This window comes from Camarhynchus parvulus, chromosome 13, assembly GCF_901933205.1.
Source record: "Camarhynchus parvulus chromosome 13, STF_HiC, whole genome shotgun sequence".
NCBI classification, from domain to species: domain Eukaryota; kingdom Metazoa; phylum Chordata; class Aves; order Passeriformes; family Thraupidae; genus Camarhynchus; species Camarhynchus parvulus.
Genome location: NC_044583.1, coordinates 9245660 through 9317748, shown reverse-complemented (window position 1 = coordinate 9317748; position 72089 = coordinate 9245660). Strand labels below are relative to the sequence as shown.

The 72089-nt window shown below is 40.7% G+C and overlaps 1 protein-coding gene across 6 annotated transcripts; it reads left to right on the top strand.

The window, feature by feature from the left end:
• The first annotated feature begins 26583 nt into the window (after nucleotides 1-26583).
• Nucleotides 26584-69521, top strand: LOC115908498 (core histone macro-H2A.1). Of its 6 annotated transcripts, none has more exons than XR_004061118.1 (10): nucleotides 26584-26812; nucleotides 34322-34522; nucleotides 47254-47360; nucleotides 48805-49002; nucleotides 50801-50911; nucleotides 57583-57669; nucleotides 60888-60989; nucleotides 61446-61535; nucleotides 64612-64786; nucleotides 68792-69521. XR_004061118.1 is itself a non-coding variant. In XM_030957123.1 (9 exons), exons 2-9 carry the CDS (start codon nucleotides 34351-34353, stop codon nucleotides 68955-68957), a joined length of 1107 nt encoding a protein of 368 aa, XP_030812983.1. In that variant the 5' UTR covers nucleotides 26610-26812; nucleotides 34322-34350; the 3' UTR covers nucleotides 68958-69521. The 6 variants fall into 6 exon arrangements, 4 of the variants coding, with proteins under 4 accessions (XP_030812983.1, XP_030812981.1, XP_030812980.1 ...); XR_004061119.1 differs by lacking the exon at nucleotides 60888-60989 and adding an exon at nucleotides 56021-56120 and having other exon boundaries at nucleotides 26615-26812; nucleotides 57583-57673; XM_030957123.1 differs by lacking the exon at nucleotides 60888-60989 and having other exon boundaries at nucleotides 26610-26812; nucleotides 50804-50911; nucleotides 57583-57673.
• Nucleotides 69522-72089: the final 2568 nt, after the last annotated feature.

Genomic DNA, 72089 nt, shown 5'->3' with positions numbered 1-72089 from the left:
AGATTGGACAGAAAACCAGAAAAAAAGGAAAAAAAAAAACCAAGTTCAATTCCCACAGTAAGTAGGAAACAGAGGAAGAAGACTAATAAACATTTATCATTTCTAAAAGCAGCATTTGCAGTGGTGACTGGCTTGGAGAAAGATCTCATCTGGGTCTGAGCTGACAACGTGCTGTGTTCCCATTGAGTCCCCCCAGTGCCTGAGGAACTACAGCTGCTTTTTTCTGGGGCAGGGAGGAAAAGGGGAAAGAAGTAAGGTTTTTTTGGGGGAGCCAGGGTGGTGTAGGCTTTTACAGGTCAGCAAAAAGAAATATTTCCCAAGTGTTGCAAGATTTTTCTGGATGTACTTGGTCCCTGTAAGTTTCCTGTAAGTGCTGCTGTCCTTGCTGCACCCTTTGAGCCACTTCCCATTTGGTTTTGCCCTCAGGAGCACCCTGGAATCGTCCACACATAAACAGAGCCAGGGCTTCTTCCAAAACGAGCTGTAGAATTTAATTAACTCTACTCCATGTTTGCAGTCCTGTGATTTCTCTTACCTTTAACATGAACTCACATATGGATTAAAGTGAAATAAACTCTACAATTTGAGTTCAATTCAAAGCTGATTGGAAACATGTATTACCTTTCCTTGACCCGGCAGTGGGAAGGGAAGTTATTACAGTTCTTTAGTGAGTTTGTAAACTCTTTACTGCTGTGGCAGTTTTAATCCTGCTGAGAGAAAATTTGATCTCTACCATAAATTGCTCCCATTTTATTCTAATACTTCACAATCACAGGTTTAGATAGCAAACAAGCATCAAGTTCTTTTGGAATCAACAAGTAAGAGTATTACCAGCATCCTCATGGCATTTTTAGGTTAAACAATAAACAGCTGTAATAATAAGAAATGAATGCTTCAGACATGCAGGGTCTAATATGCTGATGCAGAAGAATTTGGAAATTTTAATGGTTTTGTTACACCATGACTCAGAAAAAAGGTGCATGTCTGAAATAAAGTAAGTGATCCTGCACTCCCAGATAGAACAGCAGGTCTTCCCCATTCTTTGGAAGTTTGTAAACATTTCACAGATGATAGATTCAAAAATACTGGCAATTCTCTCATGAAAATGTGAGTCTAGTCCAGAGGAGGGCAGAGCAAACCCCCAGCAGCTCTAATGCTCTAACAAGCCCTAATGGCTGTTTGCATGTCAGCAAAAGGAACCAAACCCCACCCTTGGGCTGAGTGATGGGGCTGATTACACATTATAAAAGCAGAATTGGATTTTCTATCTCTTGAGGTCTTCAGATGAAGGCAGGATGTCTTCCTGGAAGACATGCTTTGGCACAACAGAAGTTATGAGGTTGCAAACAGAAATGAGCTGGGCAACATTTATTGGCCAGTGATAGATGAGTGGTACTTCATCTAATGTGCTTCCAGCTTCCAGTGCCATGAATCTCCCAAGAAAAATCCATGAAGGGTCTCACCCAGGAAGTCTAAATCAAATCTCTAAAGTCTTTGCTCAAATTAGGCAAATCAAATACTTTGTACAGGGCTGATGTCTCCTGTTTGCATTTGTGCATTTGCATGGTGATAAGGCACAAATCTCCCATGCAGTGAAAGGTTCCCGACCTTTCCTTTTCATTTACTGGGATGAGCTGGTTCTGTGTGTTCTGACACAGGACAGATCTCAGGCAGCTCAGCATGTCACTGTCCCCAGGAAAGGAGCTGACACCTTTGGTGTAGAAGAACTGGATATATTTTAGCAACAGACTGACATGCCACCTGTGAAGCATTTTTACATAATTCCTTAAAAATAATCTAACAAAGAAGGTTCAGGGAGGAAGAAAAAAGATATTTTTCCTCTACTCTTAGTTTGCTTGCCAAGCTGGATGCTGTGTAAGCCACCTGGGCACTCAGGCTCTAGGAGAGGCACAGTCCACCAGCAGGATTTTCTTTGCACCTGGGCACCAAATACCCACAGCTTCTAGATCCATTTGCCACACTATTAAAACTGAAATATTAAACACTCCAGGGTATTCAGCTGAAAAGCGGGTTTTATTATTCCAAATGAGCTTTAGACTTGCCAGGCAAAAACTCTCAATAATATTCTTTTTTAACTCAAATAAATTATTTGTTCTATACAGAAGAGTCAACATAATATTATTTACAGGAACATAATCATGCCATCCCTTTTGCTATCTGTTTTTTTGCATGGCACAAGGGTAAAAAAGGAAAAATATTGATGCTGAAATCGAATCAGACAGAAGATGATCCAGTGTAAATAGAGCATAAGGGAAGAACTTTTTGGATTTGTTTTCACTGCTGGCATCTGTTCCTTCTGACACATAAAATTAAAGAGAATGATAATCTATTTTCATAGGTGAACAAAGAGATAACTGCAAAATAGAAATGAAATCAAAACTATGAAAGAATGTCAGTAATGGGTCACACAAAGATGAACCAGCTGACAGTGGCTGCTGCTCAGGCTTCTGAAAAAGAAATGAGGAAGAGGATGAATGATGATTCATCACAGTGTGATGACTCTCCCTGTCCTTCCATGCTGGCATGTAAGGACTCCAAACCTCAGGTTCCGGGTTGGAGCAGCATGATTGCCGCCAGCCAGCCCAGCTAAGCTCCAGGACTGCTTCCAGGACCTTGTTACCCTTCTGTTTGTTCAGGAGTTGTTGCCCTGTCATTTCCCTGAGCACTCCCTCCTTTTTTTCTGAGGACAGAAAAGACAAATCACTCCTGACTCCATGGGCCCACATACAGTTTTACCAATCCCTGTGCTTCTGTTTAGCCTCTCTTTCTATGGCAGTGATTACATATTCCCTGTTCTCTGGGTCACTCCCAGACTATTCCCAGTCTGAAATGTCTCCTTTAAGAGGGGTTACCAGCCTCCACCCCTGATTACTGCTTAAGCAGGAGGGGTTCAGCAGCCCCTCCTCACCCTCTCCCCTCAGTTTCCCATGCAAGAGGTGATGTGTCTTTGTAAATCCATTTTTACAAACTTCAGAGGACTTTCAGACTGAAGGAGAAATCATTTTCCCTATCAATAGATGATGTGAGGCTGAAGAGGGTCCACATGCATATTCTCACAAGCATCCCTGATGCTCCCAGCACCCTGGGCCATGCCAGAGGCTCAGTCCTTGTCCCTTGGCTGTTGTCCTCTCTCCCCAATCCTACTGCAGCCCAGCTCCCCTCTGGCATTGCTGCTGCTGAGGCTGGCTCAGGAGAATAGGGTTTGCATGCACTTTCTCCAACTGTAACCAGCTGACTACCCTCCCCTCAGCCCCAATTTAATTTTATATCATTAAACAACAAGGTACAGTCCAGAATATCTAAAGCCTTTGAGTGGTCAATGTAACCTACAGCAGCCAAAAGCTCCTGATCCCCAGCCAAAGCAAACTCATTAGGTACCAGAGAAACAGCCGTGGCAACACTGTTTTTCTTTCAGTGCTGACTGCAGTGGGGATATTATATGAGGAATGTTCAAATGGAATATGATTTTTACTTGGCCAGTAATAATTCTGTGAGGTTTACAATCGCTGGGGTCTTGCAGGTCAGGAGTTATTAAATGAAGTTATGAATTTTGCATACCTACCAACATAGGAAATGGGCAGTGACCTCCTACACCACTGAGACACGCTCAGATCTGTGGGGCCTGATGGGATCCACACAAGGGTACTGAGACACTTCCCACCATTTCTCATCAGTGCTGGCTAACAGGGGAGCAAATGTGACACCCAGCCACAATGCCTGGCTCCAAGGGTGCTGGTCAGTGAGACAGCAGGGTGGGGTGAGGATGGGATGGGGGATGGGGATGGGAGCATATCCTTCCCTGCACTGCTCCCTCCCTGCTCCTGGCCTCCCCACTTATAACTAAACACTTCAGGCAGCCTTTCAGGGTTGCTTTTGTTCTCTTTCTGCCTCTACAAACCTTCCAGGGAAGGGCTGTGCTAACAGGCTGGCTGATGCTGTGCTCAGCACAGGGAGGGAGCAGGGGGGAACACACAGACACCGAACCCCAGAGGTCACCGCACCGATGGGAAGCACAGAACAGGCTTTGTGCAGATTTGCCCTGCCAGCTCCCTTCATTCTTGACTTGAAACACTTGCTGATAATCCACTCCTTGACCTCTCCTACACAGGATGCAGTGTCACTATATGGAAGCCATATGGAACAAAGGGATCGCTCTCAATACACGCTGAGCATAAAAAATAAAAGTTTACAATGGCACTGTCACCACAGCAGCTGGGTCGGCTGTTTGCCAGCGTGCCCTCATGTTGGCAGCTGGAAGCTCGTGTGCCTGGTATGACAAAGCACAGGCTATCAGGCTTCAGTGAGAGGAATTTCTGCCAGGGAATGTGTTTGTACCTCTAACCAAGCTAGCTCCTAAATTTATTGTCCAGATTTTTTTTCCCCCTTTGAGTAATCATTAAACCTGTGAAATGTTTTCTAGAACATGAGAAACAGATATGAGCCTTGATGGTCCTGTTCCTTTGAAGGAGGATACCTGGTTCCCATTAATAACCTCTGTATTATGGGATGGAGCTATGGACAATTTGCTTTCTAGTGATCACAGATTGGAGTACAAAGCTCAGGAATAATCAGAAAATGCAATGAGTTTCTGCTCCAAATGCATTAAATGTGCATACATATCTCATGTCTAAAATTTAGATTTGCCGAATTTAATAAACTTTAAACAACTACCACCAAGATAAATTACCTACTTTTGCTTTGAGAAGAAAAAAAAGAAAAAATCAACTAAAAAGTTGAATTACTTTGCAAAGAAACAGTAAGACTCTAACTTTGCCCCCTCAATACAGAAATAAGTACAAGGTTTCAAATAAAACTTAGAAGGATGGAGCTACGGTAAGGGTTTGACCTTCTTGTTCCATATTTCTTCCCTAATCTGTCTCTAATAGCAGAAAAGATGTTCTGGCAGATGCAAAAGCCACCTGATGACCAAATTTGAGCCAAAGTTTCCATATCACTTGTATCAGCAAGGTGCTCCTCATCCCCTGCCCTGCATTCCTGGTGCTTCAGGAGCAGATGGCTGGAGCCAGACTACAACCAGCATCTTGTCTCTACCTTCCTCTGCCTTTCAGGAAGGCTTTATTGGAAATCTCATCTGCTCCCATTGGTTTGGTCCTATGCAAGCTCTAAATGAGAAATGGCCCATTTCCCACTTCACTGGGAGTGCTTGGCAGTTTTCAAACCAAGCCCTGACCAAAAAGCCCAGCACAGGCTAAATCCACAACCCAAAGGAAGCCCTGTTACTGCAGCAGTGGCACCACTGTAGGGAAAGCAAGTTCTGCTTGTTTTCAACATCTCTTGCAGAAACCCTTCTGCCCTCACCAGAGAGGAACACACATAATGATCATCTGGATGCCTGATAATGAGAAATTTCTCATCATATGGCAGAGCACAAGCAGTGGTTTCTGCAGCATGACAAGCTAAACCCTTCTCCAGTTTTCAGCCAGGAAGGAGAGGGGTTAGTTTGGAATCAATTATTTAATTATTAGACTTGAGAGTTCAGTATCCCTTATGAAAATGATAGAGAAAAATGTGATGGGTTTTAAGATAAAGTGACCTTCCTTGCACACAGATCCCAGCTTGCTACTCCACACTTTTGGGTGGCAAAACAAGAGGGGTAAAATGTGTCTTTTCTTGTATGCTAGCAGCTGACCTCAGAGTAGCCTGAGGTCATTTTAAGCCTACCTCTGCCTTTATTATGTGTGTCATATGCCCCTATTCATGCTTTGTAGTTTAAAGCAAAAATGACCTTTTATAGCTATCTGAAGCGTAATTTTGCTTATGTTCTCCACTCTCACCATTTGTTTTGAGTTAAATATCAAACATATGTGCACCCATTTTTAACAAAAAAATGTTTAATATTAGAGAGCATGCCCTCATATAAGACTGGGAAAGCCTTTCGGGGAAATAAGCCTTTCAAATAAAAAGGCATATTAGTAAATTTTAAAGTGATTTTAACTGTATATTTTCAAGCATTAGAGGAAACAGATCCAGCAAGCCATAAAGTGACAAGTGGGAGGTGGGGAAAGATATACGGTACTAGTTTGAAAGAGAAATTAGACCTGGAGCAGGGTGGAAAAATCCACCTACCCTGGAGGTATTTGAACTCACAGGTTTGGAGGTAGAGAAGTTGGAGAGAAGGAGGGAGGGCTGAACACTGGACAGGGGCATCAGCTCCATGCCTCACCCCCTGGCAGGCACAGGTTGCTGACTGTCAGAATCACACCATGGAGAAGGTGGCAACATCCAGGCTCATTTTATATCTCATGACTAAGAGGCAAACAGCAAAGCTCAGGTTTTTCAAAGCCAGCTCCCAGCTGGAATATTGTGCAGTGGCTCCATGAAGGTATCAATCAGCTCAGTACAAGCTTTGCTCTTGTTCCCCTCCTAACTGCAGCACTGATGGTGCAGGGCTGCATTAAACATTCCACATCTCCTAATACTTCTTGGCACTGCACACATTCAAAATACAGAACTGAATTACCTGGCTCCCATGATCTGCAACAGCCATCTCCTCTGATGGTTAATGCTGAAATTAAAGTATTTCCATGTGGCCGCTTGAATTTCTTCTGCTGTAGGAAAGGACTTTCTCTGCTGAGACATGCCTGCAAATTACATTTCCATTTGGCACCAAAGATGGTTTGCACAGATTTACTCTATTCTGGGGCTATTCCATTTGCAGTTTGGAGGAGAACTGATACCTCTGGTGTTTTACAAACTTGGGTTGTGTCTGCTGGTGCAGTCCAGGAAGATGTAACTGGTTATCACTCCATTAGGCTGCTGCAGCAATACCTGAAACCCTGAATAATCTGAAGTCATTTTCCTTAATGACTACTGAAGGGAAATGGTCCTGCTTCCATCCACTTAGCTTTGACAAAGCAACCAAGCCCAGGGGTCTGCAGGAATTAGAGCTTTGGGGGCTTGGAGAAATAATTCTCTTGCTCCCTCACTCTGTTTCTTTTCCAAGGCTGGCTGCCAGCTTGCGCATCACAGCAGCTCCCAGAGCTGGCTGCTGGCTTCCCTGCAGTACATGAAATACAGGTTCCTCAGCTGTGGGCAAAGGAAAGAACATTTCTGTCTCTTTTAATACCTTTATTTCTCATGATCAGCTGAAATGGGAACCGAGCATTATTACATTTTGAGAAGTGTAACAAGGCAGTAGAAGATTTATTCCTGGATATTCCTCTCTTGCTGAGGGATCTCTTGACCAAGGTCTCATAGTTTGGGGGCTTCTGAGCCCAGGGCAGACAGAAAATTTTGTGTTTGGGGAGCAGTTGCAAACCCCTGGAATGGGCCACATTGAGCACAGGAGTCACAACTGCCCAGGACTGGCTAAAGGAACAGCTCCATCACATCCCCACAGCACTGGGCCAGGGCATTCCCAAAGCTGGGCAAGGAAGGGAAGTCACTGTGTTTTTCCGTGCCAATCAGCCTGGCCTGCCACTGCATGGTACATCTATTGCATCGTGAATTTTAAGGTCAGAAAGCACTACTTTCATCAAGGTGTATTTTTTTCTCTGTTCACTGACTTAGTTGAATTATGAAGCCTATCACCACCACCAGAGTTCAGCAAAGGGTCATCAGTTCCTCAATTAGGACTTGTTTTGATTGTGTTCACTCACAAAAGAGCAGCTCAGCCATTTGGAGACCTTCCAGCCTGACCCATCTCCCAGAAAGTCACTGGAACTGAGGTTGGGCCCTTTCTGCTTTCATCTGGAAGGAAAATAACACAAAGGCAGGCTGGAGAACAGGAGCAGTAGAGTAGGCCACTTCATTAATAAGGCAACTCAAATCATGATCCAAGAGAATTCAATAGTGATTTTTAAATTCAGTGCATTAAACCAGGACAACCTAATAAAACCAGTTTTCCACCCTAAGTATTGAAAAAGAACAATGGAATTATCACTGCTTGCTGGACCTGCTGCCCAGCTCAGTAGGATTTCCCATCCTTTGCTGAGAACAAATACAGAGCTGACAGAATGTCAATGCATGGTACTAGGCAATGAGAATCATTTAGATTCCAAACCATCCCATCCTAATCCTCTCCTCCCCACCAGCGGAGCTATTCATGGGATAACCAGAAACACCTGGGTACAAGGAATTTCCTGCTGCAATTCAGCCTTAATTTCCTCAGATAGTAAAAACCTAAGGCTCACAAAGGTGAAAGAAACCAGCAGTCAATCAAGTAAATCACCACCACCACCACTGCAGCAGTGATAGTACATTCTAAATTAAATTTTAATTCCCACCTGATGGTTCACCGGGAGTTACTCATATACAAACCATTCATCTGACCCACCTTTGTATTTCAGGCAATTTGTTGGGGTCCCATTAGTTATTAACACCCACCTAAGTTCCAGAACACCTTTTTTATATTTCTGTGATTGTGATCAGAATCAAAATCAGAAGCAAAGATAGCAATGTCTGCAGGAATTTGCTGGACAGATACATGAAGGTACACAGACAATCTTACTGTGGAACAACAAAGCTAAGAAAACTCCCAAGTTCAAGCCCAAGTATAAACAAGACACGTTTAGGATCTTTAATTTTTATTCATTTTGGGGTTAGAAAGAGCTTATGGTGCTTACTGGGTAAGTGACAAAGGTCACATCTCCCTGTGACCAACAGTCTTAGCAGCAAAGATTTCTGAGAGTTTGGCACAAACACACAGAGAAGCTGTGGCTGCCCCATCCCTGGAAATGTTCACGGCCAGGCTGGATGGGGCTTTGAGCAAACTGGCATAGTGGAAGGTGTCCCTGCCCATGGCAGAGGGGTTGAAAAGAGATGATCTTTAAGGTCGGATGACCCTTCAATCCAAACCACTCTGTGATTCTACAATTCCTCAAAGAATTAATTAGAAAAGGTGATCAGGGCTGAGGCATGTGGGCAGAGCTGAATAGAGAAAGGCAAGAGGGGGCATTTCAAACCAGCACTTAGTCTCTCATCACCTGGATTAATCCATAAAAAAAATAAAAGTAAACCAAGTCCTGAAAGCCAGATTTTTAAAAGCAATATTTGTGGAATTTCCATTTTTACAGACTCAGCACAGCATCAGCAGTCATTTCTGTTTGCAATTCTGCCAGATCTGTCAAAGTAATGCACACAATTAAAGTATGTTTTTGGCAAAATTTATTGCAAAAAAATAGCTTAAAAGGGAAAAAAAAGTGAATTCAGTATAAGAGTCATCCAAAATTGCTGACATTCTTTTTTCCTTCTCAGGGAATTTAAATATGAATAGTCACAAATGCCTGTGAAAACTGGATTCTGTATCCTAGGAAGATGCTTTGCAAGGCAGCTTCTGACACTCTCAAAGACTATTAAGACCAGGGAGCTTGCTGTGCTCACCAGGCAGGGGCTGCGTTAAGAGACAGCTGCCAAAACCAAAGGAGTGAGCCCTTCCCAGAGAAGGTGTTGTTAGTTTTTATTGATGGGACAGGAGTTTCAACAACATCTCCTGCTGCTCCAGCATCCCCAAGCACCAGGGAATGTCACACTGCACTTCTGTGGTAGGAAGGCCCTTTACCTTCTGGGGGAAGTGAGAAATAAGACCTTCTCCATCAGCTTTACAATTCTTTAGAGCTGAAAAATGCTGAGGTGATCCATGGGAATGCAGTAGCATCTTTAGGAAGGTATTTGCTCTGATATGTTGCAATGTGGGCTTTTAAAGGAAACACTGTTTAAATCAGTCCTGTCATTTGTGCCTGAAGAGCAACAGTGTGGCAGCTGGAATGGGCATTTTTAGGGGCTCAGTAAGAGACTTTACATACCAGCTGCCTCTCACATCAAGATCAGTGCAAGGCAACAGATCTTTCCAAACTCTCAGACAAAGCAGAGAAATAGGTATCAGCGATAGTCAGTGTCAAGCCAAAAAGAAAAAAAATCGAAAAAAAACAACCTGCAACAAAGCCATATGAAATTCTGTCATTGAAAACTAGGATACAGAATTGGATGTTACAGCAACAACCAAATTATGTTCTGCCAGTGTGAAATTCATGTGGAAAAACAGGAATCCTGCATTCACAAGGAGAAAACAAAGCAGACACTGTGTTCAGGTCTTTATCCTTTCTGGTTTCTGTCATGTTAAAAAGCTGACCACAGCCTGCAAAGGCTCCCAGAGTCCCTGTCACCATAACACCTCACAGAAACTGCTGGGATCTTCTCAAGGAGGAGGAAGATGAGCAGATATCTCTGTAGAGCCCAGCTCCTTATGGGCCAATGAACTCCTTGGGACCCTGTTGAAGTGAAACTAAAGGGAGACCTTCCAAGCTACCTGGGCAGCATTTCAAATCCACTTGGTCCATATTTCTCAATATGGTCAGATAAGCTCTGGAAGGGGAGAAATTCTGCAGTAAAGAACATTTCCCACAGACAAATTCCAGCCTCTGATGCACCAGTTTCCCAGCAGAGAGTGATTCCTTTCCACACACACATGGACAACCATGTCCAGCAAACAGTCTCTGAGAAGGGAAGGGTGATGGGTGGATTGAACAAGGGCTGCACCAGGAATAACAAACACACTCGTATGGAAACAATTAGAGCTGTTTCTCAAGGGAGATCTCTCTCTATTTCTTCAAGCTTGTCTTTATATTCCTCCCTTGCAGCTAGCCTGAGCAATTTTTTAATTCATCAACTATATTGTGTAGGTGGGATTCTCCAGCCTCTTGCCTGTTTATAGCAATCAGGATTGCCTCTGTCAGGATATTATGTCTATTTAAAAATGTTTATCACTCACTACTTCAACCAAATTTGAAAGCATATCTGTTGCCCAGCAACAGAAAAAGCTGCTCCTGTTTCCTGTACAGAAAATAAGAGTTTAATCACCTAATGTCATCCTGTTCACTGATAATTAGGCAAAATATGTTCAAGGAAATGCCTTATATTAAAGTTACAGGGATTAATTTTACTTCCACGTGTAGGATCAGATCGTGGCTTCTTCTCTGTGGTTTGTGGGGGAACTTTAAAACTTACTGTGTAATGAAGAGGTTTTCTCCTAAGTCCTATTCACTCAGGATGGTCTCAGAGCTTAATTCCAACCAGGTCATGAGAGAGAGGGAGGAACCACACTCAGATCTCTCGAAATTCATCTCAACACACTGACCACAATGTGAGCCCCTCAGAACTGTGTGCAGATATTTTCTCTGCTTCCCATGACCAGGAGATCTGCCTGACTCCACAGTCCAGCTCAATGGCACACCAGCAATGCTCCTTGAGGTCTGCCCTTCCACGTGGTCCTCTTGGCCTTAATTCAGGTGGACTGTCCCTGTATGTGACTGGGTGGGACAACTATTCACTGCCTTGGATGGCACTGATGATCCCAGTGAAGCCTAGTCCCATTGTGCAAAGGATGATCAGAACTGGCTCCTCCAGTGCTGTTCTCAGTGCCTGGGAGAGGAAGCCACAGGCATTCTGAACAGTTTAGAGTCTTCATAAAATGAGAGCAATTAATTTTAATCCCCACTAGATGGTGCAGGAAGTCAATAAATGTCAATCGTCCGCTAACACTGGACTTGTCTTTCAAGTGCTTCCATATTCTCCTGAAATACCTCATCAGATGGTTTCTTTCATGAAGCCCTAAGCAGGGTTTAGAACCAGAATCTGAGCAGCACCTGAACTCCCTGCTGTGCACCAGAAAGAGTTTTTAAACACCTTTTGGGCATAGCTCTGTGTTTGTACAGCACATTATTATTTTGAAAAATAATAAAAACAATATTATCATTACTAATAAGACCCATACAGGAGTTGCTTGTAAGACTTAACAGAAATCTATTTAAAATCTAATCTTCTGACATTTAAAAATTCTCTATGGGATTTCATAGGCAACAGCATCCTTATTCTATATTAAGGTGGTTTAATGTATCAAAGGACAAGATCTGTTCTCTTATAATTAGATTGTGAATGATTTCAAAATGCAGACTGTACAGCTTCTTGTACAAATGCTCTAATTCATGGTTAAAGAACTCCAGAATGCATAAGGATAATAAAATCCTGATGTATTTTATAATTATTTCTGTCTTTCAAGATTATAATAGCTTCCTACCTCCAGTTCAGTTTTTGGACTCTCGGGCCATAAACCAGAGGGGTCTTGCAGGATCAATATGCAAGTTATTTAGAGGACTGTTTGATGCACATATGATTTTGTGTAACACTGACACATGGCAGCACGTAGATCTAAACCCAACAACCAAACATGCACACATTGGGGTAAGGATGAAAGAGAGAATGAGCATGGCAGATGTTAGTTGGATCACATAATGCTTGGCTGGAAGGCACTCAGATACTCTCTGGTGATGAAGGTGGAATAACATCCTGTATAGATGAGAAAGCAATTTACCCAAGGAACTTGCAAGCAAGCAAATAAAAAAATACAGTACCATACTCGTGAAATGAGCCCTCTCTCTTCAGTCCTAAATTCTGCCACGAGGCAGTGCTCTGAAACATCTAAATCTATATGGATCAGATGAATTTCCAGCTCTGAACACAAATCAAATCCAAAGAGATAACGAGCCAAACAGAGACATTAATTATTTTTTATGCTGTCATTTATTTTGCAACATTTAATTAATGCCATAAAAATATATACTATACATTTTCAATAAAGAATTTAAAGTACCACAATCAAAGATCACATGACCCTAGTTTCATTATGAAAAGTACCTGGATTCAATAAAAGGAGGACATAGCTTTATCCAAGACATAAATTTGGTTCAGGCAGCAATATTGAGAAAGGTTAAATGGTAAAGAAAACTAATCTCTTAAAGCAATATGAATCATAGAAAAAGAGGTGGTGGTAAGGCGCTAATAAAAGTCAGAGCTGTAATTTTCTTCTCACAGGAGCAATGGCTGCTAGAGAATGTACAGCCCTGTGGGTGCCTTCCCAGCCCTGCAGGAACTGCAGGGCCAGCAGGGAGCAAACACACAGTGTTAGGAGCCACACCTGGGAAAGGATGATGGAGGAGAATTTGGAAACACAGACCGCTTAACAGGGCTGCTTTGCCACCTTCAAAGTGCCACTGGGGTTAAATACCATGGGCACATTCAGAACTATCATTTGTGTGGAGCAGTGCCAGTTTACCCCAAACAGACAACTCAGTGCCAAATATTTCCAATTAGTATAATTGCTTATTTATATTTTTGAAGCCAGTTTAATCAAAGGCAATTTAAAACTTCTTTACTCTTCACTGTACATTTTCTTTGCTGTCAGCCTGAAAATGCAACCCCACCAAAGTAAGTTGCTTTCCTTGCCATTTGTCCTAGATTTTTAGACTTTGATGAGTTCAGAACCTTGGGTCCAGCTGAGGAGATCCACCTCTCAGTCAGCGCATCTGGCCAGTCACGAAGATTTGTTACCATCCATTTAGACACATGCAGACCCTTCATGTTGTTCTGGTTTGCTTCTCACTTGCTTTGAGTTCAAGTTTTTAAATTGTCTTTTTGGAGGGACAAATTTGGTCTGACTTATTTTGGTTTACTTTAGTCTTCCTGAGCCCAAATTGGAAAAACACAATGATGTGGCAAGGCTGTCAAGCCACAGTGATTAAAAAGGCTGTGTCTTGAAACCATTGCTTCCTGAAAGGTGGAACTGCAATGTGGCTCCTCAGATTCACTCTCTAATTAGGAAAATGCAGTCTTGTTTCCCTCCTGCCATCAGAGGAACACTGATTCTGAAAGCCAGTGCTCATGAAAGTATAAGAAGACTTGGATTAATTCTGCTTCTTTAACAAACCAGTATGTCCCTGTATTTTCCTGACACCTACCTGAAAATCTTTGCTGCACATTCATTATCCTGCTACCACCTCCTGAAACCCTAACAAGTGTCTCTGGCACCAGATCTGTCTCCTATCCAAAACTCTCTGATGAAAACTTTAGATGCACAGGCTGGAATTGAGTTGGCTCATGAGGAAAGGCTGATACTTCCCAGAAAGAAAAATCCCAGCTCTGTTACTCACCAGCTGGATGTGGATAAAATTGGCTCATATTCCTAATAATTTCATATATGGGCATCAACCAAACCATGAAATGGATGAAACTTGAAACCTCCTGCAGTGAAGCCTCTCTGGATTGAAAAAGAGAAAGAGCTGAGTGGGTCTCAAGTATTTTAAGCTCTTGATCAAAACCAGGGAGCTCCTGGCATGCTGGGTGTGCATGGCACATGACCTTCTGTCGTGCCACTCTCCCTCTCATCCACCCTTAAACTTGCAGTAAAATACTGGATATATTCATAATTTCCCTAACCCTCTTACTATTTATTGCCAGACCCTGAGCAAACTGTTCCAGCATCCCTTCATTTCCATCTCCCTGGCAGCTCTGTAGCTACATTCAGGATTTATTTCTTGAAAGTACAGACTAAGTCCTAGACACAATCATACTACATCACTGCCCTGTGCAGAAGTTGTCTTCACATTCTGCTACATTCCCTGCAAGTTTCTCTATTATCTAAACACTGAATTTTTATTTAATTACATTAATTCTTCCTTTATAGCTGAAAGCTTCTCTGATAACCAAAATGGAGATATTTGGGTTGTACATTTAAATGTTTTAATATAGTTCCATGTCTCCTGTATGCCTTCTGGAGAAATAGATTTAGTGTCTAATAGTGTCTGGATAATGGAGTCCAGCAGCCAGGGAGAATGAGCTCCTTCAGCATGTTTTACACAATCCAGAGCACGGACAAATAGCATTATAAGGCAAAATAATAAATACCTCATGTGATACACTGCAAGTACTGCCTAAAGAGAGATACACATCTTTAGGATGCACATCTGACAGAGGCCTTTATTTGATAAAATCACCAAACTCTTTTCTGATGAACCCTCTTGCAGCCTCAAATCTGCTTATTCCAGCTGCAGTGTTCTATTCCTTTGCTTCCCATGCTATAATCCCCTCCTTGCAACAGTCAATAGCAATTCCTACACACTGCAAACTGACCATAACCTCCTCATTTTAATTCAGTAATTACCTCAGTCAGAGAGCAAAACCAGGGTGCCCTTTGCCTTCTCAAAAAACTGCTTTCACAGCCATGGAGCTGATTTAAAGAAAGGAGTGTACAAAGCAGAGCTGTGTGTGTTTCACAGCAGCCTACAGCACAGCCATCTGCAGGGGAGCTGCACTGGGGCATGGCACAGCCACAGGGACCACACCATTTGCAGCAGGAGGGAGACATTTCAGCCTGAGGAAAATGCCCTGAAAAAAGCAACAGACCTTGGTGATGAGCTACCATAGGTATCCTGAATGCCTAAAGCTACATGATACGAGAGCAGGAGCTCCTGCACAGAAACAATGGTCCTTTAACAAGAAATAGTGAGTTTCGTACAAACCAAAGCGATGATCTCCTATAATCCTCTTCCACAACCATTTCCCCACCTTAGATTCCTCCCTCCTTATTCCCTCTGACTGCTAGAAGTCAGCAAAGACCTGATAATAATAAACCCCCCACTGTCTGCTTTGTCTTCGGACTGAGGTGATGGCAAGGATCTCTGCAGAAAACAAAGCCTTGCTGCTGATGAAGTCATTTTAAAACCATCTGTCGTAATTTACTGACTAATGAAGTGAAGGCTTGCTCTCCCCAGCCTCACTGCAATTTGCCATTTTTTTGGCACATATATAAAAAAACACTTGCCTCCTCTAGCAGTCTCTGTGACAGTCTTGAGGTGACTGTCCAAATATTCCTCAACCCTGGCAAATGTAAAATCACCAAACTTTGTTTGACCCTCACTGAAAGTCATTACAATAGAGTTCGTTTTGCAATACTCTTAACAGCAATTTTTCTCCCAGAGGCTGTGTGTTGGCAGTAAAGGACAAGATCACACAGAATGCACAGCAAATCCAAGTAAAACTGGAGCTCATTGCAGAACTGATTGACTGAGGTTCAGATGCAACTCAAAAGGTGAAACTATGTGTTACCTCACCACCACCCCTTTTATCTTGTACAACAATTCACTGTCCTTGACTTTGAATCCTTCTTCTCTTTTTTTTTTTTTTTTTTTTTAATGCTTGTTCATTTCTTTTGATGTCTGAAATAAAAATCATTCTGCTGGAAATACTGCAGTTAATATGCGGGAATCCAAGCAGCATATTACTTGTGGAATCCCATCTGATTTCAGGTACATCCCACTGACCTCATACCCCATACACTGGCAGTTAGATTTTGTTTAGAAACTGAAGAAAGAAAAATAATACAGAATCATAGAATGGTTTAGGTTGGAAAAGACCACTATGATCATCAGGTCCAACAGAAATATGAGAAGAGTTTATTTAATTGAAAAAGAGATAGCCTCATCTTGCCAGAATTTTCCACTTCTAGTTCAGGGAGGTTTATAGCTTGCCAGTAGCTCAGTCTTCATCCTTTGCACATTTTTCTTCCCTTATGTCTGTAACTCCCTTCGATCCTGGCAGGTAAAATGATGTTGGGACTGTAAGCACCAAGGTACACAAGTATGCTGACATCAGGCATGAAACATTGTACCAGGAGGCTGAAAAGCCTGTTTATAGTGTATCATTTCAAGAGTGGAATGCCATATATTTTCTTTGCTTTTTTGTACCTTTCTTTAAAAAGTCTTCATGGAATGAGCTGCTGATTCAGCATTGCCTCCTGGTGAGCCATGAGAGGGTGATGATGTGAAACTGAAACCCGAGATCCAGAGCTGGAACAGATCCTTAGATCAGCAGAGTCAGCCTTCTGCTATGGCAGAAAGCACATCATCCAGGCCTTTGGATTGCTGAGGTTTTCTAAGGTGGCAAGCAGAACGCTGTTAATTTTTGCAGTTGGCGAGACAGCAGGAATAAGGCAGGGCAGGCTGTCTGAGCCCACCCAGGCAGGGCTGACCTGCCCCTGGAACACTTCCCGCCGTTATTTACGACAGCCCCCGTGGCCACAGCCGCCTCCTTCTCCAGCATCGGCTGCCAACTCTCCTTCTTTTGGCTCTTAGTAAGGAGAAAATTCTTTTTTTTGCCAGGTGAACTGTATTTACTGAACTCAGAGTATTTGGTAGTAAATTCTGGCTCTGGCTTTGTTTAATGCTACTTTGGTCTAGTGCAGTTTGTCCATCTGCTCCCTAGTGCTGCATCCGTTATGGGTGCTGAGATGCTCGTTTTACAGCTCCTGTTACTCCCTTCTCTCTCCTGAGGCGTTCTGCTGACTGATTTCAGAATACTAGCACGTTTTCAGATGCAAGGATCTGAAAATCATTTCAATGCTTCCAAACATTGTCTGGACATTTTCTAGAAGGTTTTTCCAGCCTGTGTCATCTGCTTTGAACATGGCTTTTGTGGTGCTTTGCACCTCTCCTTTGAATCCTTTGTCACAGGTTTAGTGTCACTAGTTCAGGACAGACCTGGTTTAGATGAAAGCAGTAGTATTTCTGTAGTCTCTACAACTGAAATTTCAGTCTGTATAATTTGCTTCAATGTTTTGCCTGTAATTCACATTGTCTCTGCAGCAATGGAGCTGTGTCATCATGTGCTTTCAATGGCTGCCAATTCCCTTTCTTCTCCTGCATAGCTCAGAGGAAGTCAAGGTAACCTGGCAGTCCCTGATCTGCCCATCTGGTTTGCTTTCCCTTTCCTCTTTGCGTGTTCCTGCCTGATTTGTGTCCAGTAGTACTCTAGATTTTATGGACTCCATTTAAATGAGGTTCTGCAAACCACTCCTGGCCAAAAGGATGCCACCTTTAAATCGCCACAGCACACTGTAACCATTTTTTTCCCTAAAAATTGTGACATAAGGTCTTCCCTGAATGCCAGGACCGCTCACAACTCTATTAACAAAAGCAAATGCCTGTATTGTTTTTCTTCACAGTGTTACATACCTCTTATACTCTTTCCTGGATAACAGCAAAAGCTGCCTCCAGAACAGAGTAGCTTATCATAGCAGCATTTACCAAGGAGTTCCTGTCTTTAACCTCAAACCAGAACTCACAGTGCAAGATAAAGTGATGCCAGACCACACAGTTCATCTCTAAGATTGAGGTATAAGCCTTGGAGCCTGGCTCCATTCCCAGGCAGATGCCAGCCATAGCCATATCCTGCTCAGAAGGGTTGGCCAGCTCCAGTCTGTCTTGCTTTGGCTGTTGTTCAGCATTAGGTTCATAATAAAGCTCAGTGACAGATGCAATAAACCTCACTCTCATCTACCTCCCATTGCTACCAGTGCAGTGTTATGATTTTTGTCAGATACTTCTTGACTCTTCCATCTCTTTCAGTGCTTAATGCAGCTTCTAGTGAAGCACTTCCATCAAATCCTACACTGAACTTATTCTAATCCTATTTTTTGCCATTAAGGCAAAAAATAAACAGTTTAAATTGGGAATTCAGTTCATCTGAGTGCTCCTTCTCCCCTCATGTCTGTTCACATATACATAAAAATGACAGATGATTTTTTTTATTTACACATAATGACAATTATTTAGCAGTCCTCCACATTACTCCAAATTTGAGGCAAGGAAATTAATTAACTTCCCATGCCACCTTTGCAGCAGCAATGTGGTCTACACTTAAACAGTCTGACAGGCGACAAAACATTCCTGACCCAACTCTCTTCCAAAAGTGTCCCTAAGAGGCATTTCCAGTAGCACAGTTTCAGATAAACCTTAATCAAAGTCTAAAACTGCTGTTTAAATGCAATTTAAACTCCACCTGCTGGCTGAGTTCCTTAATGGCATCGTGTCTGCCCATACAGATGGTAAAGGGGCTTAAGGATGCTCCCCTTCCAGTGCTAAGGGGCTTAACGAAGATTTATGATACATCCCATTAAGAAAAATACCAGGCAAGACTTTCTAAAGTGATTAATGATCTCTATAGCTCTGTTTAATAGAAACATGTCTAAAAGATCTGATTTGCAAAATCACTAATCACATTTGGCAAAACCAACCCTGAAATACTCTGAAACACAAATGGGTCTAAGGAGAAGCAACAAATGTCGTCTCAGTTAAAAAAACGGAATGTATTTCATGAAGAAGGCTTGAAATAGGGATTTGATGATCAGATGTTTTGTTTCCCATATCTAGTTTCCAAGACACATTTCAAGTAACTGCAGAACACTAACTGTACACACATACACACAGAGAATACAATGCACACAAGTGACAATGAGGGATTTGTGCAGAGAGTTCACTTTTAATTCCATTGGGACTCCTATATGCCTGTGTTTTTACAAAACCATACATTGAAAGAAAATTAGGATTTTGTTTTCATTTTTCTATTTCAGTACCTGAAAATCAACTTCAGTGGAAAAACAATCGTTGAGTAGTTCAAGAATATGAGGTGCATTCAGGAAAAATGTTGGACATTGGTAAATTTTTCCATGTGTGATAGGGGTAATTTAGCATAAAACTATGCATAAAGCTATGCATCTTCTATTTTCTTAAAGCTAGAAAAATGTTATGGTACTGATGAGACAGAAATCTCTGGGAATTCAGTGCATGGCATACAGGGAAATCAAAAATTAATTTAAGAGGCATATTTCCAAGCTATGACGGTTATTGATAATAATCAGTACAATCAGGAAGTCATCAAACACTGACTAGACTCTTTTCAAAACAGTGCATAAAAAGATATTCATTTTGTTTCATGTTCATATTTCATATTAATTTATTATCCAATAAACAGTTTATGTGACTGTATTTATATTGCATGAATTGTTTGGAATGTATTCACCACAGCTATCACCCAGAGAACATTTTACTTTCTGTAGCTCAATTTGTGGGGCAGGTCAACTGACACTTGAGACTAATTCTGCTTGCCTGGTTAATCCACAATCTTCAGAATGACCCTCTAAGCACTTCCAAACAAATACCCTGGCCCATTTCTCTCTGATATTCACCTCAGTGCTTTCCACAAGCCATTTTTTATGGATAAAAATGTCATCAGATGAATTAGCAAGAAGAAAGCAGACAAGAATAACATATCCTGACATGAATAGTAGGGCTTTATGTAAACACACATACATAACAAGAATATAGATGTTGCAGGCACTTGCTGATTCTTACTGTGCTTAGTGACAGAATCTGAACGTGACAGAAAGAAGGACCTGCTCAGTTGGTAATACCCTTTTAGCTTGATGCTGCTTACCTCTTCAAAAGCAGCATGGGAGGACAACCATAGTGTAAAGTCTGTTAGGGAAGAAAAAAAGAAAAGCAAAACCCAGCAATAATCATAGGGTTTCTCATTAACATGTGTACTCTTTAAAAGCTCAGGTTCTGAGTAGTTGTCAAGAAACCAAAACTTTAGTTAGAAATAATTAGTTATGGTTCATATCCTCAGCATCTACACCTCATCAGCCCACCCAGCCTGTCTGGAATTAGCAGGAGCAGCAGAGGTTGGCCAGACAGGTAAGGCCCTGCAGGAGATTTCAGCTGCCCAGAGCCTGGGGCTGCAGTACAGGTGATTCCCGTAGAGGGAGATGTTGCTTTGTTTCTTCCTCACTTCAAAGTTTTTCTGTCCACGTAATGGGAAAAACTCCATGTGCTCCAGTCACAGCACAGACACTTCCCAATATGTAGATTTTAAAGATGAGCAAAGCATTCACCAGAACTTGTCAGTTATGTCTATTACTGAATTAAATTTTTCCATTCTCCTGCCATGTGGCTTTTTTGAGCCAGCATTACTGAATTTACAATTCCTGACTGTTTTCTTAACCTGTCCAAAGGAGCCCATGAGGATGCTCATAGGGCTGGAGCATCTCTGCTACAGAGACAGGCTGAGGGAGCTGGGGGTGTTTAACCCGGAGAAGAGAAGGCTCCAGGGAGACCCATTGTGGACCCTCAGTATTTAAAGGGAGCTTATAAAAAATGGATCGAAACTTATTCCAAAGGCAGATGTCCTGTCCTTAGTGATAGGACAAGGGAGAATAATTTTAAACTAAAAGAGATTGGATGTTAGGAGGAAATTTTTCCCTGTTAGGGTGGTGAGGCCATGGCACAGGTTGTCCAGAGAAGCTGGGATTGCCCCATCCAAGGAAGTGTTCATTTGGGCTGGATGGGGATGGGATTTTGAGCAACCTGGTCCTAGCGGCAGGTGAGTTGGAACGAGATGAGCTTTCAGGTTCCTTCCAACCCAAACCATTCTGGGATTCTATGATTCCTAAAGAGGGATGGAGATGGAAACTGTTCTTACAAAGCAATGAAGCAGCTACTGCATTCCCAGCACTCTGGATCCTTCAGCAATAGCCAGGCTGACCACATCACTTGGCACTTTTGACATGAACATACTTCTGTGTCCATCACAAATAGCTGGCACCAACACTTCCTCATTCTGTACCTCCACACAGAGAACTTCAAAATAAACAGAAGGAATAATGGGCTACCTCTGATACAATGAATTTATGAAGCTCAGGTTAAACTGAGGACATCACCCACTGGTAACCTATGGTTTGCTATGACAGGCAATGATCTTTGCATCTGCAAGAGAAGTTTTGTTTAATTCAAGCTGTAGGGTTTGTCTGATGAGATGGATGTGAAAGCTCCTGATTTCATTGCTGCCTGATATTATGGTGGACTTAGTTCTCTTGCCTCCTTCATGAACCATATTCTATATAATGTCTGCTGTCCAGCACAGGAGCTTTTTTAATTAATATTCCTCAGAGAGGTGATCTGATTTTGCTTTTGCAGGCAGAGAAATGGGTCTGCTTTAAAAATAACCTCTTATATGAAATGATGCATCATAGCAATCCCATGCAGAACAGCAGCTAGGAAATTATTCCATAGCAACGGCCACATCTTAATAGAAGATCATCTCCTGGACATGTCCCTCTGCATTTCTGCAATTACCAACTATGTCTCCTACCATCTGCAATTACATAAAATCCCTCTGGCAAGTACAGCTATTGCTTACATGGAAAATTAATGTAGTGGAGCAATGGGACCTAATAACTAAATATAAGAAATGTGAGTTATTACTACATTACTATCTGCCAAGCTTTACACCAGCTACCAGGAACCATTGAGCTGATCATTATGTGAAGTAATTTTGAATTCTTTGACTTAATAATATAAATCATAGCTCTTGGATTTAATATTTTCTTTGCACAATAATGCAGAACTTTCCCCTGCCATTTGACATTAAAAATGCAGCAATGCAAGAGGCTGTTTTCAAAATCAGAAAGGAATTAATTGATCTGCTCAAAGGACAATGTGGGAGTCAGGTTATGTTGGCAGCAGCTGTGACCACAGGAGCAATGGACAAGTGTTCCTGTTCCCTGGGTACTCCAAAGTGCATCAGGCTTGTTTCAAAGCACACTTCTTCCATATTGCTCAGAAAGAGGCATTTAAGTTTCCTGATGCCCCTGTGTCATACTGCTGTTGGGCTATTGGTTTTATAAATCAAAAATCACTTGGATTCTATTTATAAGAAGCAGGTTTTGAGGTGTGTCATATTGCAGGTTAATATTAACCCTAATCTACAGATTAATAATGATTTTACAAACTTTGGCTTTTTCTTTTGTCCCAGCATTCATTAACTGTATGAATGACTTCCCAATCTGGGTTAAAAAGGTGCAGTTATCATAGTAGCTCTCATTTTCATCTTAAAAATGTAAGACATTTGCCTTCTTTTTTAAAAAATTGACATTTTATTTAAAGTATTTTGAAAGCAATTAAACATTTTCTGACAGTGGGTATAAACATTGATAAAAAATTTCCGTAACTGACACTTTTCTAGAAGAAAGCAATGACAAATGGCATACATGTTTGAAAATTTGCACAAATATCATCTTGGGGAAAACAGTAAGAGATCGCCTGCCTAAAAAGATTTGGAACAAAGTAAATTATTGGTACTAACTTATCTCTGTCTACCAGCCTAGGAAAGAAATCCTAGACATCCAATTTTTGTGCTCTGGAAGTATTAATCTCACCATAACATATCAGCACCAGTCAGCACTTCTGCTACAGAACAACATGCCTGGCAAATTAATAGAGTCACCTGTGCCTTGACAATGTCAAGGCAGGAGGAAATGTACCAAAGAGGGAGGATATCCCAATTGCCATGACTTGGATGTCAAAGCAAAGATTGACTGTTTGAAAATGGAATTAATCCTGTTCACCTGTGGCAGATAAAGAGAGGCTGAGTGTAAAACAGCAGCTCAGTTCAACAGTCAGCTCTCAGGTTTTGAACTGTGCTGAAACCAAACTGCAGTTCTCTGGTGGTCTAGATAGAGGTGATAAAAAGGGATCACTAAGACCAATGGCTCTGACCCTGAACCAAACAGGTATCAAACATACCATACTCCCAGCACCAGCTTGTGGGCAACCTTAGTTGCAGAACTTCCTGATCTTGATGGGCTAATTTTGAATAACAGGGAAGCTGAGTTTCCTCAGAGTGGCTGGAAAATAGAGGGAAGTAAAAGCAAAGGCCTGGCCCATACACATTCAAGTCCTGTGGTGTGTCACCCCTCGGGATGGTAACAACACCAGTGGATTACAGCAATCTGCTGGAAGGCCAGGGGCAGCCCTCTGGGAGTCACAGCTAACACTCCCCAGGGAGTAGGGGAGCTACTCTGGAAGTCACAGCTAATTCTCCACAGGCAGTAGGTCTGTGGGTCATATTAGGAGCATGAGCACTGAGTAGATTCAGTACAAAGTCACTGTGCCCCTCTGATGGCGAAGGCAAGAATGGCACTAGCATGATGCACAGTACAGGTATATTTATCTGTGTCACTGTAACCTGAAGTTAAGAAGCATGGATTAGTCACATGGTCTGCAAAGAGAGAGGAGGCTGAGCAGCTGAAGGAGGTTCAGATAACCCTTTCTGAGAAGCAGGTCATGTCTGAGTAATCTGTACTTTCTTTTCACCATGTGAAGGTCGAAGGAAAACAGCAGGGATCCACTGGTTAGGCACACAACATCCTGAAGGAATATTTCAGCAGCCTGCTGAAACCTAGGACATGCATTCTCACTAGCCAATAAACATACAACAACAAACAAATATCACTGTCACAAAGAGCTGACGCATTTAGAATTAGGATAGCTATCCCAAAGTGAAAATGCTTACCTAAATTTAAGAGGATTACCCCCAGCCACAGCCCTTCCCTTGCTTCTCTGCCCCCTCCCAGGTGATATTTCCTTCTCCATCACCTCTGCTGCATAAACAAGTTAAGTGTTTGTATTCTCAATCACTCAGAACTTTCTTCTGCAGAATTCCTTGAGGTTCTTAGAATTGATTATCAAATCAGAGTGTCAAAATAAAATAAGAGTAAATAAATGTAAGAATATGAACTGTTTATATTAGAAATAAAGGCAGTGGAACGCTGGAAAGGTATTTTTATCATTCTATAGATAAATAAATATATCATAACTGGCAAAGAGAACAAAATCTAAGCCAAGGTTTATTTTAGTGAGGTAGTTCATGTAGTATAGTTTCACAGGCTTTTGTAGAAACTTCTAGACAGTCATGATACATTGTGTGCTTTCAAAATGGGCACTCTTTGTAGATCCAGCAGATGTTCCATATTATAAATCTGTGTTTGGGTGGGAGGTGAGCCAGTCAAAGCTAACATTACACATTATCAACAGCAGTCTTCATGCTAGCATCCTATTCCACAGACAAAATGTTCAGGCCCTCTGCAAACTCAGGCAGCTCCCACTCCAGAAATTCTCACCAATTGAGAAGGCTTTGAAAGATAAAATTGAATGTTCTGAAGGCTTTCTTCAAAAGCAAAAAATCCATAGACTCCCTTTCAAACCAGACAAAATGAATGATAGTAGAAGAGCATAGAAAGCAACCTTTGGGTTGTAAGGGACCTTAAAGATCATCTAGTTACAATCCACAAGTCCCTACCCCTTGCAGCTTTCCATCAATCCCATTAGACAATGTTGTGTGTTCTTTAATTTTACACAGGCCTTTGCAGCTCATATCAACAGAGATATTTGGGGGAGGGTTGGTTTTGTGGTTTGGGTTTGTTTTTTGTTTTGTTGGATTTTTCTTTATTTAAATAAAGCTCGTGTGGGTGCCAGGAAAACAAAGTGTGAAGAGCCAAGCACTGGAGGACCAGTTCTGTTGGATGCTCTGCACAGCACAGGGAAAAGGTGACTGTGTGGGCAGCACTACTAGCAAGGAAAAAGAGAGCGGGGCAACACGGGGGAGGAAGAGGAGGAGGAGGAGGTGGGAAGGAGATGATGTGTGTGGATAGGAACACAGGGAAAGCAGAGTGTGTCCTCAGCTTCCTAAGAAGAGCCATAGCAGACAGCCTAGTAAGGACTGTATCCATATCCTTGGGTTAAGGGCAATCAGGGTACTCACCCAGCAGGGAGCCCTTGTTAGGCAAAACTGCCCCACTGCAGGACAGGCAGGGTACAATCAGCACTCAGGGAGTGCAGTCAGGACTAGGCTGCATTTGACCGTGTGGTGCACTGAGAAGTAATGAGAGATGGCTCAGGAGACACTGAGTTCAGCTGTGTTAAAAACCAGACCAGGCCTGGCCATTTAAATGGATGAAAGCACGGCAATTATAATTTTTTTGATTTTTTGAAAGGATTTTCTCAGACCAACAACACATTTTACATAGGCTGTTCCCACTCTCCTGTTTTTTCTTTTTCTTTTAATCCCCCTTCTTCCTTTCTGCTTTCTATTTTGTAAGACAAAGGACCTGTGATGATACGCTGATATTCAGCAAAATAAGGAGAGCTGGAGCTCAGAGTGGTTGATGAGAAGAGCAGCAGAGAAACTCCTTGTAATCTAGTAGTAATGGCATTGTACCACTAATCACCTTGTACAGCTCTACCCATGAAAGAACAGCCAGGCACACTGGGGAGGAGGCTATGGGCTGGCATTCTGCTTTGGGTACTGAAGAAATAGGATGCTCCATTCAAATGGCAGTGGCACAAGAGTCTGGGAGCATTAGCAAGCCAGGAATCTTCCAGGACATTGAAAACTCCAGCTGCTTCTAGTCCCACCATTGTAAACACAGAGGCAGTCTGTTGCGACTTGTCTGTCCTGCAGCCAAGATCCGCTGTGGTACTCCTCTTGTCCACTGGCAGCCGGCGGGCGAGGCAACTGGGGGAGGCAGGAGGGGAGAGGTGGAAAAGGGAATGAACCCTCGGTCTGGCACAGGGCATGGGGGCAAGGGGCAGCGGCAACCCAGCACTACCAATCCGGCAAGGTGAGCTCAAGGACATCCGTGTGGCCCATGCACAAACGCCTCCAAAGGCTCCATATGGGGCCTTGCTAAAATGGCACTGAGCCATTTTTGTATAGCACGAGGAAGAAGGTGCGTGCCCCTCACGGAACAATCCAGCTGCTCATTCTCTTCCCTCCATAAACTTCATTCTTCCGAGAACACAGCGCGAACCCCTCGTTCTGACCTCCCCGTCCTGAAAATTTGGGAGCGAACACGTTTGAACACAATGGCTGGGCAGGCAGCAGCTGCGGAGGCCGCGGTGCCAAAGCCCAGCCCCACGCAGGGACCGGGCTTTACAACAGCCGGGCCGGGCCAGCTGCGCCTGGGGCCCGTGCGGCCGGGACGAGAGCCAGGAGAGCCGCGGCAACCTCCGGGATCGCGGCACCCGGTACCCAGCCGTGAGGGATCGTGAGGGGATCCGTGAGGGGATCGTGAAGGACTGTGAGTGCAGCGCGGGGAGACAGTGAGGGGCCGGTGAGGGAGCGCGCTGGATCGTGCGGCATCGTGAGGCGACCCCGCCGTGAGGGGCGGGCGGTGGATATGACGCGCGGGCGCGCGGGGCATTGTGGGAGCTCCGCCAGCCCGTTCAGCCGATCCCGGTGGCCCCGCGGGCGGAGCGGAGCAGCGGGAGCGGCAGCGGGGACGGGAGCGGGGCCGCCGCCGGCCGACCGGAGACATCTTGCCCGCGCCGTAAGTCACCGCCGTGGTGCGCCCGCCGTGCGGGAAGGAGGGGGCGCGGGGGGCTCTGTCGCGGCGCGGTGACACCCGGCGGCGGTGGGGGGGCCGTGAGCCGGCCGGGCGCGCCGTGGGATGGAGGGGTGCCGGTCCCTTCCCCTGAGGGAAACCGGGAGTCAGTTCAGCTGCTCCTTGCTGTGCGCCTCGGGTGAAGCCGGGAGATCCACTCGCGCCCCGTGAAATGGTGGCAGCGGGGCTGTGTTTCCCTGGAATCCGCTATGGAATGACGGTGTGGGGCTGGAAGGAGCCCGGCGGGGGTGCAGGAGCGGCCCGGGGTGTGGAGCCGCGGTCCCCCGTGTCCCCGCTGTTCCACGCACGAACGGGCTCCGTCCTTGTCTTTCCCACCGCGGGTCGCCGAGCAGGGGAGGATAATCGAGGGAGACTGCGAAAAGCACAAGGCAAAAAACAGCAGGACTCGTTTTCCGTGTGTTTCACTTCGGGATGAGGAACCCGCGTTGTAAAAGTTACCTGCCTCGTGTGAATGACTTAATTTAAAAACAGCCTAATGATTTATTTTAAACCGTAAGCAGAGGCTGCTGAGAGGAGTAAAAATAAATGTTTGTCTGGGAACAGGGCTCCTTATTCTTTTAGGACTGTCACTTCTTGTAGAGGCTGCAATATGTCTGCCTGCGGGATTTGAGCAGCCCATACGGACTGGCTGGGTGTGGGTGTTCTCCGAGGGGACTGCGAGTGCTGCAGGTGAATGCAGGTTCCTGGGGCTCCGCACCGGCTCCAGCACAGCAGCGCTGGGACTCAGACTCGAGGCTGACGTGTTTGTGCGTGCAGGAGACAGTGAGGACAACAGACCGATTCTGTGACTCGCATCTCCCTCTAATCCTTTTGTTTCTTCTGTAATCTTTAAAAGTAAGTTGTAAAAGGCCCACGAAATTGTGTCTGAAGGCAGCAGTTGGGACTAGCTCCTATGCAAGCAGGGTGGTGTAAAGCTGAGGTTGCTTCGTTTTTAATGATGGAAAGAGGCTTGTTTTTGAAATATACTTGGATGAGACTTGTTATTTATCTCTTGACCATGCAAGTGAACAACCATTTTTTCCCCAGGACTGTGTGTGGCTGTCACTTAGCAACAGGTCTGTAGAGAACTTGGCAGATCCACTGCCTCCCCCATTCTGAAGAGTAAAAGAAATAAATTAGTGAAGGATCAAGAGTGCCATTAATAAAAACAGTACCTGGGTTCTCAGGGACAAGCCAGAGTTGAAAGACTTATGTTGGACCAAGACAATTACAGTTGCTTTGAAAATTATGTTTCAATGCAGTTGGGTATGAAAGATTTTGCATCATTAGAAAACTACCCAGTGTATTTGGGAGTTTGGGGTTTTTGGTTTTTTTAAGTGTTGTGAAAGACAGGCATTACATTGTTTACTTAGTAATGGTTGCGGGTTATTTTACTACATTATGTTTTGTGACCTTTCGCACTGAAATCTAGGCCTTCTGGGTTTCTGAAGAGTAGCTCTGTTTTGCTGTGTTACCCTTCTGATTGCCAGTTAAGCCAAATGTTGACAGTGTAGATTAAGCCATAACTGATATAAAAACTAGTGGCAAGACTAGAATTTGGCTTAATGACAGTAAAGTCAGTAAAGTGCTTAAGCACTGCTTATTTTGTAGATCAGCATGAACAAAAAGAGAAGTCCACCACTGCAAGCTTACTCTTAAAAGAAACCAGTGTGCTTAAATTTGTTCTTAGGAGTTGCCTAGTTCTGCCAATACATAGCAATGAGCTTTGATAAAAGATATTCTCTTGATAAGGTAGGTGATATAATCACAGTCTGGAAGAATAATCATGAACCTTTGCTCTCAGAGAAGTACAGACATATTTTTGTGCAACTCTGTCAGCTAGGATCAAAGCATGCTGCCTGTTCCACAGAAAAGGTAGTCCTACCCCAGCAAGGTTATAAAGTAGGAATAAAGGAGCAGGGATCTGTAACTGATGCCACAAGTGGAGAAAAGAGCCTCCAGATAGATCCTCCATTGGGAGAGAAAGTGTTGGCCCTGTGGGTAGTGCTGAGCATTAGGTTTTGTCATCTCAAGAGGTAAAATTGGAAAAGAAAAATGCAGCACTTGTGGAAAGACTGCAGGGCTGGCTTGTTTCCTTGCTTGGGAAGGATGCTGAGAACACACAAAGAAGCCATAGTTCCTTACCCAGGCCCATTCTAAAGACAGGATGGTCAGGATTCAGCTCATGGTCCTTGTTCCAGGAGCGATGCAAGAATCACACCATTCATGACCTCCTTGATGGATCGAGTTCTTGCAATCCCTTCTCTCAGCAGTATATTATCTATTTTAATTTTTGTTCTGCATCTGAATTTTCCTACAAAAATGTTAAGGGACAAAGTTGTTTTCAAAGTGTTATTTAAAGCAGTTTTTCTGCATTGATTTCACAAATGGTCCAATGACTTAAGGCCCTCTGTAAATTTTTCTGCTTTCTATCCGGTATACAAAGCTATAATGTATAATGCTTATTTCAGGCCAGTTCCCCCAGCAGTGGTCAGTGAAGACAATTGTATTTACATTTTCCTGGCTATTGGTGGCAGGATGCCCAGCAGAAACTCCTGTCACACTCCCAGCACTGTTCTTAGTGGAAGTTTGCACATTAAGGGGTATTTGTTTTGGTGTTTCAGACCCACTGTGGGAGGGAGGGACTTCTGCCAGTTGAATACAATTGTGCAGCAGTATTTTGTTTAGCACACAGATGTTGTGAAAATGTTATTCCTCTTTGTTCCATCCTTTATGTTACTGCTATAGGAATTTTAATTGTCTTAATCTTCAACAGAAAGTTGAGAAGTTAATGGAGTTTTGGAACAACTGTTTTACAGCTGTTTTTCACTCCCCTGTCTGTTGCAGACCTCAAAGAGTTACTGCTTTGATAAAGAACTTGAGCTAAAGTTTGAAATCACATCAGACCAAATGATAACTGAATGATTGGCTCTTTTTAGTTCTGTTGTACTTAGAAACCACAGTCCCAGGCAGAGACACTGTTGTGCCAGGCAAGTATTATTAGAGACCATTCTGTACCATTTTATAACTATGCCAGAGGAGCTTCTGATTAGCTAAGAACAGAGCAAGTTCATTGTCACAGCAAAGTCAAATGCCTGTTTTCAGCAAGAGTTCAGTGAGTGGCTATTATTACGGGACATAAATGGATTTAAGAGAGAATGGCAGCACTTACATTGTTAATCTTTTGAAACAATGGAAAGAAAATAGTATTGCAGTTAATCTCTTGTGATACAAAAATGAACTTTCCAGCCTAGTCTTTGTACTGAAAGAAAAATAATTATTATATCTTAGTATTTTTCCTATTGTAGTAATGATCTCCTGGATTCCACTACTTACTGATATGATGATGTAGACCTAAATTGAATCATCTCTTTGCTAAGTGCAGTTAATACACCAGTGTAAGCCCACAATCAGAACAGTCTCTGTCTGACAGCAATAAGAGTCATTGTAATTTGTTTAGTCATTAAGAACCAGTACCTGAAAACTGTTAATAACAGACTGGGTTTATTACTGCTGTTTAATCAAGGTGTCAAATCAACTGAACTAATGAAGTGCTGGTATTTGGGATTTGGGTATCGCTTTACCAGGATGTTCAGGCTGTACTTTAAGAATTATGTGATGTTAAACCTTTCAGAAAAGCAGATGCCTTTGTGCATTTGAAGAAGATGGTATTTGAAAGTGTGGTTCAGCAGAGTTTCCGTCTTCACACGGGAAAATATGGCCAACCAGAGTTACTCCAGCCAATTTCAAAGACAAAAATGTTAATTATGCTGATTTCATCGCTACACCTTAAGGTTGTTTCTTAGGAAATGTATTTCTGGCTCGCAAAGACGTGACAGCAGAGGAGCCTTGTAGCTTGAATCCTTGCTGTGACCAAATTAATACATCATCAAATCTTATTTATGCATTTGGAGATCTTAGAAAGCAGTGTGAATCTTGCCACAGTCTTTAAGGAGTTTCAAAAGGCTGTGAATCAAGTGCTAAATTCTGTATCTACATCCAAGCACGGCAGAGCCACTGAAGAATAGTGTTACATTTGATTTGAAGTCAAAGGTGAACTCAGATACTTGACTCCTCAGTGATATCCCCTAATTATCACAGTGATAATTTTGTGAAATCTCACATTGAAACAAAATCATTTTATCATCAAATATTTGGAGAGACTTTGCAATGTATTTGGTAAAATTCTCAAAAATTCCATTACAAAAGCAGGACAGAAGAAAGAAAGGAAAGCACTGGTCCATTGACTGTGATTTATTTAAAAATATATTTACTTACTTTTATTATACTGCTCAAATCTTGTCTGAACTATGATGCGTATGATAAGGTTGCCTTCGGTTGCCTCTCTGATCTGTGGGCTCCCAGTGACTCAGCAAACAGCTCTAGTTCATTAGTGTTGGCAGCATTCCAGAGTTTCTGGTGTTACAAAGATAAACCATTTCAGAATATGTAAGGCATACAGCTTTCTCTGGTTTTTGATCTGTTGCCATGCTCTTTGCATTTCACCTCAATGCATTTTCTTTTGGCTTTTGCAAGTGAGATCTCTTTCTGTTCTCTTTTTTGGTGGAGAACTAGAAATAGGGAAGAGGCATTTGAGAGTTGGTTGGGCCATCCTGCAGCTCAAAGGCAGGACAAACAGGTTCTGCAAAGTAATGATCCTGAATACACAATTAAGCTCTGAAAAGGTTTTCCATGCCAGGCTCTCACTTTCACCTTCCAAATGGTTACATGGTTGGTAACAGTAAAAGTGGTACTTGAAACTTAATTGAAGTTTTCCTCCCTCCACCCCCAACATCTGAGCAATCTGAACATACATGTAGGGGTGGGATCCTTGAGATGGGAAGGTCTGAAACTCATCTGTATCACATTTCACCTTTAATACTGAAAGTTTCAGAAGTTCTTGTTTCTTTCATTATGCAGCCCTGTGCACCAGCACCTTTCAGATTCAGGCAAAGTTTCTCCTGAGAAATAAACTTACAGCTAGAAAGTTCTTTAATATTCAATATAAGGGCATCGGGTGAATTTGCAAGCTGGTCACATTACTCACATTAATATTTAGGATACCCTGGACCTAAGTGCATAAGATAAAGGGAAAAATTAGCTGTAGAATTTGCAGAGCTGATAAAGTAAGCTTATGAAAGAAAAAAAAAGACACCATTTTATATATGGGTTGGTGTTATTCTGTATTACTGCCTACTTTACTAATGCTTTGATCCAATTGTTACAGCAGCTAATAGCTAAAATGACATTCTCCCAAAGAAAGAAAACATTAGGAAGTAAGGATTTCCATATTCTCTTCCAGCTGTTCTGATATCCCATAAACTCACTAAATGATTAATAGAAATTTACTGCTTAAGGCTTGCAGGCTTTCTCTAGAAAAATTATGGTTTTCATCACTGACCTCTCAGTTACAAACCAAATATCTTGCAGGGCAGCACAGATATTTCTTATGCTACGTTCCATGGTGTTTGATTCAATGAACCTCTTAATATTTGAAGTTAAACATCCCTAGTACTGTTGATGACAATGGATTATGAAATATGAAAATAATTGCTGGCAGAAGGTCTATAGACGAGTCAAAGCCCCACCCAGCCTTCCTGCTAACAAAGACAGAGCTAGCTAGATGAGAAAATGCAGTTAAATGGATGTTTCTAAAACCCTTGGTGAGCTGCATTTGGGTCATTTCTCAAGGCAAGAAAATTGGCTTTTGTCCTCCTCTTCACAGAAGAATGGCTGTTACAGAGCTGAGTCCACAGCAGATGAAAGGAGAAGGAGCCCTTTTGATGGCTTCCCCTTTCCAAAGATTCCTATCTGTTTCTGGACATGAGTTTCCTAACATAGTGTGACTTTCATCTGATCTATGAAGATGGGATTATTTTGTTTAGCTTTAAAAACCAGTAAACTCATTGCATTTAATTTACTTGATGTGCCATTCAGGTGTAGATTCTGATGAATGGAATGTGGAAGTGGAAAGGAGAAGAAACCTCTGAGACTCATGTTCCTGTAGCTATTCTGACTGGTATTTGTTTGGCAGTTATGTAGCCTGAATCTTATTGACTCATTGAGAATTGAAGGGCTGCAAGATGTGTCAGCACAGAACAGAAATTGCAAAACCTAGAAGTGGGGTTGATGAACCTGTTTTGCCTAATTCTGAGATCACTTAATTGTGATTCAGGCATGTGGGAAATACAGTTAGGTTCATGAGGGCATGGAGAGAATTCAGGATAAACAAGTGAAAAAAAGGGGAAGTAGAAAAATGGTGTGATGGGAAACCAGGACTAAAGGGAGTTTCATTGTGGAGTGTATAAACACATCAGTGAATTTGCCATGTGTGTTAGGTAGGATTTGTGCAGCAAGGGAAGAAGTGGGGTGCACAGAGGTGTGTCTGTATCACTGATGCATTCTGTTGGTTTCCCTGGAGTTCTCATCTGAGGGAGGGGAGCGATGGGGAGATGGGCTCTGTCTCCTTTCCTCTGAGGTAATTTCAAAACCCAGTGAGTTGCCTAAACCTTCAAAGACACCTTGAGAGCCTGTGAACCCTCCACCTCTTTGGATTTGTCAGTTTCTATTTACAGCCCGAGCAGAAATCAAAGAGAGGACAGAATATGTTTGACAGCTGTATCAGCAGTAGGTTCCCTCAGCGAGATAAACTGAGATACAGTTGTCAGATACGTGCTGGGTGTTCAGAGCTCTGTGCTGTCAGGGAAAGGTGGCAGATAGAAGATTGTCAGGTTCCTGGAGGGAATGTTGAAGCAATATGGTCTTCAATGTAGAGATGGCTGAGTTTTGGTAGGTTCAAATCTCAAGGGGGTTATTTCAGATCTTTCTAAAAATAGAATATCTACTGTACAGGAGATGTGTTTTGCCATCCATAGGCCTTTGTTCTGTCAATTCTCACACATATGGAAAATCAAGGTTTTTGAAAGGAAGTGAATACACTTTATGAAAGCTTTAGTGGATGTGGTTTCTCCTAGTTTGGAATGTAATTATGCATGAACCTAAGTGCCCTACCACAGCTGTTCAAATGCCCTACCAAAAGGTTTTCATGGGCATAAGAGGGCTGTGTCAGTCTCCTTGCTGAAAGCATCCTCTGCTTCAATGCAGAAGTTCTATTTTAAATCCAGTACCCATCACTCTCTGTTCCATTAGTGGTACAGGGTTTAATCTGTTAGGAATTTCACAAAAGTAGATTCTTAGGAAATAACTTGTTTTATATATTTTCTGTATAAAGTTATACCAAATTACAATGGGAAGTAAAAATTCTGGGGGAAATTATTTTAGGTTCTTGTTGTGTATACTCTAAAAAGGCAACTTGTCTGTGTGTTTTAGACACTGTAATGCATTGCCTCACCCAAAATGCTGATTTCCTTGGAATTCAGTGTGTGGTCTTAGTATCAGTCCTTACTAATAACCCTTTATCTTTTGTTCCTTTTTTTTATTTCTTTCTAAATATAGAGTGCTGTTTCAGACCTGATACAGACAAGATGTCCAGCAGGGGTGGAAAGAAGAAGTCAACCAAGACTTCCCGCTCCGCGAAGGCTGGGGTCATATTCCCTGTTGGAAGAATGCTCCGCTACATTAAGAAAGGCCACCCGAAGTACAGAATTGGTGTTGGTGCTCCTGTGTACATGGCTGCTGTACTGGAATATCTAACTGGTAGGTTTTGCTGAATTATGTGAAATAGTAGCAGTAAAAGTTAAACTGAATTTACACAGAAAAAAACGCAACGACAAAAGTTACAGCTGAAGTGTGTGTTTTGCATCACACATCTAAGCCAAAATCAAGGTACCCTCACCCCTGCCTCAGAGCCTTGATGACTTTTGTTCATTCCAGCACAGAATTTGCTTTCACCACTTGTAAACATTCTCTTTCCACATAGGCAGGGTTCCCTCTGCCATCAGTGTGTATGGACTACATTGGTGTAGTTCTCCTCACTTTGATTTTGTGCCTGATGAGTTTGTTTGGGTTATAATTGTCTGTTAAGCATATACATTAATTTTAAATAGAGAGTTTCTCCATGTTTACACAGGGCTGAGACTGCTTACAGCCTTGTTTAAACATTTTTGTTCAATTTCCAGATTTCTTTTCAGACTGTTTGCAATTGCAATTTGTTTGATTGAGTCTGTGTATGCATGCAAACTCTTCATCTGCCCTGGATCTATGTAGCTTATTTGCTTACAGTTGTATTTCTAGTTCTGTTCCCTTCATCACATCAGAATGAGAATACCTTAAATAACTATCTCATCTTCTCACAGGACAAAAGTATTATTTTTCCTCCATTTAGAAATAAGCTTCAAAGGAATAAAATGCTTTGCCCAATGACATAAACAACCAGACATGCAAGTAAAGATCTTTATATAGCTGTTTTGTTCTCAGACAAAACTTTAAGACATTGCAAGTTTACCCACTCCAAACAACATTGCAAAAGCAGTCTTTTGACAGAACACCCCAGCTGTAATAGCATCAATATGTGGGCTTTTTGCAGTAATGGTTTCCTTTAAATAAAAATGGATAAGAAGATTCAGTCACCTTCATGTGGCCAGACTGATGTCTAAGTATATACCTGTGGTGTAGGAATCTAGCAAAAAGCAAAGTGCCAGATAGATGAGTGTTTGGAGCCAGATTCTATTAGCATGACTAAGGAAAAGTTTAAATTGGATCTTATTTCTCAAAGCAGTGTTTCTTTTTCCAGTGCATCTGCTTGTGTCGGTGTTCTTGCCATAGGTTCAAGTGTTTCAATGGACAGGAGACTTTAAGCTGTATTGGTGTGCTGAGCTCTAAAAGGTACAGGTTTTTCTTTGACTCAAGCACAAATTTATAAAGTATTGACTTTTCTAGGAGTATTTAAAACTGAAGCAACCTGACCTTACCACAACATTAGATATGTTGTATAATGGCTCTTGACATTGAAGGACAGAAGATTTCTTCCTACAAAGTTTATTCTTCTCCTAAAGATGAAGACTGATAATATTACCAAATAATTGAGTGCTTGTTTTCTGTAGGGTATTCATACCATCAAATATATAATTTTTTCACCTTCACTTGTTGACATACAGTATTCTTTATTTGGGCCTTTTCTTTAAAATAATGCTTTTAAAATTCATAGATGGCCTTAAAAATTAATATTTCCTTTAGTTAGGTTGCTGCTTACAGCAATAACAATTCAAATAAAAGGCTTCTTAGGGTGAAGGGTGCTTTGAATGCTGTCCTTTTAAAGAAACAGAGCAATACAGGTGAGCTTAAGGCTTTGCTAATGAGCAGCACATGTTACTGCTTAAATGATTTAAAGTGTTGACTGAGGCAGTGATAGTTTAGGCATTTAAGAATAGGCTGGGGAAATAAAGTTGTTTCTTTAACTGCTGTGCATCTTGGGAACTTGTCTGAGGACATTACCAACAACAAGAAAAAAAAACCCAAGGAAAATAACATATATCACTTCAGGAAAAACAAAAGGCAAGAGGAAAGAATAGCTGAGGGAAAAAGTACTTTCCTTCTTTATCCCTTTAACTATTTTTAGGCAGTTTTGCTGTGGTTTTTCTGTCTCCTTGGAAGGAGACAATCCTTGGAAGGTAGATAATCCTAGTAACCTGTCAGGTATCTCATGGCTTTCTTTCATTCCTGTACATTAGATGCATCTCAAAAGCACAGATTCGCCTTTCTTTCCAGAGTTGGTACTGGTTTTATCATAGAATTATTTGGATTGGAAGGGACCTTGAAGTTCATCTTTTTCTAATCCCTTTTTCATGGACAGAGATACCTCCCACTACACCAGGTTGCTCCAAACCACATCCAGGCCTTGAACCATCTTGGTCATTTCCAGAGATGGGGTGGCCACAGCTCTAGGCAACTGTGCCAGTGCTACAGCACACTCATAGGGAAGAATTTCTTCCTAATATCTAATCTAAATCTATCCTGTTTCAGTTTGAAGTGATCCCCCCTTGTAGTCCCATCACTACAAGTCCTTCCCTCTCCAGCTTTCTTGTAGACCCCTTACTGTTTCAACCTGGTGGTTTTTTTTTTTCCTTTTTCTAATTTTTTCACACGATGTATAGTATAATTTTTAAGCCTTTAGTGCTCAGTATGTTTTCTGAACTTCAGGTCATTCATCTTTTTCAGTGTAATTCAGAAACAGCCCCTTGAAATGGAATGCTTGGAGATTTTTGGTTTGTGTTCTTTTTACCTCTTGGCAGTTATTACTTCACAAAACCAGAGAAATCCTGACTTCTCTCCAGGAGAGTTTTTAAAGATCCTTATGTTAGCACATGGTCTGAGACCAAATCAAAGCATTTCAACCATTTCAAAGTAAAACCAGGAACGTGACATAATAGGAAGGAGACCATGTGAACTGGCATGCTAATAAATTGGCTAAATCAAAAAGCAATCCTGTGTATCCAGGAAGGAGAAGTATAAAATATCAAAAGAAGTCATAGGAAAGAGAAACTTCAGAAACAAAAATGGGAGTGGAAATGACAGAGACATGACCTAATAGAAAGGAACCTACAAAGGTTTAAAAACTGGTTCATCAGTGTGCAGAATATGGAACCAACTTTATTTGTTTAGAAGGTGAGGTACTAAATTTTGCTGGCCTTTTCAGAGGTTTAACTTCAATGTAAATCTGAAATTAGCCCATAATGTGGTCAGATCTGGGATTTTCTGTTCAATTTGACATTTGAAATTCTGAAATGCTTCCAGCTGTTCAGACTTGAAAGTCTGTTCTGGATTCATCTGAGTTATGACTTACCACTTTGTGCTTTGGAAGTAGCTTATTTTTATCATTTATCCACAACTCCTCATCAGAAAGTAAGAGTACACATTCTATGATTTCATATGTCCTTAGATTTCAATATACTTCACATTTAAACAAGTTGCACAGTGAGTATCCTCCTTTTCTTACTTATTCACTAAAGGTTCTTGTTGCCTAGAAGTAACATTAGAAAATAATTCTCTCATCAGCACAAGCAGTGTATCCGGTTTGGTTTATTAAGCCAAGTTGCTTATTGTTTCCTGTTTTTATCTATGGAAATAATGTGTTATGTCCACTGCAAATAGGATGCAAGTGTGTCTTTCATGGGTAAATGTGCAGAAAGTACCTTTGAGTGTTACCAGTATTGAAGCAGGTGGATATGCTTCCTTTCTTTATGCTGGAGGAATAGTGTGGATGCCAAAGAACCATAAATGCACTGTTCTTTCTTTTCCTTCTTTGAAGCAGCAGTTCATGCAGTGCTTCCTGCCTTGCAGGGAATAGTCAGGGATCAGTTCTGCAGCATAAGTAGAAATTAATTTTAACCATTATCAAAAGTTTTCAGTTGGTACATTCTGTGTTAGTGATTCCTATTGTCCTCTTTCCTTATTGCACTTATTTTCCAATGTCTCCTTGCCTATTTGTCTTTCCAAACGTGGACTTCAGAAAACTGCAATCCTCCCCATAATTTCTCTGCAAAGTAGTGCATCAGTATCAGTTTATGTCAAAAAAGAGCTCTAGGTCAGTCAAGAGAATGGCCACAGACTTCATCTGAGGCATTGCAGCCACTCACATGAATTTTGGTGGTTTGTATTTGTCAAAACTGGTCCTGCCATACATCTCACCAAGTGTGGTCTTTGCAGGTGTAGAGCTTGCACAAGTTACAGTACTTTATTCAACCTTTCTTACTAATGGAAAAAGATACTCCTTTGCCCTTGAAAAACAGAAATCTCTTGAGCATATTTAAAGGCAGAAAGAGCCAGGCCTGCAAATGATTTCTGCTCCCCCCTCCCCCATCATCCGTTCTACACTGTAAATAATTTTCAATTGCCAAAATGTCATACCAAATGAGGAGAAGGAGAAGTTTATAAAACAGCAGGAGCACAGGAATACAGAAGAAATGAGACTGATTTATGTTTGTTACGTACATATGAAGGTAGGAGAAAATGTTAAATACCTGTTTTCTCCATTCAATCTTTTTCTCAGCTGTGTTTTTGGGGTTTTTTTGCACAGGGGTACTGTTGATCATATATTTTCTTGAAATGTAAAATAAGCACTTCATGAACCCCGTGGTTAGAATTGCATCTGAGGCATTCCCATGTTTACCCGAGTTTTTGTTTTCAGGCTTTCTGATGTGACCAGAATCAAATAATGGGAGTTCATGTGCTGGAGCTCAATTCATTGAGTTTTTATCTTGATGAATTTTCAATATGGGAGACATTTTTGATCCATCTGCTTATTGGCTGCAAAAGAAGAGTCCTTCCTGAGAGCAGTAGGTTTAACTGCTCACTTCAGATGCTCGCTTTGCAATGTCCAAGCTGAGCAAATTGAACTGCTGTTCACCCCTTGTGTTCTGCTCACTGACCAAAATCTTCACAGGGTCACAGAGGAAAACAATGATTTGCCTTTTCTGTCAAAGCAGATGTTCCACTGAACTCCTGCTTGGAAGAAGAGGGGAGCCCAGGGGTTCACAGTAAAAAAGCATTAGGTTAAAAGCAGATTCAAGTTTCAGGCAGTCTGAGACTCCCATAAATAACCATCCTTGGAGAGTAATGAAATTTAAGAAGATAATTAATTGACAATATCTTTTTGATACCATTGGAAAGGGCATTCACTACCAAGATACATTTCTTCTATTTAAACAGGCAGCTTTAGAAACACTACTTCATTTTATGGTGGTGTACCACAAACTCTGTCCCAAAGACACCAGAGGTAAGTTAGGGACTCACAGGACCTGTGCCTTCCCTGAGCAAGCAGGAAAATACCTCTTTGTATGTAGTGTGCTTTCAGTATGGATTAATACTGCACCTAAAATACAGCAGAGTTGTTCATGGCAATAACCTCACAAGCAGAGACCTTTTGACTGTATCAGCATAGGAAAACTCCTTTGTAACGTTCCTTCTACGTAAGACTTGTGTCATGCTCTCAAGTGAAGAGTCATCACAATTTAAAATTGCTCTACTTGTAAGAAGTGCAACTTCAGATATAAAACTTGGCACTGTTACCAACTGAATGACCAACTTTCTGAAATATAAATGCATGAATCAGTGTCCTCTGAATGTATATAAGTTTTCTTTCACTGATAAGTCAGCCCTGTAAGCACTTAGGTACGTGTGTCTGTCCTTATTGCGTAAACTTCCATGGATCTCTGAGTTACAAAAGCTCACTCAGTACAAAATTACTGACCTGATTACAGTCCTGATGTATTCTCCAAGCTGCACAGGTCAGGTTTGATGAAAAACTGTAAGTACCAGCAAGTGTGTTTTCTTGTAATCAAATCTCTAACAGTGCATACTGCTATGTCAGCATAGTTCAGAGGGGTAAATATGCGACATTGTGACATGTGTCACAATTTTTTTAGTTTTATTTTTATTGCAAGAAGGTACAAAATGCTGAATGGGGCTGGTTTAGTTTTTATGGCACGGTCAATGAATATTTCCTCCTTTGAAAATGTTAAATTTTTTGCTATATTTCAGTTATATTTTAACTAGCATTAAATACTTCTTATTCTAGTAAGTAATTTCATCTGTTTATTTGGCTAAGTCACAACAGAGTAATGACTGTCTATATATTGCTGCTCAATTTAATACTGGTATCAGCCTTTGTTTGGAAGAATGGAGTATAAGAGAAGTGTAAAACAAAAATGTGGCTGATTTTGTTACACAGTTTTCTCCTACCCATACCTTTGTCTTACATGGAATTCCTTGTTGAGAAGAATAAAAGAATCTATAAAGCTGAATATTTGGCCTGTTATTCTTGGAATGACAGTTGTAGGACAGCTGGGTAGAAGCAGGAAGACATTTTGACTCTACAGTGTATTTACCAAGCACTTTCTTTCCTCAGATATTCTCAAATTTTAGAAGTTCTTACATTAAGTATTGTAAGCATGATTTTTTTTCACCTTTTTTCCATGAGGATTATTTAGAATGCTGGAGTTCAGATAGTGTTCTATCTTTGGTCTATTTTTCCAAAGTATATTTTTCCCTGAATTACCTTTAGAAATGAAATTCCATGTGGATTCTTTGGTGCCATCAGATGAAATGCTCCATTCTCAGTATAAACTTCACTGGGGAAATATAAATTTAGGGGATATACAGTGAAATACAGTATTTCTAAACCATACAGGAGGTACTTCTCTCCCAAATTGCAAAAATGTCTGTGGTATAGTAGGCTTTGTTAATGCATGATGTTATAGTTACTAAAAATGGTGCTAAACCTTTCTGAATGGGTTCAGAAAACAATTAGACACATCCATAGAAGTAAAATCTGTTGGGGAACTAAACAAAAAGACAGCATTTCTAACTTGGGGAACCACTCAGCTGCACATGGCTGAAATCAGAGGGAATGTTCTGGAAAATTTTCTTGCTCCTTTAGTGCTCCAGCCCACTTGCACTTGGACACTGGCTGAGGACTGGAGATCAGGCTGGATGTGGGTTTTGCTCCAAGGAAGGTACAGCAAGTCCTCTTGATTTCTTTAATGTTTAGAAATGCAGCATTAAAGACTAAGCCAGGACCTGGTCTCAGGATGTGAGTAGTCTCCTGTATTCTTTAACAGCCAGACCAAAGCATACATGGAATCATTTAGATTGGAAAAGCCCTCCAAGATCATCAAGTCCAACTGTTAACCTGGTGCTGCCAAGTCCAGCACTAAACCATGTCCCCAAGTGCCACATGCTACACTTGATCAGGTAACGTCTGGCAGCAGTTACTTTAATCATGTTTGAGTGCATTTCTAAAACATATGTAAGCTGTTATGAGGAACAGCAAAGTGTACTGCCAGGTAGGGGAAGCTTCACTGAGAAAGAATAAAGGCTGATTTGAATTGGATCACGATTCTTGTGGAGAAGAGCTAGGCTATCTCTTTAAATTAGTACTCAGGGTGTGGCCATTGTTATAAATTACATCTGAGCTGAAATTCAGGTTTCCCTGAAAATTGAACTCTCATATCTTTTACAGATCAATAGTAAACAAGAACTTAAAAAAAAAAAAAAAAAGTTAAATAACATTGGCTCTCTTACAAAAAAAATAATGGATGGTATTAAAGGGTAGAAAAAAGCTGAAGAGATGTGTAAGTCAGATCAGAAGGCTCTAAGTGGAAGTGGCTTTTGTGGCCTGAATTTGTGTTTTATGTAAACAGCAGTCTGTCATCTGTCTCACAGAAATGCCAAACTTATTATAACTTGGCAAAGTTAACAGTTTTTCCTTTAAGAGGCCTAGTTTTGATAGTTTTGATACAGCACAGACACTCAAGACTGAAAGGATTGGGATTTTTATCACATCCTAAGTGAACGATTGCCCTGCTGAGAGTTAAGGCTTCATCAAGGCATGTTCAAAGCAGTAAAGTTTCTTGAACTGATTTTCACTGCATCAGATTTCCATGACTTTGAACCAAGGCTGAGAACTGTTTTATTGGAATGCATAAGAGGGAAAGTGTTGTTAAATGATTCTACCTTCACTCTTGCAACTGCAGATTCCAGGGGGATTGGGTGGAATACACGGAGAGAAGAATGCAGGAAACTCTTAACAGCCTTGGTTGATTGGGGTTGATTGGGTTAAAACCTTCCAGAATCATGTAAAATGAATCTCAAGTCAATAAAATGCTGATGGGAAAGATGATTAGTTTGAAGTACAATAAGCAGACTCTTTGTTATTTGGTTGACTCTGTAGCAAATACATATTTTTCTCAGTGGAATTGTATCAACATTCATTTTCTTTGATTTCTGGATATTGTTTTCAATTTTTTTTGAGGAGTGGCTTCACAATTTTTTTAGAAACCCCTGACTTGTTTCTGTTGGAATTTGCGTGTTCAGAAATTGGCCTTGTATCAGCACATCACCTGTTAGTTGTTAAGAGTTTAATTTTCAAAGATATGATTTCATCTCCCTGAAGACAAGGTGGACAAAGAGATTCGGTGGAACAGCAATGATTTAGCTTGCAATGTAAACGAAAAAAAAAGAAAAAAAGAGAAAAAATTATTTTGGGGATGAAGTCAGACCAATTGAATTTACTGTTTACATTGAGAAAGATTACAGCCTGGAATGCATGATAAGCTAAAGGCTTTGTTATTTAGGCTTGAGAGGAGTTTTAGTCAATAATGACCGGTAATATTTTGTTTGAAAACTAGTGATAAATGAACTAGAGCACTCTCCAGGAGTGGGAGGAGAATGCATTTCTTTTGTAACATCCAGCTCTGCAGTTTCTACTGTGCCTTTGTTCTGGCCTAATAGTAATTAGTTTCATTTTAACCATGTGTTGTGTTCTGTTCCAGAATTTGCAAGTGTTGTGAAATACCAATGTAACAATACTCAGGGCAGAGAGCAGCCCCCTGTGAAACAGGGAAATGCAAGTAGTGAATTGGGAAGTTAGTAGGGTGTCTAAGAGATGAGCAGGGTCTCTGAAAGTAAAGGATGAGGAAAACTGAAATCTGAACACTTCATCCAGGATGAGGCTTCTCTGGAGACTTCTGACACTTTTTGGTTGTGTTTGAGGAGGAAATGTCTTGAGAACAGCTTTTCCTGTGGTCTTATCTCAAGCTTAAATATGAAGATACACAACCGGTTTGCTTTTCTCCTTTAAAAAGATTTAACTGAACTTTTACAAACCTCAGCTGAAGAAACACAGTTTTGTCCAAGTGCTGAGAACAGGCTTAGACCAGTTTTCAGTACCCATATCCCAGTTCTAACTATTACCAGGAAGTTTTTCAAGTGATCTAAGTGAAAACTGCCTTGGTGATAAATTTTAAAGAAAATTTCTTAACTTTTAGGGTTTCCCACTCAACACTTCTACTTTAATAATGACTGAAAAGAAGAAAAATATTAATCATAACTATGTCTTTGAAATCAAATTGATGTGCTCACAGTACAGTCAGATTTCTGAGGCATCTTTTTTTGCTATTAAACAGCTATCCATACATGAATATATCACATGCTGGCATTGCATTCCTAATTAATTTTCTTCTCCTAATTACATAGCTGTCACACTTTTTTCTGTTTTTTTTTTTATATCTGTACTTAAAGCAGTAAATGTTGGTTTGCATTTTTGTTTGAAATTATTCAAAAGCACAGTAAAAGTCATTTGTGCAGACGGAGTTTCTCTTCATATTAAGCTGATTTCAGTATGTAGTAGTTGAAGGATACCTTCCAAATCCTATATTGAAAAACTTGGGATTTTTCTTCATTTTGTAAAAAATAGAGCTCTTCATGTTCTGTAGTTCTGTAAAGTGAGTCGTGCAGTTGTCTGCTGCCTGAGTGGTAGTGATGTAATTATTCTCTAGGGGGGAAATGCCTTGAGTAAATATATGAAACGAATGGAATAGACATTATGCAACTTCCATCCTTTTTGTGAGGCCTCATTTTTGTAAAACATTCCTGTTTTGGTCTTCTGGCTGGATAAATACAAGCTTAGTGAAACCTGATGTCATGGAAGCTCTTAACACTTTCATTTACCTCAACAATTCTAAGCAAAGCTTTCTCTCTTGACCCTGCTTGGTTGCTGGAGTTGATTTTTAAATGTCTCTTTTCTCCTACTGTGGGAAGATGGCTTTTAATGAAACAGAACTCCTCAATGACTCAAACCTTTGAACCTAGTAGAATGACACTTCCAAAGTGATGGGTTGACCTAAGAGTTCAAGTCCAATCTCAATTTTAAATACTTTTTCCCACCTACTCCTTTTTCCACGTAAATCCATGGTTACTCTTCTGAAAGTTTGAATCAGCTCCCTTACAGAGCGATCAAGATTTTTCTCTAATTTAAAATTGATTTTAAAAATGGGCAAAACACTACTTAAATCTCCAAAATTAAACCAGCATTAAACAGATGTGAAAGTAGTGCTATCTGCAAGAAAAATCCAGGCAAGTAGTCTGAATCCTGTCTGCATCCAGAAAGTCTTCATTTCCAGCATTTCTAAGTGCTCTGATCTGTTGGATTTGGATTAGGTTTGTCTCTTGTCAGTTCTAAATCAAAAAGCTGTTGCCTGTGTTGGCTTCAGTTTGAATACCTCCTAATCTCTGGTTTTAGGTGGGATAGTCCCCCTCTGACTAGGCTTGTGTACATAGCTGAGTTTGGCAGTTCTCAGTGCTGTGGGTCTCTCTGCATGTACAAGCAATACTTGATTGTTGTTGGAGCGCTGAGGAGAAGGCCAGAAGAGAAATTCCACCCTCCATGTCCTCCTCCTCTCTCCCTCTCCCCAGGCTTCTCTTTTGTGGTCCTCAACACCAGTGCAAAGCATTCCCTTCCTGAAGAGGAAGTGGGGTACCTCAACTTCCCTAAAGGACCATTAGAAAACTGTAATTTCAAAATGAGTTTCCTGTCCAAGGAAGAGGGCTTAGCACTTACAAGAACAGTTCTCCACTGTACGAGGCAGACATTTTAGTTTTATGAGGAACAAATAAAACATTCCTGTGTGCTTTACAGGCATAACACTTTCTTAGAGTCTTTAGTTCCAGAATTCCCTGTCTGCATAGCTGTGCTGATCAGTCACAGAGAGTAACACGGCCTGACTGTTCAGCAGGGCTGGAAAGCAGCAGAGGTGGGGGAGCAGAGACAAACCAAAAAACAGCAAAGCCTTCCCTTGCTTTTCAGCTGGGATTAGGCCTGAGGTACAAACAGTTGCATTCCTGGTGTGAAGAGGTGGAGGTGGTAGTGTTAGTCAGTGACAGAGCCTTGCTGAGGTCGGAGGGGATGCCTGGGGTGCACTCAGGGTTTCACTGTGAGGTGATGCAGGGCTTTGCCACCACAGGCTGCAGGCAGCAAAACCTCACATGTCTGAGCTGGGCTTGCCAGAAGTATGTAAAAGGGATTATGCCACCCTAATTCACTTCTTTGGAGGTGTGGAAAGCATGGGCAGGTTGACCTTACCCTGCTAATCCGGCTTTAAAAATAAATTAAAGCAATTGTTGTCAGCATGAAATGTTGAGTTACTTTGGGGTTTAGATTTAATATTCTGCCTCATGCTATAATAAAGTTAATTGTGTACTTTGAAGAACACAAAAATGGTGAAAACACACCAAAATCCTCAATGAAGTTGAACTGTAGAATATCCAGAAGCAGCTGAAAGTTTTCCAGTAAGCATCATAGCTTACTTGTTATGGGATTTAGGATGAAAAATAATTGGTGAATCATGTTAAATTCAGTCTAATGAGAGGCCGTAGCCTGAGCTGTATATTATTACTGAAGATTTACTGTGTCCTATGGTAGAGGCATGTGGTCACATGAACTTTGATTTTAGTCTTTTTTGTTTCCAGGTTAATGCCTTAATTCAGTTCTCTTTGCCTCTAAATCAAGCTTACAGGAGAGCTTTCATGGTGTAGTCAGTTCTTAAATGTGAAATCAATCTCATATATTACTCTAATACTCTAATGTTACAGTTTAATATTAGTGTGTAATAGATGTAAAAAAAGACATTTCCCTTTTTTTTTCCCCTCTTTTTCTCCACATGTTACCAGATATGCCAAAGGAAATCTACCAAGTGCAATAGTGAAACACAGATTGTAGAGAGGGAGATGAAAGGTTAGGTGTAATGGAGACAGCAGTAGCACATAATTGCTGAGTCTGATAAACATGCTATGTCATTTTTTTTAATTGTTCCCTAGACTTTCTTGTAATTAATTGCATCCTTGCCCAAGGTTTGTTGAGCTGCAGATAAATCAGTTAGCAGATAATGCTCTAGTCTTTCTCTTCAAAGATCCTTGCATGGTGAGAAAGTTAATCTTTCTTAATTCAATAAAAGCCATTAAATGCCTTGCTGTTAAACATTATTTTGTCAGTGCTGGAATATCTTCTAAGGAATAATTTATGAGGAGCAAACAAACATGATTCATCAATTACTTTTTCTGGTTAAAAACTTCTTCTCAGATACAGAAAAAAAATCTTTAAATGAGCGTGGCAGCAGAATTTGTATTTTTAGTGTCCTAATTTGGATGTGTGCTTTCATGGTTCCCTAATGCTAAAAATGAGTCACTGAGAATAGTGTCTTTTCCAGTAATAAAAAAGTAGAAGTGATACAAGCCAGAACTCACATTTGACAGATTTGAGAAAAAGACCTATAGAATTTGTGTTTCTACTGTACTCTGTCCTCTGATAGGAGAGGGGTCCTAAGAGATGAGCACACAATAGCCTTGAGAAGAACGCTGAAAAGTGAGGAATCTGGGGAAACCGCTTCAAAAGAATAAAAAAAATAATTCCAGTTTAAAGCACAGGACTTAAGTGTGCATTTGTTCTTCAGTGATTACACATATAAAAACAAAATGATAATTTTAGAGTTAATCTATTGCAGGTATCTACAGCAGTTAGGAGTAACATGATATAAATCCCATACCTCAGGAGTAACATGATGTAATTCCCATACCTTTTTGCATGGATGCTAAATAACACATTAACTTTTCTTAATGACCACACTGTAATTAAAAGGAGCTTACTTTTTCCCCAGCGGAAATTCTGGAATTGGCTGGAAATGCTGCAAGGGACAACAAGAAGGGTCGAGTCACTCCTAGACACATCCTGTTGGCTGTAGCAAACGATGAAGAATTAAATCAGGTAAGAAAAACCTCTGCCATGTGAAGGCCAGCATTTCCTTTTAGGGCTTCTTAAATTGTCTTTTCATATAGCTGACTTGTAACTCAAGACCTCTGCTTATTGAGCAGCACACCAGGAAACACTCACTGGTATGCTGGCTGTGTAACTAACTACAGCACTCAGCTTAGTTATGTATTTCAACACTCCTAAAATGTGTAAAAATGCAATGGAGATGTAAAATGATGTTCACTAACACTATTACAACCACTTCTGTTGGACTGGGGTGTTGTCATAAATTCTTCAAGGATGCAGAGAAAATCCTGCAGATGCTGGTTTTTTGTTTGTTTTCAGTTTCCCCCTTAGACAGCTGAGGACTCAGTGGGACCTATCTTGTTCTCACTGAAGTCTGTTATTGTGACCACAAAAGAGCTCTAAACTCTTGCAAGTCTGTGTCCCTTGCAGACTTAAAGATGCCTTTAACCTGGCCATAAAATATTTGGCCTTATTATTACAGTGCTGTGGTGTCAGCCAGAGGCAGTGGCTGGGATTAATGTACCTTTGTGTGAGGTGCTGTAAAAACCCCTCTGAAAAGATACTTTTTCCAAATCTGTGTATCATGATGAAGCAGGAAAAAGATAATATTCCCCCAACCACCCTCCTTCTGGTTTGCCTGAAATTTGGTAATACTTTCCATTCATTATCCCTTTGTAAGCTTGGAGCCTCACGGAGTTGAGATTGGGGAGCACTAAATATGAATCGAAGGTGGGACTTTGATATCACTGTCTGTATCCTCCTGAATAGTGAATTAGTCCCAGTTAGATGTATAAAAATGAGTTAAAGTGGTTTTAAATACAGAATATGATGTATTTCACGTCTGCTTTTAAAGGCTTGAATAAACTGCACACTTTTGAATATTGATCTTCAACTGCATATTTTTTGAAGATAGGTATAGAGATTTGTATAAATGTTGCCCTCCATTTTGAAGTTTCTTTTTCTAATAAAAAAAAACTTTTTCATGATACAGTTGTAGGAAAATGCAGCACCTGGGACATATACTGGGTTCTTCACAGTGTGGCATCTGCTGTAGTCTCACCCCTGGACTTTGGGATCCCATTTTTCTCTCACAGGCTGCCCTGCTGGGCCCTCAGGTGTGTGCCCGGGGCTGTCTTGTCTTTCCTCATTGGGTAACAGCCTTCATGGCATGGATTCAGAGAAACAGATCTCAGGTGAGCCCTAGAGATGCTGACAGTGACAAGCATGTGTGCAAGAACACATGTTCCCTTTACAGTTAAAATCAAGTGTGTGATCAGCTCCATTTCGTGCATTTCTCATCTCTTCCTCAAGGATAATGGTGGAGAAATTCAAGGCAGTATACAAAATTTCCAGTAAATCCTCTTTTCTATTTATCAGTGAGTAAATACTGGAATTTGTCATGTACAATTTTTTTTTATTTATTTTTGATTAGCTATTGAAAGGGGTCACCATAGCCAGTGGTGGAGTGTTACCCAACATTCACCCAGAGCTGTTGGCAAAGAAGCGGGGATCAAAAGGAAAACTGGAAGCCATCATCACTCCACCCCCAGCAAAGAAGGCAAAGTCTCCATCACAGAAAAAAACTGTATCAAAGAAAACAGGTGGCAAGAAAGGAGCAAGGAAATCCAAGGTAGAGTAATGTGTTTATTTTAAACCCAAAGCTTGTCAGCAGTAGCTGCAGAGAGCTTCACACTGGGTCAGCTCTCCATTGCATGTGTTGTTACCAATGGTGATTTCAGCCACAGTGTGAGCAGGGGAGGATGAGCTCTGCCCTCTCCCTGGTGCACCTGGAGCATGAACACTCTCAGGAATGGCCCAGGTGTGCAGCACGGACACATGGGCCATAAATGCTCTGTTCTTTTTAAGAACATTCTGAGGTGGGCAGAGGGTGTTCCAGGAGACAAGAGGAAAGCGTCTGGGGGCTGTGCTGGTCATGCCTTACAGGTTTCAGTTTGTAGGAGCAGGAGATCTTTCTAATGTGTACATGTGTAGCCAAGGATGTTCTTTCTTTTGCAAAGCAACTACAGTTAAGCAATAAGTTTGGCGAGTAGGAAGAAAAGTACAGGAATTTCACATGAAATGGACAAGGAATGTGAAAGTTCCCTCTGGGTGAAGCAAAGCTTCTTTATTTATCCTGTTACTGTTTACTTGGTCTCTCTTCCAATTATTTTACTCTTTTGGTTTTTTTGAGCTGTTGAATTTAGTTTTCTCCCTCAGAACACCTATTAGTTGACATTTCAAATGCAGTCCTTCCAATAACCATGCACTAATAATTCCCCTAAATCTGGAATTTTTTTGTCCTGCTTGGTTACAAAAGCAGGAAGTCTGTTGTGGGGTTCTGTTTTTCTTCCACACAATAAACTGTATTGTCTGCTTACTATATTGGTATTTGGCTAACAGTAAACTCCTAGGGAATTGAAATAAGACCCATGAAAATCTAATTTTCAAAACACTTGTGTAAAGTAAAGCATGGTTACAGCTTCTAAAAGCACAATGTACCCTTGCATCAAAGTCATTTTAGTTCTTCAGCCTCAGACTTAATTTATATACTTTGGAAAGGGACACAGTGGCTTGCTCAGTGTTCCAGGTGTCGTTTTTTTGCTTCAACATAGATATTGCTGAGGCACCAAATATTTATATGAAATCATAAGCAATAATTTTATTGAAAATGCAATTGGTACCAATTGAGTTTATAACCACAGTCTTTGTGAATTGATTTTCCTTTTCAAAATGTTTGAATCCTCCTTTTTGTTCAGTAAACCAATTAATTCCTGAAACCTGTTATTTCACTGCAGTAATAAAGTTGAAAAAAAGAAATGGTGGTTGAGGGGAACTCCTCTCTCCTCCAGCAGTTTCACTGGGAATGAAAGTAGGTGATGATGGAAAATTGTTCAGCCCATTTCTTGCAAGCAGGCAGATAGAAAGTAGATGTATTCTCTTGACACTGCTTCTAAGGACAGCCACATTACAAAGGAGAATTTCTAAAAATAAGTCTGTGAAATCTGGGAGCACCTCCCTTCACAGATAAATTTTGTTCTCTGACAAGTCAGTTCCTAGCTTACAATGAGTGTCTGCCCACACACAGAGATCTGTAATCTTTGTCCACACAAGCCATTAGAAAGCTGTTAAAAGTTTGGGGCTGTTTATATGTTTTCCTGCAACATTTAAGTCAACTGTCATCTCAAGTGTGTACTGTTGTGGGCAAGAGGAGGCGCCTGTAGATCTGCAGACGTTTGAGGTCGTTTTTCCTATTGATCCCTTCAGCTGTTATCAGGCACTTTGGTTGGACTACAGGATAAAATCCAACACCACTGTTTGTACAGGCATTTTATTGCCTGCTAAGCATTTAGTGCATGTCATATATCTTAGTGTCATTAAACTGTTTTTCTCAGAGCCTTGAGTTAACTAATTAACTGTATTTCTGGAAGAAGAAGCAGGGAGAAGTGAGCAAATCAGCCAGTGCTGACAGTACAACAGAGGGAACTCCTGCAGATGGTTTCACAGTCTTGTCCACCAAAAGCCTGTTTCTTGGCCAGAAGGTATGAGCCTGCATTTTTATAAATTAATACCTATTTTTCTGTGCTGCTTAGGGAACAGTCCCCTCCTACTACCCCCTTTTCCACAAAACATCTAGGTACAATGGACATTTCCCCACTGAGCAATCAAGGAGATGTGTGATATCAGTTTTTCTCATCAAAGAAATTCTCTGAAACAACTTCTAGACCATTTTAAACAGTACATAAATAAGTCTTCATGTGACTACATAATTAAATACTTAATTAGAAGGAAAGCCTGTGTGCTTGTAATCTATCTTTTTCATAAACAACATAATTGTTACAGATAAGCATCTGCCAAAGAGATGATTCTAAGCATAAAATGTATTTTTTCCAACAGTCAGCCCACTTCATTGCTGATGTAAATGATTTACAGGTTTTTATCAAAACCTATTTTAGACATTTGTTCATAATAATGTTCTTATGCTGTGTTCTGCTTTGTGATTTACAGAAGTTAATGTTGTGTAATAATGAATTATGCTTTTATGAAAAGCTGGAGATCAACAATTCTTTTTTTCCCTGTGAATATGATTTGGGATGTGGGTTGGTTTAATACAAATACATATCTGCTTAAAGAGGATCCATTTAAAGAGATGAGTCATTAAATTAATTTGGTCTTTTATCCTGAAACCTGCCTTTAATATGTGATGCAAAATTTTCTTAAGTAAAACTGCATCTTTCTGTTATCATTCAATAATCAGATCATTGTGTTGTAAGCCATAAAAGATGAGCCATTGTCCATTGTGGAATGTAACTCCTCTGACTCATTTTTATTTCATACTGAGGTTGTTCTCCATTTATCCTCCAGTTTGTTTGCCAAGTAACATGCATGAGAGTAACATTTTTTTCAATATTTCTAATTTTCCACATTTAATTTCACAGCTACAGCTAGGTGGCTGGTTTGGTAGAGTTGGTTTTTATTTTACTCCTATTAAGGGGGTAGTTTTTCAAAAACATTGTGATGACTAAATTAGAACCCAAAATTTATAGTCTACATTACTGTTTCAAGAAAACAAGTAACATCAGACCTCTGGAGCTGATTTTGAGCTCATTTTAGTTATCAAACCTGTAATAAGACCTGTGTTGTGTTCCAGCAAGACTGACCCAGCAAATCAGTGGGGCTTTGCTGTTGGGATCAGTGGAAGAAAATCATGAGCTCCAGGACGGCTTTAAGCTGTGGTGGGCAAAGCCAGTGTCTGTTGTACAGCTTCCCAGTGAGTCCCAATACTGGGGAATGGACTTTCTGGCTTTCTCATTCACTTGAGTCCAGCCCCCTGAGGAAATTACTGGTGTGACACATCCATCCCTGCACTGGCTCCTTGTCAGTTAGCCCTGCACAGAGAGGGACCAGGTGTCAGTATTTTGTTGTAACACATAATGAAAAGAGAAATTAAAAGAAAATGCAAACCTTTTTGTCTCCTGTGAGGGAACACTCCAAATCAAACAGATCATGTTCTGAGGGTTAGAGAAGGCATTTGAAGAATTGCTGCAGAGATCAATCAGTCAGGATCTTTCAAGCCTTCTATGTCATTCTTGAACACCTTTCCAGCACATCTGTTTGGTTTACAAAACCATTATCTGCCAGATCAGAAAATCCTTTGCTAAATGCAGAGAAGGAAGAAAACAATCTTGGTTTTGATATCACACCATTCATAAGTGTTTAATGGAAAAAATGTTTTTCTTAGCTCCTTGTTTATGGAAGGGAAGGAACTTATTTGCAAGAGCAGCTCTTCATCCTTCTAATAACCCTAAATTTAATTTGATGCAAAAACCAAAAATGAGAATGTTGTAAACCTGGGTATTGTTCAGTTTTTAAAATTACAGTTATTGCATTAAATGTTTAGGTAACTGCTGACATTCAGCTGGAAATTCTCAGAGGTCATGAAATGGCAAAGAATCCTTCAGTTATACCTGTAGAAGTTTATTAGTGCCACATTAATTATTAAAATCTAGTTAATAAATATGTAAATGATTGCACATCCACAAGTGAATCCCAGTGGAAATGTGGCATTGTGCACATTGAGTAGTTTGTTTTTCCTGAGAGTATTACAAAGTAGAGGCAGAGTTGTAGGAACTCAAACCTAAGCTATAAGGTTTGGACTTTCCGAGATCTCAGCTTTTGGTCTGCACTAGGCATCTTCAGTTTTCAGTATAAAACTCATACCAGAAAACGCTTCAAGACTTTTAAGGTAATTTTGTCTGAAATTAGAAATGCCAGGCTTGGCTTAGAAAATATTCATAGATGTGCTAAGTGCCATCTGCATTTTATCTAACTAATATTTAATTGAAATGTTACCTCAAGTTATGTCCATTCTTTGTTGCACATGTATATGCAAGTTGTGTCTATTTATTTTGTTTAAAGTGGCCCTTTAGGGGATCACTTCTGCCTAATACATGCTTCATACTGTTGGGTAGTGAAATTGAGCAATTACTCATTGGTGGATTTAATTCCACAGAAAAAATTCTGATTAATTTTTTATTTGTTTTTGGCAATTGGATAGCTAACACTGCATTGAGCAGTAAATGCAGAATTTAGTAAAGTAATACTTAGCTGCCAACACATGCTATCAGTCATGGGCAGCTTTTTAAGCATTTTCTTGTTGTTGCTAAATTGAAACTTTAATTACCAGCTGGCTGTTATGTAAATCCCGTATATGAGTAGGCTCAGGGATGGATTTAAGGTCCAAAACAAAAACAGTCTGCAGCTGATAGATCTGGGGTGAAAACTTGTAGAGCACAGAATTAGGAATCAAAAAAATCACTTACAGAATGAGCAAAATATGTTTAGGAACATGCTATAATCTCCACAAAACAGTCGCGTTGTGTGCATGTGTTTTGCTGTTGTTTTTTTTTTAATTTAAAATTCATTAAGTTTTTTTAACATTTTGGTTTGGTTTGATTTGATTTGACTGGTTTTTTAAACAGCAGTTGCTTGTAGTCAAACTCAAGACTCAAACTCCAGTATGAATAACTCACCACGTGTGAAGTATTAAAGGATTCCAAGCTATTTGGAAAGGAAGCTTTCTTAGATTTTATTGCAAATTCCCGAACAGACACATACTTAAAACAGGGCTGAATTACACTCATTTTTAGTCAGTCACCCTAGTTTGAGGTAACATAGTTTACTCAAGCAACATATGCAAATTATATGAAATTGCAGCCTTTTAAAAAGAGAAAGAAGGTCAATTCATAGAATCAAATTAATGAAATGGAAATATTTTTTTCAGAAAATTTAAATATAGGGATGGTGGCCTCCTTAAATGTCCCATTCACTTGTATGGGTTTCATGGACTGGCTCATACTCCCTGTTAATAAATTAACATACACAAAGAAATTATTTGAAGAGTTAACTTTAAGAACGTGGGCTACAACAAACAAGAGATAAAATTCTGATATGGATGATATAAAGTGCCATGCCTGAAGATGAGTGTTATGCTTTGTAGGCTGAGGGCTTTGGATTAAAAGGAAAGCCTGGCCTAACTGCAGCTGATTGCAGGAATTGCATAAATGAATGAGAGCTTTCTCCTTCATGGTTGCTCTCCATATCACCCAAACAGCTACTGGAAAAATAATTTAAAATACATACTGTAAACTCAGGCATTGGTTATGCTGTAGATAATGTGTTTCCCCAAATGAAAAAGTCTGGAAAATCTTTTGCACTTTTAAAGTATTTAAAGTTTGTCAGTAGTAAACATGGGTCCTGTGAAATCAGACTTCCAACAGAAGCTATGAAGCAGTGTCAAACCTGCTCAAACCCCGGTTAGAAACTTCCCATACCTGCAGTTTTGACCTTTGCCAAGTTTAGCATTCCCATTAGGTTGCATCAAGTTTTAGAGCTGGTTTTATGTTGTGGGTCGCATCTTATGAGGAGACCCCCAAACTGTCTCTTAAGAACACATAGTGCAGATGTGAGGTCAGTCTCTAGAGCTCTGTGCTGCCTCCCACAATTCCCTGTGTGCCTCAGGAGAGGAGAAATCTTCCTGTGATTTCAGGAGAAATCCTCCTGATTTAGAACAAGAAAGAAATTGAAGACATTCTTGAAATATATGGGAGTACTTAGAGGAGTAAATAAGCATTAATGGGTGGGTTTAAAAATCTCTGCTTTCAGAAGGGACAAAAGGAAGTAAAGCAAACAAAATAAAAACTAGAAGCTATAAGCACGTAATATCATGTGCCTGCTTATGGTACCTCACCAGACTTTCCCAAAGGCTGCAGAACTATAATGAGGACTGAAGTGCTGTAATACAGAATATGGTGACCTCTGATAAGGAAAGAAAAAAACCACATCCCCTTGTTGGGATGGAGGAATTGCTGGAGACAAGTGTCTGCTTTCTCAGAGATAGGCTCCTGTTTGCTGGCTTAAATAAGGAGCAACAGCAGCTTTGATCCTGTTTCAGTGCAGAATAGTCCCAGAACATCCCTGTAATTGATGCTTAAGGGATGCTTAGGGTGTCCTTCATCTCTGTACTTGGGGAAGAAACAAATACCCTCATTTGATGGCAAAATTGAAATCACAGAATAGTTTGGAAGGACCTTAAAGTTCATCTCAATCCAACCCCCTGCCATGGGCAGGGACAGCTTCCACCAGACCAGGTTGCTCCAAGCCCCATCCAACCTGACCTTGAACACTTCCAGGGACTGGGCAGCCACAGCTTCTCTGGACAACCTCTGCCAGGGCCTCAGCATCCTCACAGGGAAGAATTTCTTCCTAATATCTAATCTTAACCTCCCCTCCTTCAGTTTATGGCCATTCCCCTTGTCCTGTCACTCCATGCCCTTGTGAAAAGTCCCTATCCAGACTTCTTGTAAGCTCTTTTTAGATAGTGGATAATAATAAGAATCCCAAATAATGATCAGTGTAAAACCAAAATAGAGCTTACTAGTTGGTACATTCATGTTCTCCCAATATGAACAATGTTTGAGTCTTGTGTTTGAATTTTTTTGGGCTAATATCCCTTGATGACCTGCCTTTTATTTTGCATATTTGTTTGCAGTGATGCTATCTCCATCTGTGTTGCAAAGCTCACTTTTCTGCAGCTTCTCTGTGATTTCCCAGCTGTCCTGTTATTTCCCACCTCATGCTTTTCTTTTCAGCTGAACCTTATTCACAGTGAAATCAGTAATTTAGCCGGCTTCGAGGTGGAGGCCATTATCAATCCTACCAATGCTGACATTGACCTTAAAGATGACCTAGGTAAATGGGGCATGGGTTGACACAACTAACGGTCACATGGAAATTATGGAACCCAGAATTTACTCTCTAGGGCTTCATACCTTTAATCAGAGCAGAAATTCAAATCTTGCAGGTCCTGCTTTGTTGAAGAACTATATTCAAAGCACTTTTTGAGCAATTCTGAACACTTGCAGCTATTGCTAGTCTTCAAGCTGATTTCAGTTCAAAAATTTTAAATTCTTTTCCATAATGATCATATGTGACTGTTAGCTATTTTGGGGGGTTTCTTATTTGAATACTTCAAGGACTAAAATACTTTTTTGTCAGGTTTTTCTCAAAATAAGCAGTTTCTCCATTCTACCTGCAATCTCAGGGGTTTTATTTCAATATTTAGAGTAGGCTTAAAAATTTTGGTAAGGGCTTATTACTTCATTAGCTGTCCCCAAATCTTCCATACCTTGATTTGATGTTTATTTCAGTCAATAATTTGTTTCCATTGTGTTTCAATTCTTCCCTGTCACTTTTACATTCAGCTGGAAACAAATACTGGCATTACCCCAAGAGTGAACTATCATGGGTGGAGAATCACTTTTGAAGCTTTTCTCTTGTTTGATAAGAAATCCAAAAACTCCTTCTTTAATAGAAGTTTATTCTTCAACAAAACAAAAATTGCCTTTATTGCATTATGTACTGCATTCCCTTCTTATTTGAGTAGACCTGCTGCTGTCTTTTTTTGAAACTTCCTTAATGGAATACAACTCATAATTCTAATACTGCTGCATTTCCTATGGGAATGTAGACAAGTAACTTCACAAGAAAAAAGGTCTAAGAAGGCTAATTTTTATATCAGCCTTTCTTAGAAATACATATATTTCTTCAAGTGTCTTAGCAATTCCAGCATATAATTAAAAGATATGCCTTACTTTGAAACTATACAAACAATTTGTATTTTTTAAAGCAAATTCTGTACAACCCTGGCTGCAAATACATAGTTTCCTACATGTGAAGGAAACTGGCATTTTTAGAAACAAAATGATGAATGGCTTTACATATGAAAATCAGTGGCTGTCAGCTTATTAGTGCTGACAAAATGGAGAAACTAATTATTTTGTTTGTCTTGATGATCCTGAATTTCTCTTTTTTAAACAGATTCCATATTTTAATGTCATGCTCTGTGGGGAACTGGTTGTTCTAGGTTTCTGCAAAGTGAAATGGGGCATTAGCTGATTTTAAAACTTTGGAAATGATCTCATGTCTTGTCATTTTAACATTTATTTGATCATGTCATACTCAATATTCCTCCTCCTGCTCCCTACACCCCTTTCTCTACACACACCTGCACACACAACTCAGCATACTCCTTTGGCGCAAGGTTTGGAGATGTAAAGGTAGGAAAATATGGACGTTGGTACATGTGTAAATGTAGAGCCTGTGCTGGGTCTCTGTCCAACGTGGTTGATATACATCTGTTTACCTGTTGTAGTTGCAAGTTGTACAGGCTGACATTGCCACGATCGACAGTGATGCTGTCGTTCACCCGACAAACTCTGACTTCTACACCGGTGGTGAAGTAGGTAATGGCAAGTTCAGTGCTGCAGTTCGTATGTGTGTGCATGGTCAGCAGCCACCAGCTTGTTGTAGCTATGCAGATCTGCATTCATTTCTCACTTCCAGCAGTCCCCACTGATCCTAACAAGAAATGAACAATTACAAATCTAGTGGGCATTTTTGGTTTTTGTTGCCAAATCAGCCTTTCAGAAGTAACCATGGAGTGCACCACCAAAACTGAAGTGCAGGAACAGTGCGTTAAATGCAGGCACGTGACCAAGGAAAATTAATTACAACACTGTCGGTTTGACATGTTAAGTGCCTGGTTTGAATGCAGTTTGAGTCTTGATCTTTAGATTTTAACCAGTTCCAGTGCACCTTCTCCATGCCAAGTTTCAGATGTTCATATATGGATTCACAGCCTGGATCTAACTTATTTGGAAAATACAAGATTAAGATTATCCTTACGGACCGATGACCTTCCTAGGCCTGCTCCACAGTCCTCACACCCACAAGCCCAGGCTAGGGCTGCACACACATCAGTCACCTGAGCTACAAGGATGAGAGAAGGCATGGCAGGAAACAGGACAGACCTCTTAATTCAGCCATCTTAACTGTCCCTTGAGTAACTCTTCTCCTAGCCCTTCTCTTACCCCTCTCATACACAGAATTTTGAAGGATTTTATAAAAGGATAGGAGTACTTTGATTGAACTGCCTTGGTAATTTGAGAAGGCAAATTAGAACTTGGACCAAATGTAGAAGTTGCTGGCAGTGCTTAAGAACAAGTCAGCTGATCCCAGCCTCTGTTCTGCATCTCATCTTGACCTCACCATTGCTGTGAGAAAGGGCTCCCCCCATGCCTGAGGCTTTGTTTTCAGTACTGACTTGGAGGGACACACATCCTGCACCACCTGTTTTTTCTGAAAGGGCTGTATTCTGAGTAACAAGCAGAGAAATATAGCTCTGGTTGACCTGCTGAGGCAGAAGCACTGTGACTTTGCTGGCTAAATAATATGCAGAGTGTCATAGTAGTCTGTACCTGAAGAATATGCTTCCAAAGTCTGTCAGACCCATTTAGCCAATGTGCCTGTCTCCTACCCTGTGACAAAGAAATGCTTTGCTACTCTGCAGAGAAAATTGTCTCTTGAAGTTGGACTGCTCATTCCTTAGTGTAGGTTCCTGTTGCCTCTGACTGCTGTAAGAAAGAATAGAAGTGCACAAATGCTTAGCTTCCAATGATTAACTTTTACCCATCTAAATTTTTTTTTATTTTTTGTTGGTTTTTTTCCCTAACAATTTAAGTGTACTGGGGGCTTATCCTGAGAATTTTAGAGCCTAAATTTCTGCTAACGCTGTTTTCAACACTGATACCAATGCCTGCTTGGAAAGCATGAGATAATGATCTTATTCTCATGGGAGTGACACATATTTATGCTTGTGAGCAAATAAGCTACTAACCTTGAAGCTGTGAAGCAAGACTTCCCTCAACAAACTTGCTAGTGTAGTGGAAAATAGTTAAATACAGTCTGTCCTTTACCAGATTAAGCTAATTTACAACATAGATGTCAAGTATGATTTCAATATAAACCCTCACTATTAATCAGAAGAAGAGCATAATTGAGGAGTAAATGCAGAATATTTCACTCATTCATATCAAATACTACTTTTTCTCTTCTTTGTACCAGATCTGCAAGAAGAGAGCTCAGTGGAACAAACTTACATGGTTGTTCATTGCTTTTAATTATAAATTAATTCCCACTAGAAGGGAAAAAGCTGGTCCTTCTGGATTGAATTAAACCAAACTAGGCTAAATTCCATTAAATGTACAACAGCTCTGCAATGGCAAAGAAATGACCTACTTAATAGAACTTTGCTGTTCCTAGGTTCTGCACAAGGCTTAATTATGTTTCCCCTTGAAACAAGAGAAATTAAGAATTATGAATGTCATGGTTTTAGGACTGATCAGAGTCCATGGACTCATGGGGAATATAACGGCACATATATAAATATAAATAGGAATGATATGGAAATATATACAACAAAAATATAACTAGAATGGAAGGCTGTTTCATTCCCTCCCCATCCCCTCTCAGTCAGAGTGATTTTATAAGACCCTGGAGTCAGTCACATCTGCTGGATGGGCTCAGCAAAGGGCACGGGGTGTTGTGTTTTACTCACTGCCTTTGAAGGGCAGAGTGCTTCCAAGCACCTGAGTGCTGCTCTGGGTCTCCTTTCCCAGCACACTCCTAAGACACCTTGCTGCTACCAATAAAGCCATTACTGTCTTTTCTAAAAGATTTGTAAGGTGATCTTCCCACTCAGTTGCACTGGGATAGGCAACTTTAAGTTCAGGAAATCCTTAGGAGTTTGGCTGATGTATTTATATTTAAAAGCTTAAATGAGCACAAACAGCAAATTACACTCTGACCTACACAGTCTGACCTTGCAGTTCAGTTTTTGGCAAACCCTGTTGTGAACTGGTTATGAAAAAGCCAAAGAAAAGGCATAGCTTTTTTTAATTGTCCTCAGCTTTTGTACCCCACAAGCAATAAACTTCCACTAACAAAATAGACTCAGGGTCACAGAGTCAGTTTTTGAATGGAAAACAAATGCATTGTTTTCAGCTTTTCAGTTTGGAAGAAATTTAGCAAAACCAAACAAAAGCACCTTGCAGTCTTCTTGGTTTCTAGAGCTATATAACCTGATTTAGTAACTGGAATCTTGGAGGAGGGACTCTGCTTCCTGGAGCATATAGTATGTGCACTTCCATCAGAAATTGCATTTTTTTTCTTTCTTCGTCAGTGGAAGTAAGGGGTGTCACCAAATAAATGTCTAGATCTTTAGAGATCCTAGTTCTGAACTTCTGGAAATCAGTTTTCAAAGCAATATCTCAAATCAGAGCCTTTATGATATCACTGCTTTTTATTTATCTACCTTTATAATTAATATGCACAGTGCAAAATTATGTGGGATGCTTATGTAGTTAGGAAAATGCTTTCTTGGGCTGTTTTTTCTTTCATTAATATTTCAAACTAGAGCTGCAAAATAAGATCTAAACCATTTAGTGATGGACTGCCTTTGTAAACAGCATACCTTTTGGTTGCCCTGACACACTGCACAGCTCTTCTCCTCCCAGAATAACTTTGTCCAGCTCCTTAGTTGTAGTTAGAGAAGTTCATTGGAGGAATGTGTTCCTTAGAGATTCTCCTTATTTCTGAGGCTCTTCCTCTTGGTTAAAGGTGGCTCAACAAGCTGGGCAGTTACCAAGTAAAGCAGCCCGCTGCACTCACGAGACTGTTTCATTCCTGGGGCCACCTGTTGGGGTCAGGGACCAAGATCAGGTGAGTTTCAAATTCTTATTGTGGCAAATGGCTCTTTAAAACAATTTGTAAGAGAAGAGGGGAAATGAATCCTAGGGGAAGGAATTACAAACCTTCAACCACTGTTGAGCTAGCACATTCTTCTGGAACATTTCACACTAAGAGATGCTCATGAGAAGGAAGGAGGTAGGGATGTCATGTCAGACGTTTCTTTACAGTAAATTCAAGTCTGAGAATGTTAGCAAGGGATACCAGTGTGAGGTTTTTGGGTTCTTAGGGTTGTCTTTTTGTTCTTTCTGTTGTTGTTGTTGTTGTTTTTAATGACTAGCTAATTCTCAAGTCCCAAAAGGTTTAGATCTTACTTTGCAGTCCCCAAAAAATGTTTGGGCAGAAAACTCTAGAGTGATGTAACAAAAGCAAATGATGAGTTACAAGTCTGCTGAGATCAGAAGAGTAAACTAACAATTCTCTGTTCAGGGAGCACTTTGGAAAAGAAAGGTGGCAAGGAGTTTGTGGAAGCCGTCATTGAGCTCCGCAAAAAGAACGGGCCGTTGGACATAGCCGGAGGTGAGGCTGCGCTTCGGGACCCCCGCCCAGAGAGAGCCCTGTGGGAGCCTGCAGGGCTTGGCTCAGCCAGCCCAGCTCTCCCTGCAGCACTGCTGGGCTCTGCTGTCTGCAGGCAGCTCCCAAGGGCTGTGTGTTTGTATTCTCCACAGTTAAACTGCACACACTGCATCTTAAGTAACCTTTACCTAAGCACCTGGGAATGGGCAGTGCTGTAGAGTTACAGTAGAGCCAGGCTGTTCACAGGTACGTGCATGCACACTCAGTGTTGATCATTAAGGGCACAGTTCAGAAAAGCAATTAATGAGATGCTTATTTTTGAGTCCAACTCTGTTACAAACATCTGCTTTGCTGAAATGCCTCTGACTTTCACTGAACTTAAGCATGTGCCTAAAGTTCAGCATCTGCTTGGGTACTTAGTTTAATCAGTGCCAAAATCATCACTATAAAAGCTTATGACTTTTTGATGCCTAGTTATCAAAATTTATGTAATCTCAGAGAAAAATCTACTATGTGAGTAATAAAGTTTGATAATGGCAATATATAATTTTACACCATCTGTGAAATTGCTGATCCATGTTGTTCATATAGGAGGCTGATTCTGCCATCTGTGTTTATGCTATAAAAATAAATACAGTGTGCACAGTTTTGTAAACGAATCCTAACTACAGCCGAAGGGGAGATGTAAGAATTCAGCTCTGACAGGAAAAATTACAACTGTTTACTTCTGGAGCTTAATACTTTGGGGGTTTCTCCCTTGCTTTTTAAAAATTTTAATAAGTTTTTCTTGGAATTTTTGTTCTGCAAAAATATGCAGAATCAATTACTCACTTTTTTCTTTTTACTAACTTCAGTAGAAGATTGCTTACCAGCCCAGACCAAACTGCTCCAAATAGGTGGCAAGTTGAAAAGAAAAGTTTCTTTTTCTCAGCTGTTAGTGCATCCCTCAGGTCTGGGGGTTGCTCCAGTCTTACTCCAGGGCAGCTCTGCACTGCACTAGGATAAACTGGCTGTTAGGGACTTGTTGAAGGACTCCAGAACAGAGCTAATACATCAATTTTTCAATCCTAAATGTACCCAGGGTTCAGATTTCTCAATTCTATGGGCATCCCTTTAATCTACCCATAACCAGAATGCTTATCTGGAATGTGATTAGCACAGAATAAGTCCATAGTTGGCTTTATCTTTCTTACTTCCCATTTCAATGCATTTGCATTTGAAGTAAAGGACAGCTGCTCTTGGTAATGAACAGTTGTCCTCATCAGAATCCTAATGAGTTAATTAATAACTACCCTGGAAAACACTCCCTGAGAAATATTAAAGTTGGTCATGTGTATCAATACAGTATTTTATTCTCTCAGGCTGAGGATGATATCCACATTTCACATCTGACTAGAGATATGTCAGCCGCTTTTAATAGATTTTTTTTGGATTTATGATGTATTCTGAATCTGCCAACATTTTAGTTGCACATTATGACAAATTAACATTGCCTAACATTGAGGCTATTCAACATGTTGGGACTCTGCAAAGCCATAAGAACATAAATGCTTGTGCTTCCATTGTCCTTCAAAACGTTCTGGTTAACCCCTGGTCAGGATCCATATGACAAAGTCTATTTTCTCTTTCCTGCAGCAGCCACGAGATAGTATCCATATGTGATGATCATGTGCCAAGAGTTACCTCTACTATACTTAAATAGCAAAATGCCTCATAAACATTCCAGAATGGAATAGAGGATTTCTATAAGCATCTCTGTAAACCTGATTTTTTAATTTTTAAAAAAACTTGTTGGTATTTTTATTATGGTTTGTGAAGACATAAGTTACCATTTTATACCAACACTTTTGTGGGGTATTTTAGAGGCTGACTGTGAAGGCTCACTGTATGATCTTGTGAGATTTCACATAGATATTTTTCTTCCCTCAGCTTGTGATTAGGGTGGCTTGCTTCCCCCCACCTTTTTTTTTTTTAACAAACCAAAGTTACAACTTTTTATTTGCAACCACAGCCCAGTGAGTTCAGAAATGACAGAGATCCTCCTCCCCTGGCTTCTGGCAGGCAGAGCACAGTCTGTTGTTGCTCTGTGATGGGAAGTGGTGAACCCAGAACGTGTTCCCCTGCAGAGAAGGAGGCCTCTCATCTGGAGAATCCCTGCCTGTCAGCAGTTTGTAGGCAGGGTCTGCTGCATCTTCTTAGTCCCCACATGTCCGTGGTGATGTTGTGCTGATAAGATATGATTAGCATGGTAAAAATTCTTTTTCATTTCTTTGTACATACAAGGCTTGGCCTGTTGTTACACAAACAATGTGAATCAAACACTGCAAATCTGTAAATGCATCCTCTACACCCCTCTGTCAAGAATGTGATGAAAGAGAGAAACTAAGCCCAGCATTGTTCAAGTGATCTTGTATGACCCATACACAGAAAAGCCAAAATAAGGCCAGGCCCAAAGTCTTGAAATCACACAAAATGTCTTCATTATAGCTATTCAGAGACAAAGCTGGAAATAAAGCCAGAATCTTAATTCACCTCTTTTTCATTCTTCCTTTGGGGTTTGCAGAGCACTAGTAGCTCTGAACTGCTCCAGTTTGGGCTGGGGTATGATCAGAAGCCAGCTGAACACTCTGTACATTTAGCAGGAGTAGCTGAAGGTCACCAGAGTGTAACTCCTTGTGCCTGTCCAGCATCCTGGTATTTACTGCAGTTAACCCAACCAGAGCAAGACCATCCCTTGTCTGGGTTTGGGTTCTAACAGATACTGCCCTCCTCCTTACCCAATCCTAAGTATAAATGTGCTTTCTTTGATGTCAGCCACGAATTCTTGCTCTCTCTCAAAATAAGCTGAATCCTAGCTATGATTTATAAATTATCACAGCAAAATGCAGCTGGAAATGGAAAACACAAAGTCTCTGTAATCATGTTATATTTTAAGGCTGTGTGATTTGTGATTTATAATCTAAAACATTCTTAGGGGCTAAGGGAATGTCTGTTAATTGTTTGCTATTTTAATCACATGTACACTCCTTTAATCCTAAAGAGAGGAAGGTAATTATGTTTCATTTTCAATTCTTCCTAGCTGTTGTCAGTGCTGGCCATGGACTGCCTGCAAAATTTGTGATCCACTGTAATAGCCCAGGTTGGGGCTCAGACAAATGTGAGGAGCTGCTGGAAAAGACAGTGAAGAACTGCCTGGCTCTGGCTGATGAAAAGAAGCTGAAATCAATTGCATTTCCTTCCATTGGCAGTGGCAGGTAAGTATCAGGCAAACCTGATGCCAAATAGGTCACATTCTCCAAGTGCCATCTGGTGTTCCAGTCCCTTCCCATGTACAAAACACATTGCTACAATGCTGGCTTTTTTCTTCTTGTTTGAATCAGTTCCCTAGAAGAAGAGTTTCTTCTAGGTTAGTTCAGGCAGTGCTTGGAGCCTGCAGTGTTTTCCTAAGTAGTAGTTTAGTGTTGGCAGATCTCATAGTGATCCCTGCAAATCTTAAAGCATGCAAATGGGATAAAGACCATAAAATGAACTTTAAAGAGAATGTTAAAAGAATTCTTTCAGACAATCAATTCATTCATATAAATTGGAGATGTGGAAAAGAACATGAAGAAAAGGGGTCTCTTTTGCCTGATTTTAGTGCATAATGAAACTTACCTGTCTTACAATGGCCAGAAGACATGGCTTAGTGTTTGTTTAAGCAGCAAACCTAAAGTGCCTTGATTCTCAGGATTTGCAGAGTCACTTCAAGCTTTCATCCAAAATCCATAAGCTGAATTCCATAGAGTTTACATCATGGAACTATTTCATGAAAAAAAAAAAAAAGACCTTAAAAACCCTTGCCAAGGTCTTTGAAAGCCTCAGTCTAAAAGTTCAGGTCCTCTGGCTCTGTGTGCTCAGTGCCTTTGAAAGTCAGATCATGTTCTTAAGAGTCTCAGTCCAGACTGACTGCACCTTTAGTCTGAGGCTCCTGGGTTTGGGATGCAGAGGGAGGTTGGGAACACCTGGCCCTCACTGATGGCTCAGTAGGAAGACCAAGAGCCAAATCTAGGCTGAATTACACAGTTGTGTCTCTTAACCCTGAACAACTGACCCTCTTGAGTTTGCCACAAAAGAAGTTGGCTGGTGTACAACAAGAATATTCTTCCCATTGTGCTGTTTTGCAACACTAGATTAATTCTTGCATATTCTGTGGACTAAGGCAGAAAACAGTGTTTGAGGTTTTGGGTGAGTGACAAGAAATAAATGTTTCATTAGGATGCTAAATTTAAGCAACTTGCATCATAGAAATCTCCAGCTAAGGGTAATTTGCATAGGTGTCATTTTAAGGAGATAACTGGAGCAAACTTTGCAGAACAGTAGAGAAATAAAGCACTGGGCTCATAGTAACTTACTGGATTAGCTGTCAGGGTCACAGGCTGGTCAGTACAAGGAGAAGCTCTGAATCACTGTTTGGGAGAAATTCTATTCCTCCATGGAATAATGTGGAGAGTGCAGAGTGTCTGTGGAATTGGTTATGTAAAAGTGGGACCATGTAAAGTATCTTCCACACAGCCCTGTCTTTTCTGGATAGCTCCCAGCAAAGAACCATTCCCAGCCCTTGTTGTGAAGTAGGTGATTGGTACTGGAAGATGATGAAGCCTTGAACAATCCTCAGGCTTCATATTCTGTTCTGAAATTTGGTTACTGACAGGCAGGATCTGGGGCAAGTCCTCTCTTTGGCATATACATGTTATTCTTACTTGAGCCAGTTAAAGTGGTGCTTTTAAAAGATGGAGAGGAATCAAAAGGTCTTGAGTAATATGTTAGGTTATGTATTTTTCCTTTTTTTTCCCCGCTTAATTAGAGATACTCAAGCGTAAGTTAATTTTGGAGAGAACATAATATATTCTGACAATACTCTCTACTTGTTTTTATGAAGTCAAAAGCATTAAAAAAGAAAAAAGTAAAACTTTAAAAGATAACAAATGCCAAAGACACCACATGTATGCAGCTGTTGTAGTACAGGCATCTGTCAAGCAGACATCACCCAATAAACCCACATAAACAGTTTCATTCTCTTTTATAGTTGAGGAATGGGATTACATGAGGGCAGTTCAAATAAATCACGAGGGGAAATAAAATAGCATACTTGTAGCATTCATTGGGCCAGATGCTCAGCTACAGCCAACTTATGGGAAGCACAACTTGGGTTCTGTTCAGAGGTAGCCTGGAGTTCAGTCTGGTAGGGCCAGCAGGAGAAAAAGGGAAAGGAGAGTTAGGGATTGAACATGAACTCATCCTCTGAGAAGGGATTTCATTCTGATGCTCTGACTTTGATCTGAGTTGACACTGGTTTGGCTAAGGTCCCAGACTGCCTTTTCACAAGAATTTAACTCAGACCCATAGATCAATGCATGAGGCTTCTGTTTCTTGCAGCCCACACATGGCCATCAGGCCAGCACCTTCCTGCTGATTTTTCTGCTCTCTTGTTTCTTTTGGGAGAAGTGTCCTGAGCAATGGATTGTTCTCAGCTTGCCTGGCACTGTGCCTTCCTTTCACCAGGCCACTCTTCTTTCATGTGCCCTGATGTGACCAGCCTGCCAGAACACTTGGAAGTTGTGTGACTTCAGAGGCCCCTGAGAGCAGTTCAGAAATAGTGTATGTCCCTGGTTTGATGCTGTCCTGCATGACAGCTCAAGAACAAAGTTCCTGGAAGATCTCTTCACTGTATGCCAGGATGCAACACTCATAAATAACCTACAAGTGCCCAGGTGTGGAAGCTGCTCACTCCTAAGCAGCTCCTGTGTCAAAACTGTTCTCAGTTGATTAACTTCTCACACAGCTGATTATCCCTGACCCCAGCTCATTTGGCTTTGGAGTAGTACAAGCTTTGCTCACAATGCTTTTTCATTTTTTTTTTTCCTTCTTCAATAGAAGAAAAAATCAGGCATTTTCAAAAAAGAAAAAGTAGTGTAAGCTATTTCATGCCATCGTTTTTGAAATACCACAAACATTATCTTCAAGACAGCACATATAATATCACATTACAGGCAGGACTGACATGGAATTGCTCTCTGAAAATGTTTTTTGATAAGGCAATGTGCAGCAAGTGGGCCATGACACAGGCAGTTGCCCTTCACATTTGGTGTGTTGCAGCAGAAAATAAGAGGGAGATTACAACAGCATTTTACTACCAGTGTGGTGCTTCAGCGAGCAAGTGCTGAGAAATGTTCACCTGTTAGTGCCAGAGGTGGATTTAGCCCAGCTTCCTTGAACTGCTCAGGAAATGCTGAGAAACTCATCCATCTGTGTAATCTGTAAATTATTTGTAGTATTAATAGTACACACTTTATAATGGGGAGTATTAACTACCAGGTGTCTGTAAGTGCACGTCAAGGAACCAGGTGATGTTCAACAGGCTCTTTCAAGTTCTTTTTGGGTGCTACTCCTAAGAGAGTGGTCATGTCCCATCACCTTCAGACTGACTATGGAGTGCACATCACTGAGGCTGGGGGAGGGCTCAGAATTTGGCAGGGTAAACACACCTGATCTGGATGAGTAACAGTACTTCAGGAGTAACACAGCAACAAAGTTCAGGCCATGTTCCAAGCAGTTACCAAGTGTAATTCCAGGAGTTTGCCATGATCTATAAAATTCAGATCAAAAAGTTTGGGTCATAGCTTTGTTCAGATCATTCTACTTGTGCTTGACTTGTTTTAAGAATAGATGAATCTTTCAGACAAGGATTCCTAGATAAAAATGTGAAGAAGTTTTAAGAAAGGTTGTCAGGTTAGGTCCTGTTAAATCCTGTGCTTAGTTACCATTAGTAGTGGTAAGCCCATATTGTACTTTGAGGTTTTTTTATGTTTCATATTCTATATCAAGTTCTCTGTCCCTTTTTACTTTTCTTTAACAGTTGCTTTGCTTTCAGGACAGGTTTAATTTTGTAGCTCCAACACATACACTGCTTTCCAGAACACAGCAGGCTCTTGGTTTACGTACCTGTTAAATAAGAATAATTGAGCCATCAGGTATCATGAGGTTCAACCCAACAGTGTGTGTAGACTCTGTATTCATATTTTAGGAATGTTTTTCTTCTGTTTGAGCATTTTAAGTCTTGCCTAAATCAACAACTTCTAATTCACACTGTAAGCACTGGCTTTGCAGCTTTATTTGCTGTGAGGTGTTGGAGAAAAGCTGGAGTCTTCCCTGGGAGGTTAAACCATCAAAAGTTGGTTCAGCAAGTTTTGATTTTCTTTTTTTTTTCTCTCTCTTTCTAGAAATGGCTTCCCAAAGCAAACAGCTGCTCAGCTGATCCTGAAAGCCATCTCCAGCTATTTTGTGTCTACAATGTCCTCTTCGATCAAGACGGTGTACTTCGTGCTCTTCGACAGCGAGAGTATAGGGATATACGTGCAGGAAATGGCCAAGCTAGATGCCAACTAAGCCTAGAAAGCTACAGTACCAGCCCCCTCTTCCACCCATCAGCATCCCCAAATCCTTAAATCATTGTGAGGCAGAGCATCCCTTATTTTAAATTTTGCTCATCTAGGAAAATAAAGGTGGGGGTTTTGTTGTTTTGTTTTGGATTTTTTTTGTTTGTTTTGTTTTTCCTCTCTAAACCGTTTTATGTTGGCACTGATAGTTGGCATTACTGCTGTTAATGCACTGTTATACCAGGCATTGTCTGAAGTTAGTGTAATCTAGAAGATTTTATAGTTTTATTTTAATGAAGTATGGATTGAAGCAGGAAGCTGTTAGGAGTATGTAGTCTTTTACTTGTGAAAGAAACAGGCCAACCCTATTTTGTAACTGTGTTGTGGTGCTTTATCAATACATCAAGTGGCGTTCCTTTCATTTTTTAAAAGAACAGATGCTATAAACCTAATTTGTGTTTGTTTATTGTCTTAATGATTCTGGAAGAAAAAAAATACAGAAACCCTGTTGTCCTTAATTATATTTACAATTTTGAAACTGTGTGAATTGATTTAGTAAAATGTTTGAACTGTTGCTCTTGGTGTACTTGGATTGATTTTTCCTTTAAGCTTTTAAGTTCTGGAAAGTTAGCTGTGAGAGGGATGAGAGCAGATCAGAATCAGTGACCTGGAAGCTTGTTTGGGTATGCTGGGCATCTCCCCTGTGCTGGCTGCATGTGAGTGGCCTCAGTGACACTCACAGCAGGGATTTTTCCAGAGAGTGTTCACCCTTCCCATTACTTCAGATCCTGTTCAGAATCTGCCCTAATTGCCTCTTCAGTTTGGGAGGTTGAAGCCTTTTAGATCAAGCAAGGCCTGAGATTTTTTGAACTCTTTCCAGTCATCTAATATTGGCCTGTTTGAAGCTACTTTGTATTTTTTCCAAATATTTATGAGCCCTGTTTGTAGTGGTGGCCCTGTCCTTTGCACAGCTGAAATCCATACCAACATACACTTTATGGAAGCCACTTGGGTTTGTACTTTGAGAAAAAGAAGTTACACTGTTAAAAGCTATTGCATGTGGATGCTGCTCTGAGGGAGGCAGCTCCTCCTTTGAAGTTTTTAGCTGATTTCTAGGTAGGAGGCATACGTTTTCCATCTCTGTTGAAAACTTCATTTGCTGATGAAAGAGTATTTCACATCCAGACTGGATTGGCCCAGAGCAACAAGCAGACCAAATCTGACTTTTCAATAAGTTCAGGAATACCAAATATTGAAAATGTGTAGCTTGAACTCCTGCAAAAGTTTGGGGTGTTTTTTGTAGAAGTTGAAATACTTGGAGCCTTCAAGAGGAGCAATGGCACCAATAACAGAAGGCAAAACTTAAAATATAAAATAAATGTAATTCTAAATACATACTCAAAGTTAAAATGAACAAAGACTAAATTATTTCTGTCCTTCAAATGCATAAACTGTTTGACCAGAATATGAGCTCAAACTTTAAAATCTTTAATGGCCAAAATGCATTTTGTGCATTTCTTAGACAGCATCTTAAGGGACAGTAAATGAAATAAGGTGCAGTACTTTGGGCATTTAATTGTGAAGCATCTGCTACTGCAGTTGGATCGATCCTTGGAGTTCCCTGAACTTGCACTTTCCCCAAGATTCACTAGATGTCACTAAAAGAATTGAAAAATATCAAAAAACTCTCATGAGCAGCTAACTTGGAGTGAAATGGGCTTTGATTTTTTTCAGTACAGGAGGGGATTTTTAACACAGGAGAGCATACATCACACTGACCATTCAGATAACAAAAATACTGAGCTGGTAGCAGTGTAGAATCTACCATACTGTATAAGATCTCACTATTTTAAACTCTGAAGGTTTTAATGTCAACTAAAGTGTTTATCCAATTTATTTTCTAGGTGGTTGAAAGTACAACCTCCAGTGGCATTTAACAGATCTCACTCATACTGCACCAGGCTGGGAGGGACAACTTTTGTCTTTCAACTAGAAAATCCTAAAGCAAACTGAATTCTAATTCAAGTCACACGGACTTGCTTCTTCTGGCCTCACATCTCAGCTCCTTATTTAGGTGTGGGCTCCATAAGAAGCTTGGCTGACCTGTGATGTGCCATTTTATTTGCTGGGATTATGGTGCTTTAGTAAGGAAAAAGCAAAACCAGAATATTTTGCAGTGTTGGAGCTGGTCTCATGTGGGACACTGCCATATTCTCTCTCCATACAAACACCAGAGCATCCCCTTCTTCCTCCTCCAACAGCCCAGAGCCATCTGTGTTCACCCACATCTCCCACAGCCCAAGGAGTGCTGCTCCAAGGTCCCAAAATCCAGCAGGCTCTGTCAGGAGAGCCAGAGATCCCAGAACAGTCTTGACCTCAGGCAGCCTGAGAAGATTATGGCACCTATTCAAGAACCTAAAAAGTAACATATCAGGTTACATTCATAACAAGGAAAACAAGAGGAGAAATTCCTGCTAACATGTGCACTGGGGCCAGGACATTACTTTGGGAATCTCTGTGGCATTTGGCTTGTTGGAGCTAAACACGCAAGCTTCACTTGCCAAAAAAAAAAAAACAAAAAAAACCCCAAAAATAAAAATCACACTTTGGGAAGACCACACATGGAAAAATGTCAGTGAGGTGCCTTTACAGCTTCTTCTCTTACTGGTAAGTTCATTCTGTCTTTTACCTGAGCACATCAGTTAACATAGACATTCTCTACCTTTTCAATACTTTCAAGGTAAAAAAGTAAAAGAGATTAAAGCATTTTGTGGCCAACAGCATTTTCAATTCACATCAGTAGAAGTCAGGTGGCTGAGCAAGGATGCCCTGACAGGAGGTACAGACATATGGCAGAGACTTTGCCTGTCCTGATCCCTGTTGCATACTGGAGATCCCACTGCTCCCTATTTTCAGTCAACCAGGCCAAGAATAGGTGGGACTGCATTGTTTCCATGTGCTTGACTCAGAGATGACAGGTCTGACACTACATTTTATCATCAGCATTTAAATTTACAGCAGAGTTGAGAACAAATAATTGTTCTAGTTGTTTAATGAATGATGGATTTAAAAAAAAATAATTTTAGATTAATAACTCAAGCCCTCATAATGATAATATTGGAGAAGCAGTGTGCAGCAGGGT

Coding starts and splice junctions, on each gene's coding strand:
- LOC115908498 (XM_030957119.1), top strand. CDS start 34,351: ATGTCCAGCAGGGGTGGAAAGAAGAAGTCAACCAAGACTTCCCGCTCC. Junction 47,361..48,804: donor ACGATGAAGAATTAAATCAG/GTAAGAAAAACC, acceptor ATTTTTGATTAG/CTATTGAAAGGGGTCACCAT. Junction 49,003..50,800: donor AAGGAGCAAGGAAATCCAAG/GTAGAGTAATGT, acceptor TATTTCTGGAAG/AAGAAGCAGGGAGAAGTGAG.